This window comes from Diprion similis, chromosome 10 (assembly GCF_021155765.1).
Source record: "Diprion similis isolate iyDipSimi1 chromosome 10, iyDipSimi1.1, whole genome shotgun sequence".
NCBI classification, from domain to species: domain Eukaryota; kingdom Metazoa; phylum Arthropoda; class Insecta; order Hymenoptera; family Diprionidae; genus Diprion; species Diprion similis.
Genome location: NC_060114.1, coordinates 21,605,611 through 21,673,267, shown reverse-complemented (window position 1 = coordinate 21,673,267; position 67,657 = coordinate 21,605,611). Strand labels below are relative to the sequence as shown.

General features: G+C 42.2%; 2 protein-coding genes across 2 annotated transcripts; both read left to right on the top strand.

The window, feature by feature from the left end:
- The first annotated feature begins 3,731 nt into the window (after positions 1-3,731).
- Positions 3,732-5,546, top strand: LOC124411065 (cytochrome P450 9e2-like). Its single transcript, XM_046889924.1, has one exon. The coding sequence runs from the start codon at positions 3,814-3,816 to the stop codon at positions 5,335-5,337; it is 1,524 nt and encodes a 507-aa protein (XP_046745880.1). The 5' UTR covers positions 3,732-3,813; the 3' UTR covers positions 5,338-5,546.
- Positions 5,547-17,399: 11,853 nt separating this feature from the next.
- LOC124411126 (Down syndrome cell adhesion molecule-like protein Dscam2) lies at positions 17,400-67,284 on the top strand. The gene is made up of 28 exons (XM_046890041.1): positions 17,400-17,613; positions 35,066-35,386; positions 36,555-36,716; positions 36,966-37,115; positions 42,109-42,226; positions 47,210-47,453; positions 48,433-48,637; positions 51,536-51,832; positions 52,059-52,169; positions 52,371-52,529; positions 56,907-57,242; positions 59,977-60,096; positions 60,660-60,839; positions 61,156-61,303; positions 61,827-62,125; positions 62,353-62,501; positions 62,590-62,744; positions 62,845-63,026; positions 63,107-63,418; positions 63,521-63,817; positions 63,918-64,059; positions 64,156-64,283; positions 64,521-64,949; positions 65,029-65,313; positions 65,380-65,669; positions 65,755-66,013; positions 66,116-66,206; positions 66,724-67,284. Exons 1-28 carry the CDS (start codon positions 17,490-17,492, stop codon positions 67,184-67,186), a joined length of 6,156 nt encoding a protein of 2,051 aa, XP_046745997.1. The 5' UTR covers positions 17,400-17,489; the 3' UTR covers positions 67,187-67,284.
- The last annotated feature ends 373 nt before the right edge of the window (positions 67,285-67,657 follow it).

Here is a 67,657-nt window from a genome sequence, read left to right as displayed (position 1 = left end):
GTGCGTCCAAACGTCCAAATCTGCCGCCATTCACCACCGCGCGCCCATTGTCTCGAGTTTCACGGTCCAAGGTACGCCAAATATTTGTGTACAGGTGTACAGGCGACCCGCATGGCAGAGAGAGTCACTTGAGAAAAGGTTTTCCTGTAAATAACAACGAGGCTGAATGGTCAACACTAACGCTGATGCGCTTAGCAGAAGACTCCAGGACGTCAAGCTGCAGGATTTATTACAGTCTTACCGTTTCTAATACAAATGTACTTTTCTAGTACGTTTCAACCGTTTTTAGTACCCTCATACACTTTATGATTTTTTAGCACATTTAGAGATATTTTAGGACGCTTTGATGATCTTTAATGCAAATTTTTAAAAGTCGTTTTTCTAGGAAATATTGACTTGTCAACTGAACCCCATCAATGCAGCATGCTGTTTATGCCAATGTAACACCCTATATTTCCTCAGAGATCATTTACCAAGGTCGTGTTTTTCCCTCCATGCGGTTCGACATCATAACCTGGGCATAGATATTGTGTAACCTAGATGGAGCATGAGCCTACCGAAATAGATCTTTCAATTGCCTGCCTAACTGACAAGTGCGAAAGCAACAACTTCACAATAGTCGAATTCCATTCAGTACATTCTATTACCTATCTAGTGAATTTTTTTCCATAGAATTTGTACACTCTCAATTACCAGAGTGGCAACGCTGTGCAAGAACATCTGATGTATAATTCTTGTCTTATTCTTAGATCGTGGAGAGAACGGTTGCACACCTTCACGCCCTTCATCCACGACTCCAGTTATTTGACGGAAGATAAGGTTCGCATGGTTCTTCATCAAGCCAGACTAGAGTTGAGTGGACTAAAAGAAACATCTGGCACTCTAACGGAGTAAAGTAACCTCGAGATATCACATCACAAAGTGTGATGCAGCATTCTTCTTTGAGTTAACTTCTGATTACTCTGTACGCGACAGTGAGGACGGAGTTCTGGAAGAACCCAAAATTTTCCTATTCAAAGGTTTGGTTTGGTTTGTCAGGGCCTTCTTCACTGGATTGAATATAGACTTTTTTCGTACGCCAGCGCTGGTGAGCGTCGCGCTGAGTGTCTCGAATATTCGAATACCAAGGGCCGCCGTCCTTTAAAACTATATCGGCATTCTGCCAGGTCGTCTCGGTTCAAGTGGAACCCTTAGCAATCTTTATTCTGGAATAAAAATTCCAGAGTGTAGTTCTGTCCACGCTTCGCTTTGATAACAAGCGGAGCCGGAGCCAATAGAAATGTAAACGGATATCGTCTGTAAGTTTAAAACTTTTTCCCTGACGCTGTATCAGACTCACTATTCAAATCAGTACATCACACAGGATCTTTGGCATGCGGCCCGATTGATACGCGAAGTTTCTTACTCCGGCTAGTAATGAACCAACTACGTGAGCGGAATCTTGTTGTCAGCCAGTAGTCCTGGGCGCTTTGTCACATGAAAACTTCAGACTCACGCTCAGATGAGTATGCACCGAAGGATCTTATGGTGCGAAGCGTATAGTACACAGAACGGATAAAACTTCATTCAAATTTTACGGCTAGCTATACGCCGTAACTTGGTCATAAATATGGTGCAGACACTACGAACAGTATTATTCATACGCATGTGATAGAAACTCGAGTCCTGAGAAACCAATCGTGAACCAAGGCCTCCTTTTCGAGGAGAGAATGAAACGAGGAGCGTACAAAACTTTCATAAAGAGAATAAAGTTGGAAATCTTTCATTTCAAGTAGTCCCTTTGTAACGTTGAGAGAATCACTCAAGGAGCAAATTACTTATCTCAAAGAAATATATAGATATACATATATACATACATACACATCGCCGGGTGTAACGGAAAGCCCAGTCACTGTGCCATCAAATAAGATGAACCGCTAGACAAGCGACTAGCCTGCCAACCGCTTTCAATCGGATAGAGTATGGATCCAGTTGTCCCAAGAGTTTACTCTGGTGTGCCATTCCTATCGACATACATCCACCGGCTCCCTTGCCTCGGCCAACAAACTTCTCCTGACTGAATTAAAGATACGATCTCACCCTTCGCACTCTCACCATCCCTCCTTTGACCTCTCGTTTCACCCTCCAACCACCAACCATCTCTTCTCGGCTACTCGAACCTTCTTTTAGACTTTCCCAACCTTCCTTACCGTCGCTTCGCTGTTCCCTTATACTTGCTGACGATGCTCACTTGCGGTTATGAAAGGCAGCGAGCAGTCTGCTATCTCTGATACACCGTCCACCGCATGATCATAAAGTCATGTGCCTTTTTGTCAAGGCCTGTAGTCGGTTTTAACACTGGTTCAAATACGCTCATTGTATTTTTCAACGGGCAATAGTTTCGTCAACATTTTCATAAGAGGTTAACTTTCAGCTTTTAATCATATCCTGAACTATACATTTTCACACAAGACATAAACGGGATCAAGCGTGGCGATGATGAACCTAGGGCAAGGTTTACGGGTAGAATGTAAAGTTCGGTATAATTATCGATATATTCACAGACAAGGACGTGATGAGAGAAGAGAGGTTAGCAGAGGCGGGAGGTAAACTGACTATATTCCGGGGTTCGTGGTTGCCTCTGGTAACCTGGCATCAAGGCCTGAGCAAACACAGCACGGTTTGCGTACCCGTCCACCGTCTACTTAGTAACGTTGCGTTACACGTCAAGTATCTGAGAGAACACTGTCCTACCTAATCTAACTAGGAACTTCATCCACGGGTCCTCGTGAAATAAATTATGCGCCGGGTGAAACGGCCCGAGCTGCGTACACAACGAACTTGGCTTTTGTACTAAATAACTGGATAAGAGTTTCTTTGAGGTGGATACATCGTCAACAAAATAGAGTGGAGAAAGAGGGGTGTAAAAAGGAGAATAATGACGCCATTGCGAAGCAGCCAACTATTTCCGAGCAACACTTGCATTCTTCAAGCTGATTGTGTAACAAGTGGATGATGCGGAAATGGTATATTACACTGCTTATTCCAACCATTTGTCTCCGTGCTCTGCCAGGCCATTTTTCTTTTACCTGATAAGTGGTGCGTAATATTTCCATGAAAGATTTTTCATTTTATTCCAAAAACGAGTGCCCTCTCATCCACCCGGTGAAAAATTGGTTTAAAAAACATCCGGTATCTTCACAAACAAAACAAAAACAAGCTTAGGCGAACTACGTAAACAACGTGTTTTCACAAGGTAGGTGTGCCCATCAGATCAAGAGTTTAGAATATACGTATATATCTATACAAGTTGTTTATGTTCTGACAAGCGTTGGCGAGGATAGTGATAATATTAGTTACGCTAACCGCAGAGGTTCTCAAAATAGTTTGGAATTTGTGTAATGCTACCGCAGTGGCTCTGAATGGTTGATTACAACTAGAATTTTCAATAACTGTTTTGAAGCCCTGGATAATTAGGTATACGTACGTAGGGTTATGGCTAGTGAACAACTTGGGCCGAGACTTGGGCTCTTATACAGTAAAGTAGCGATTTATTCATCTGAGTATCGCAGGCCTGAGAATCAGGGGACACCTATCTTCGAGATAGTAAGCGTGAGAGTGTGAGTGCGATTTAAGTACGAATAATTGACTCCATTGAGTTCGAACACGTGACGTCATCGGGGGGTCAAGTGGCTGTGCGCAGTCTTTACGAGAGTTTCATCTGATACTTGACGCGACTGGCTCAGTTGCTTTGTAGTATTGCTGGAGTGTTAATCAAGAAAAAATTCGTGCCCACATCTGGAATAGTGATTGAACGGACTTCGACAGAAGAACATGGATTTGTGGACAGTAATATTGACAGTAGTGGTGGGTGCATTTTGCGCGTATTTATTCTTCACTCGTAATCACAATTACTTCAAGAAACACGGTATCCCGTACGTGAAACCAAACCCGATTTTCGGTACGTTTACTGCAGCATTTTTTCAAACTAAAACGTTGTCCGAAGTGATTGAAGAATCGTATCAATCTCACCCGGAGGCCAAATATGTTGGCTGTTTTGACTTTAGAGATCCGGTAATTCTGCTGAAGGACCCAGAGCTGGTAAAATCCATCACGATTAAGAACTTCGACAGTTTTCCTAACCACCAGATGTTCGCAGACTCACCGACAGAACCGCTCTTCCAGAAAAACTTGTTTGCACTAACAGGCGAAGCGTGGCGAGACATGCGAACGCTTTTGAGCCCCGCGTTCACCTCCAGCAAGATGAAAATGATGTTCAAAACGATGTCGGAATGCGCGATAAACTTATCCGATTACTTAGTCAATTCTTACTCCCACCACGAGGCTTTGGATATGAAGGACGCGTTCGGGAGATACACCCTCGACGTTATAGCGTCAACGGCGTTCGGACTGAGCGTGAACTCACTGAAGGATCGTGAAAATGAATTTTACCGAGCGGGCAAGTCGGTGTCAGACTTCTCTGGTGTGAAAATGTTCAAATTCTTTTTCATGAAAAACTTTCCATGGCTTGCGAAGCTGTTCAATATCAAAATACTGGACCGTGCGGCAGAGGATTTTTTCACAAACGCTATAAAAACGACCATTGCAACAAGACAGGCGGAAGGAATCGTGAGGCCCGACATGATACAACTTATGATGCAATCAAAAGACAGGAATGAAAAATCCTCCCTGTCTATCGAGGATATGACTGCACAGGCTTTCGTTTTTTTCCTTGGAGGTTTCGACTCTCCCGCGACCACAATGAGTTTCGCAGCCCGACTTCTCGCTTCGAATCCGGAAGTTCAGAAGAAATTGCAGGCAGAGATTGACAGGGAACTCGAAAGAGGCGCGGGGGAAATTTCTTACGAAAATCTTCACGGGATGAAATATCTCGACGCTGTCGTCAGCGAAACGTTAAGGATGTTTCCGCCCTCTGTGATCATGGACAGGGTTGGAGAACAGAGCTTCACCCTTCCACCATCGTTGCCTGGACTCGAGCCATTGGAGATACAACCGGGTCGAAACGTCTGGATACCGTGTTACAGTTTTCATCACGACCCGAAGTATTTCCCGGACCCAGAGAAATTCGACCCAGAAAGGTTCAACGAGGAGAACAAGTCGAAAATATCTCCGTTCGTGTATTTCCCCTTTGGATTGGGACCCAGAATCTGTATAGCCACGCGTTTTGCTCTGATGGAAGTAAAGTTGGCTCTATTTCATCTTCTTGCTACATGCAACGTATCGCCATCGTCAAAAACTCAGCCGCGGATAGAATTGAGCACGAAAACGTTTGTGGTGGAACCCAAGGATGGCTTCTGGCTAAGAGTTGAACCGCGAATGAAGGAAGACCCTCTGTGATTGAGTAACAATTGGTTCAACAATTATGACGCGTACATGTATATAACGTAATTTTCTTTGAAAAGTAATTGTAGTTCAATAGCGTTGAAACCCAATTCAGCACGTATTGGAATTCCATGACGTTAGGCAGATCCATTGGCTCCTGTTCAATTCTATGACGTGAGCCAATGTCATAATTTAATGTACAAATAAATGAGTGTATACAGTCATGTGTTATCCTTCACAATATAGCGTAAATATACATTCACACTTAGGCAAGTGTTGTTTCATCTGCGTCTCAGTTGCAAATACTTTTAATTCCATTAATCATGCTTAAAGTACACTTGAAACAGTCGGAAATATTCAAACACCAGCGAGGATGGAGATTTCCCAGCCAGACACGGTACAATAATATTCATTACTAATTAATACTTTGCCGAAATACTTATTTCTTAGTGTATGGGCAGGTACGCGTCGTGTGTTTCGTGTCAGGTTTGACGGCCTCGTGACTCGGATACGGATCGCTGCTTGGTCCAGAGTCTGCGAGAATGTTTTCTGAGCCAGAGATGACGGAGGCAGATGCGATATTAGATGGAAGTGGATGAGCCTGGATGCCGAGGCAAAAATTTCCAAGTACTTCGAGTGGTTCAGGCCGTCAGAGAAGTAGGATCGTACCCTCGGCTAATTATCACATCACTCTTCTTATCCACCCTTGAGGTCTTTCACCCTTCGCAGTTTCGTCGCAAGGCTTTCGGGACGCTACTCTGCTGTGTCTCCAGTCAGAGTTCCAAATGCAGCCACTGTTGAGGGCTGATCACAAGACTGATCACCAGGTCGGTTCGCTCGTACTTCAGGTTCTCTGGCTTATCGTCAAACTCGGATTCAGAACTTGTTCGAAATATTTTCAAGACACACATTGCGAAATGTCTTTTTTGTACGAATGAGATTTTACTTGGATTTCAGTTTCATCCTGTCCCGACGCTACTTGTCCATCCATCAATTTTAAGAATTAGGTGCCTAAGTGTCTAAATTTGGAGAACAACACTCTAAGCATAGTCCGCAGATATGCGCCAGATAAAATGGTTAGTCAAAATCAGGAAGATTGTGGTGCCACGTTCGAGAAATTTCTAGTGGCATATGCGGGATCGACGTTCCTGCGCTCTGCTCGACTCCGAGCTTTGCCAAAGCGTGCTCAGGGTCGGATCACGCCGTTTCCAAGCCAACTCTACTTGTTTTGATTAAATAGGTGAGTATTTGCTAGGCGTAAGCCAGTTTTGGATCAGCAATTTGTTCGGTAAGAAACGGCGATACTTACCCAAAGTCAGATTTTTGTCCTTTAAATTTATTGTTGTGTGAATGTTTACCTCAGATTTATGCTATGTTCGATAAAACACGGTCATGGTAGAAGAACCATGTGCTAAATGTTGGCAAACTTGTATAGCGATATAGATATTTCGAAGAAATGGATTTTTCGATTCCGCCAAACGGATATCACGGCCCTGATCACGAGACTTGAGGCTGCTGGCAATAGCCTCGTTGCATTTCCGTGCCCAACTCACCGTCTCGTAGCACCAGTTTCCTTATACCAGGGAAATGCGGACTTTGTGAAACGTCATCGTATTTGAATGTAAATGCAATTTGATGCAGCGTTTCGTTTTATTCTGCGCCCAGATCTCGATCTGGTTCAACCTCTTAGGCGAAACTCGTCATGTGCAGAGAGTGTCGCCGATTTTTGCAGATGAAGAAGATATGCGAAAAAGAATTGCGAGTTCTCCTACAATCGATAATCAAGGCTGAGGGCAAAACCGGGGTCAGACTGTAAGATCTTTGAAAGAATGATGAGACTGTTTCATCGTCTTCCAATCGCGTCTAACGTGACCCGGGTTAACCTGCGGGTAGACAGAAATTTTTATAATTGGACTCCCAGGGGTTCAATTCTGCCAAGTGAATTATTCTTCCCCGAAGGTTTAAGGCAAGGCAGAGGATCCTGCGGTTTCCAACTTTCGTCTCAAACATTGAGGGTGAATAATTTGAGGTTGATTAGTGAGGTTTGCCGCGAGAAACAAGACCCCCGAGTCCTGCGGACTCGAGTTGTTTGAGGTCGTAAAGAATCAACGGCCTTTTGATCGGAAAGCCCAAAATTATTCCAAGTTTCGCCTGATTTTTTCCCTCTCCTCCCATTTTTTCTTCTTCCCACCCTTATGTTGTAGAAGCATGCCTGTCTATTCATCGAATAATTGTTCAAAGTTTGCAAGACTTCGGCAAATCCTTGCATGATACTTGCGTCGAGCAAACGAACGGTGGAAAATTTATGTTAGCCATGAGAAAATTGGTAAAAGTTAAATAAAAGCGCGAGCTCAGCATGCCGCGAATCACGAGGCAGGAGATTTTGAAACTCTGACTGAAACGATCTTCATATTTACGGTTACGCCGATAGCATAATTTAGATTGCTTTTTTTTTTTTTTCTTCTTTATCGTTCACTCAGTTTTTTTCCTCTCTCTAAACTCTGCAACCGCGTAATTCGTGAGAGGAATATAATAAATCGCAGAAAGAATTTGACCCATTCCAAGGTGACGTTGGCGCAAAAACTTGGCACTCAGAGGCTTGGCTTCCTTGGATTAATTCTCCCTCACCCAGGAAGTCAATTAACGAACAATTGACATTTTTCACTGGCGGGGTTTCGTTTCTCACTCAAGGCCAAACAGGTACAAAACCACCTACGCACGGCAATTGTAGGAACGGCGAAGATGACGGCTTGGCTCGATATTGCGTCGAGCCCAGCTGCTTGCCTTTCGGATATAATCGCTGACTGCGGCTGCAGGGTCGTTGGTTGGGTCCGCGTCCCAGAGCAAGCGCCAACCCCTGCGCTTTCCGACCCCCGGTGTGCGGTTAGCTTTACGGTTCGAGGCATTAATTTGCCATCCCTGCGAAGTTGAATAAAAACACACAACCCGCGTCGTCCCACAATAACTCGCCGATATTGATATTTCATTCGCGTTCTGGCGGGTATAACCATTCCACGATTCTCTCGGCTCATACCTGATTTTTCTTCGCCAATTTCGAAGTCTGCTATTGAATTTTTCCTTATTCAAGTCAAGTACAGAAATGATCACGCGACATTGTCAAAATCAATTACAGCTTGGAGAGAATTTGCTTTGGAATTAAGAATGAACAAGAATAATCGATTATTTTTTCACCGATTAATCGAGTGTAATCGATTATCTTTCAAACTCGGTCAATCGATTGCCTCGATTACCTTTCCCTTACAATCAGTTTTTGTTTTTTACTTCCATAAACGACGCGATAGAGTATCAATTTATGTGGTTAAAGTATCAATTATCATTATCATTGTCTTACTTAATAAGTACTTATTTAATATAAAAAGTACCACGTAAATAAATATTTTCACCTGAAATTGAAAAATATTTTGAATGAAAGTATAAATTATCGAAACACTTGTCCGCTAATAAGACTACGTACGGACGAAATTTTCATATGCACTGTTTAAAAAACATACGAAATAATCGGTTAATCGATTAATTTCTACCGATTCAACCAAGTCGTATTCAATTATTGTTTTGGACTTGATAAATCGATGCATCGATTATTTTTAGCGTATTATTAGCGGCCATCGCTATTTGGAATATGGTAGCGAATTTGACTTCCGATGAAAACAAAAACTCTGAATAGTTTATAAACAGCGGTATAATATTTTAAGGTAAGGTAGAGGAAGATGTTCCTTAGAAACACGTCAAAGATCGATAAACCAGCATCAGGAGACAAGTTAAGGGTAATTAGCCGCAGTTTAAGTTAATTGAATACATTTCCCTTAATTAAATGGCCCGACGGGGTTTCATAGAAATTACGTGTTTGTGGTTGAGAGCGAGATTTACGCTCGCCCAAAAAGCCGGAGGTCTTAAAAACGTTATCACCGGATGACCTCGGAATAAATTCGTCTTCTGCGGATGAAATTTGTAGGATTAACTGCAAAGATTTCGAAAACATTCTTACATTGTATACAAGAAAAAACGCATCTCGACTATTATTGCCATAGATATTGACTTAGTTTTAAAGAATTATCATGTGTAGATCATAAATTTTGTATGAAAAACAAAAACACTCTCGCGAACTCGCTTGCCGTGTTTCACGATATTTTCGCACGAGAAATGAAAATTTGTGAGCCACCGTGTATTCTGAGATTCGACCAACGCTTTACCGAGTACGAATATTGCTTGTCAAGTGAATAACAGCTCGGAGAATTGGAGAAGACGTATTTTCCTTTGTCAACTGCAGCCCCAAGCTATTTTTACTCCTATTCGTTTTACAGACATTTTTTCCCCTCTTCTTTCCTCGTCATTTTTTCTTCCTCCGCGCGTAAATAATTTTCGCACCGGAATTAAAGAAATTGAATAAACGGGGAACATCCAATATGGCGGTTTCTTTCATTGATAAATTTTTTCACGGAAGATTATAATTCATAATTCCCCGAAAACGTTTTAGATCTTTTGCTGACTGTGCGAGAGATCGTTAAAAGGACCCCTAAATCTCATTATTACAAATGCTCAAGCTCTAATTATGCAAGTGAAATATTTTTACTACCCTTATTTTAAAAAAATTGACAATTTTGCGATTCTTGAATGGTTTAAATATGCCTTAAAAGCCTGAACCCCCCCCCCCCCCCCCCCCCCCAAATCTAGTTCGCGTTCGGCGAAAATGTCGCTGACGGGAAAATTACCGGAAATGCAAGCTTGAAGTAAACATCGAAAAGCTTCTAATTTTTTCACGAGTACCAGAATAATCCGGCTTAGCGTAAATAAGGGTCTTTGGTATCGCATAAACGTGCGAACTGCGACGATATCCTCATCTCTGTGTTCATTTTAATTCGCAAATCCTTTGCAAGCATTCTGTTGTACCTACCCGGTATGGAAAAGTAATTTCAACAAGTGTCACTGCTTCTAACAATATTATCGTACATATATGGTTGTAACAGCACCGCCGCGCCGTGTGAAAGACCATCAGTAAACGTCACACACTGTCGGGATAAATTGTTCCAGAATAACGAGGAGGCGACTTTACCACCTGAGTCAATTTGTCTTTCATTGAAGACGATTCTTTTGTTGAAATCAGGCAAATCGCAACAACGAAATTTGCTAAGGTAAGGATTGCCATTTATGTTGAAACAAATGAAGAGCGTTCCTTCGCTTTCTTATTCTATGGATAATTGTTCGGCGGAACGTAGAACAGCAACGGAAAATAAACCGGAACGCTGAATACGGAACGGAAAAAAACTTGCGGAACCCGAATGCCTGGGGCTAAATTGGATCGTAAGCTTTGACTTGACATTCATTGTTCGAATTAAAAGTTATGAGCAGTTACGTGGCTACTCCTTTTAAACAAATGAAGGGAGTTCCTTCGGTTTCTTATATTATGGATAATTGTTCGGCGGAACGTGGAACTGGAACGTACAACGAACCGGAACGCTGAAAACGGAACGGAAAAAAACTTACGCAATCCGAATTACTGGGGCTAAATTGGATCGTAAGCTTTGACTTGACATTCATTGTTCGAATTGAAAGTTATGAGCAGTTACGTGGCCGAAATACGCAAGCGGTCGAGGAGGCGACGATAACTTGCGTTTAGCCGCTGCGTGATGTGTTTCGTATTAAAACGCCGGCCTGAAAAAGCTCGAGGAAATTGAATGGAGTGATGGTAATCCTCCAAATCGCGGACGGCTGACTGAGATTTTTTCCAACGCTGATCAAGATCGTGACGCGAGCCATGCATGCATTAATAGTCCCACAAATCATTGCGGCGAAGAAGAAGACCCTCCATATTCCCCAATGGAACCGTAAGCCTTTCCTCATGTAATATTCATTCGCGGATGCAACAACTGCTGACCCTGAAATTGAATCCATTACTTTACTTTGATCTCTCCCAACGGCGGGTAGCAAAACGACTTAAACGCGTATGACGGTGCATAATTTTCATCGTCTAGTCACGGGACTGTGATTCGCATTCTATGGTGGACATTAGCTTCGTTTGTTTCACTCCTTACACCGTTCAGCCTCTCGTTTGTAAAGTCAAAGCTCTGCGATCGGGCTGATGGGCAAAGAAAAAAATCGAAAGACAGTACTTTTTAGCTACGAATCCGAAAACTTGATCCAACGGTAATTCGATGACGCTGAATCGAATGGTAATGATAATTTTGCCATCAACCCCCGAGATTATTACAATCAAAAGGGTTTAACCGTTTAATTCTTAACCTAACAACTTTATCAAAAAATATGTCAAAGAAGAGTTGTTGAGGGCAAAAAAAAAATATGATAATTTTGGTGACGTTTGTTCTTGTTTTTGTACCCAAAAATTTTTGTTTGACATATTTTTTGATAAAGTTATTACGTACCGAATTAAACGGTTTAATCCCTTCTTTATAACGTCGCATTACCATTAGATCAAGTTTCCGGTTTCATACCTAAAAAGTACCACCTTTCATGCTTATTTACTGGGCTATGAAAGCAAAGTTGAAGCAAACGTCAGGGACCAGCAGCTCGAATAAGATAAGGATCGTCGTGCAAATACACAGTTTGCGTTGAGAGGCCACTCGCAGGTCCGCTTTTAGTTGATACGCAGTCTCCAATTTGCCCAGAAATAACCATGAATAGAAATGCAAAAATACCGGTCTTAAGATTCTCGGTAAAATTACCAAAAAATGCAGTAATTTTATCGTGAATTGACGTAAATTTTTTCATCTAATCTTATGTTGTGAAATCATGGTGACAATTTTTTCCAGTCATTTTACGATAAAAATACAGTCAATTTATAGGTTATGTTTACCACTCACATCTGTATCCACCGACAACCCGCTCCTCTATCCGGCTGCTATTCGTGGTGAAAATGAATAATTGCACGCCCGAAACCTTGATGCCTCATTACCCTTGTAAAAAGTACATGCATATCGTTTGTACACCGCGTTTAGTTGGAAGGGTTGAATCGAGGATGTGATGATATTCGGTGGTTGTTACGTTTGTTGGGTACTAGATTGCCTGATTACCCCTTCATTTAATGACACGGACTAATTGAGGTTGAATTTAATAAACTAGCCGCGGAAAGTACTGAAATTCCCATACGTTAACACTCTGGTTATTTATAAAGGCTTTATAGCCACGGGAACCCGCTTTAATTTCAGGGTCTGTCTGCCAAAGACTCGGCTGCAGGTATTTTGGCGCTTTGAATAACAAGTCAAGCAGTTACATTATTATTTTACTACGCAAGTCCGAGTGGAAAAAGAACTTCGGATTGCCCTGAAAGTATATGTAAACAAGAAAAGATCGCCGTTGGAGTAAGAAAAGTATTTTCTCAACGCTCCATGGTGCCACCGTACTCGCTAATTGGAAATTATTATTAACTTTTACTCAGAAATGATGGATTGTATTTTTTCGAAAATTGGACACATTTCGCAACTTTTATTTTTAGTAAAAAAATTGACGCCTAATTGCTGGAAAAATGTTCAATTAGCGCACTGCAGCGATCCAGTTTGAAAAGCACAACGGAATTGAAACAATTTCACATATCGTGGTTCAAGCTTGTTATTCCATCATGTGTATGTTACTTTACATTAACAATGGAATATTTTCAGCGAATATAGCGCCATTACTGTTTACGAATGGAAATACATAATGAACGTATCGCTGGTCACAAATAAAGAGCTCGAATTTTGTGCTGCAAATTTCATTGGTCGTTAACTGTGATTAAAAATATTACTAATTAGCGTTGTACATGAGGAATAAATTTTAACTTGTGACGTTCCGGCTGTTACTTACTCGAGTTCGAATTTAATAACCGAGTAAACGATCTGGAATTCGAGGAAATAAAATTCACTTTACCTGCTTCTGGCAGTAGAAGAATTACTGATTTTTAATTTTTCCTTCCTGAAGGTCAGCTGTTTGGATACACATTTTATGAATACAGTACATCTTGTTAAAAATGGAAGCAAATTACCTGTACCGAATATCTGATTTACTGAAAAGTAAACAGGAGGTATCTGCAACGCGTGTTGTAATTTTTTGTGCTTCGTCATCATTTTCCGTGACCTAAGCTAGAGGCAAAACCTTCCGGGCAGCGTACGAGTCTCTCATTCTCTCGAATCCAATAAGGGAAAGATACATCGAGGCAATTACCAGTTTAGACACCGTTCGCAAAACTGGTTCGCCGCAAATCAACAAACCCCATTCTGCAGCAGGCGGACACGTAAGTAATGTATGCCCAGGCAGGCAACCTGCTAGCGGAGTTCGTGCCACAAACGGAATACGAGGTGATCAGTTCCAGTCTATCTGATAAAATATTTTACTCAGGCAGCTGCTGATGTTGACCATTGTTTCCTAGGCTATTTGGGCTCGAACATAAATTATACAAAGCCGCGATCATTTTTTTTTGTAGACAATTTCAAAACCTGTCGAATGAGTACCCACAACGCTAGTCGGATTCCAATCCATAAGCGCATAGCGATGCATTTTGAAAAACAGAAAAAAATTCACAAATATAAGTGAACTCCTATTTTAGAACCTAACCAAAATCCTGATTTTTTTCCATTTTTCAGGCAAAAATATACTTAAACTTTGGAATGATGAAGATTTTTTGCGAACCCATAATTGTTTACCATTGTTATAAATAAATATATGGAAAAAAGGTGTTTTCGTGAATGTAATTCGTTAGTGGAGAAATTTGATAATAAACGTATACTAACAACGCTTGGAATTCATTGTTTGACGAACAGAGATCTCAGATTGACGATTAGATTTACAAATTTCAATGCATAAGGGTAATTTTCACGCTCCTTAGGGGTGCATATAGATAGTATTAAGGGTGGCATATATCCTCGGCCTAAAATCGTGGTGTCTTAAAATAAATATTCACATGAATCTCATTCAAGAACACTATCTCAAACAATGTTGATAGTTCACCCCGTTTAGACTTCATTTTCGGGGTTGTTTTTAGTTTCGATAAATCTTTTACATCAGATTCGCATTCGGAGTCGAAAAATACGTAGGAAACTTATAGCTGCCGTTTCCTGCCAAAAAAGAAAACTGAATTGTGTGACTGAAAGGGTTAAGATGGCCTTGCTATAGCAAAAGTTCCACAAAGCACCAACCAGATTGAACCCGATTGAATCCTGATTGCTAAGCGCCAATCAGATTGTTTCCCTCGTTGCTTATATGAGCGCCATTCTGGTGACTTGTCGAACCACTATTTCCTGCATTCGGTGGACACTTTTTCAGTTGGAAACCCATATGAGATACTTGTCTTCACTTCCACCCTCCATGCTTTCCCTGCTTCCGGATCCCGCCTAACCTAACATATCCTAAAGACTTGGAAATTCTGGCGAATCCAGGTCGTGAATGCTGGCAGAAGAAAAGTCAATTACGCTGTTTTTTTTTGATACCTGTAGTGGCTTGTTCAGAGAATAGATTCCGGCCTGAATGAAACACCGCAGGAATTGCATGTGTCAGAAACACCCTTTGGCCATCAACCGAGCTACCGTTCTATCAAAGCATTTTGTGGTTGGAATAATACTCTGGGATTCAATAGCATTTTGCATCAACTGCAGTAATACTTTGGTATAACGTGTGATGTGGTGAATGACAAGCCAGTAACTGGAGCGAAATTAACTTTTCATGCGATTATACAGAAACAAATACGAAAAGAAAAGACAAGAAATAAAAAAGGAACATCTTCAAGTATGCTGGGAAAATTTGGAATCGATCCCTACAGAAATCAGGAGCAATTACGAAAAATTTAAGGTGTTTATTTTTCTTCATTGGTGCAGTATAAGCATTAATTTACTTTTTCTTTACCTCTAATCATTTATCCATTTGTTTTGTACGATTTTTGCTCCTAAATATTCTCATGCAGGCTGACTCAACTCTCGTTACGGCTAATTCCTGCGCCCAAAGCTGCAAATTCATCGAAACAATTTAACTATTCCTGGCAGTGTTTATTCGAGCGTGTTATTGGCTCACTAACGACGCCATTTTATTGAGCTGTGATGTGTCGTGCGGACTGAAATGCGATTTCTTGTACCTTTCGAAATGGTCATACAATATCAAGGTAACCTTTTATTGCAGCCACAGACTTTTCCACGAACCTCCGTCTTACCTTCGACAAGGAAGGACAAGAAGTGAAAAACCATCGCAGAGAAGAAGAAGAATATGTTGTGGTAGGAAAATGCAGTACATAAAAATAACTCGGATAATCATCCAAAATGGTTAATTCTTGTTGTTCGAATAATCAGGGGAACGCGTAATGAAGTAACGCCAATATTTGATTTTTCGACGAGAAAACGACGACGCTCTACTAATTGTGAGCAAATGGATATATAACGATATGCGATTTTATTAAAAATTTTCCTCAATCAAAAGTTAGATCGTAATGAATGTAATTTTCGTGTCGCTGTTGGTATGATGGAAGAGCAAAAAATTAATCGTATATCAAGTTTGCTGCAAATATTTCATTCTTGTCAATTCGAGTCATGCAGGCTGAAAAAAAATCGAGCTTCGAATATCAGGTTTCCGCGGGTTTTACGAGAACGGGGTAGACAGCGGGTGAAATTTCCTGTATAAGGGGTGGGTACGCAGGAAGATAGTCCGGAAGTAAAAAGATTTCCTGTAAATAAAGATATACGATAGCTCGGAAGATTCAGCAGCAACTTGGGTAAGGGTTTTTATTACCCTAATAAGAATATATCGGTTCAGCCAGCGTCGGAAAGTTTATCTAGACAATAACCAGGAGATTTATTGTCGTAAATGCAAAACTATCCCGGGGCGTGACACCGGGTGCAATAATACACGGTGCACTAGCTATTATAGACCTTCTTCGCAAAACTTCAACAGGTACAACCGCTTCTGATGATGAAATAAGAATCGGCTAAGGAAACCGTTATGAGAAGATACCCAGCTTGCGCTGGTCTCCCCTGCTTAAAGCTTCTCAAGATTCTTTTCCGCTCGCAGCAACGAAACTATGTACAACTTGTAAAGAAATTTTTTCAGGTGTTTGAGCACAAAGTCACGTGACCGATTTAATAGTATTTACAAGAAGGCTTTCAATTTTTCTCTGAAACATTGGTTCGTTTTGAAATTTTTTTGCGAATCGATCGTGCTGATGTCAGGAAGTATGCTCTGGTCAGTTGGCATCGATAAATTATCATGAGAATTGAGGATTGAATGATTTGCAAAACATAACCTGAAAATCGTTTGTACAGCGAAATAAATATAGAGGTAAAATCTATACGATATTTATTCAGCCTTAGCTGACTAGAGTCAAGTTTTTGACAGTTGTACGGTGATTGTACGAAAAATTGTAAATCTATTCAAAGTTGTACTAAAGCATTATTTCGGTTCTTGTGAAAACCCTCGAATCATGACACCATTCTCAAAACACCTCTATATATTTTTTATATATATATAATATATATATACTCTATAGTTAGATAAACTCTATAGTTTTCTGTAGAAATAATCAAAGATTCTTCTGCGTCAAACAAACACAGATATACTTCGTAATATCAAATATCGACGATGTAGATATACCGATCATATCCAACGCATCTGCCAATTGCAACAACTTTCAAGTAGCAGAACAACGTGAAGATCCAAAGATCGTACAGTATTCCAACAGAATATAACGATACCTCGTTTCGCAATTGAGAAAAAATAACGTTTCAAAAACTTTTATCCGCACACCAATTTCACCACTCAGATGAAAATTTTTGATGCTGCGAATCCGGCTTGTTTTCCACAGCTAAATCGTATTTTGATATTTAATTTGTTGGCGGTACAAACTTTGCCGTCGAGCTCTTTGAGGCGGCGGAGGGTGGCTTCGCGGTGGTCGAGGTTGCGTCGGGTGATGGGGGGGAGAGGGTGACGTAGGGGGGGGGAGCACCGTGCGATTGGGGGTCGGCGGCCAACAGCGTGCGACTCGCGGTCTGCGGGTAGCAACGAAGACGGCCGAAGTGAGCCGGAAACGGGCGAAAATCGCGGCGGACCGCGGCTTAAGCAGCAGTCTTCGTTTAGCGGTTATAGCGCGTACAGCCGGAAGTTGGCTGTCCGTAAGCGCGAAGGAGGTGCCTGTGTTGTTGCGGAAGTGGTGGGACCTTCCGGTTGGAAGACGGCGGCTCGCGATGTTGCGGGTTGTCCGTCCCTGCAGGCTATCCACGCGTTTCAAATCGACACGCGCCCGACGCTACGCCGACCACGTGGAGTTCACCTTGGCGCTCGTTCATCTGCTGCTGGCGCTCACTCCGGGTAAGGATTTGAATTTATGGAAAGGCTCCTGCAACGATCGTTAAGGATAAGAATTATGCGAAACTAGTCTCATGCCTAGTGATCGCTTTATTCGGCTGTCGGTGTTATTCGGGGAAATTTGGACTTCGTAGGTATAGATGTAGAACCTGCAGACCTTTTCACTGTTTCTAAAACCCAGAAATCCACACTCGGACTTCTTTGCACTGGCGGTGTTTTCCCATTTTTATGTACAAAAATATCGAATTGAAAACGAGTATTTTACTGTGATTTTCATCGATAGAAATATAGCTTAGGACGATATTATAAGAGAAACTTCAAGGTGAGACTCTTAAAGTTTTGCAATTCTTTAATCCCTTGTTCACGTATGAAAATACAACCTGGTTATAAAAATTGCAGTATGAGGGTTTAATTGGAATTCAATTTTTCTATTCTAAATGGAAAATTAGAGGAACTACTCACTCTTTGTACCTAAAGTAAGTCTAATAATCGTAAATTTACTCAAATTCCGTTGAAAGTAAATTTTCTCTCCGTTGATTTTATAGTCGGTCTTTTGCAGGAAGGTTTAAAGGAAGTTATGTTCTGTGTTCGGAATTGTTAGTGATTAGATTCGGTGTAGAAAAAAAAATGACATCGTTGTTCAGCATTATAATTGAACAATTACCGCATAACGCTGCATTGAATCAACAAATGATGACGAACTCACAACGGACAAGTGATGAAGTTCCGCTGCACCCCGAAACGTGCCTTGAATAATGATGCGAAAAAACTAGTCAGGTCGATGAAAATATATATATGTATATATATATATATGTTATAAGCAAAAATGTTTGCTCGTGTGAAATATAGGTATAAGGCAAGTATAAATCTTCCCTGGGAACTGACGTTTCACTGGCAACGAAAAGCGAGACGCAAATGAAGACGGATCAGATTCGCGATGAAAGAATATCTGCAGGCGAGAGCCTTTAGCCACAGGGCTGCAGACGAAAATTGCCAGAATTCGGTTTTTCATCCTGCAACTATCGTGAAATAATTGCGATTCATGGAATACCGACGAAATACGACGTCGATCAATATATGCAGGCAATTGGTGTTCTTGGAAACTGATATAAATAAACGTTGCTAAAAAATTCCCGGATTTGCGTCCAGAATATCGCAGCACTTAACCCAGTAATCGGCTTGTCCTGTCAGAGGATATCGAATCTCGGGTAGAAAGAGAGAGAACCGACATAAAAAGTGGTGATCCGCGATTTGGCCGATTCCCAGAAGACGGTGCAGGAGGCGGGAGGCAAATGGGGGATATTCGAGCTCGGATACTTACGAGGCATGATGCGAAATGCGCTCGCCTTATCATCCACGACGTTCGAAGCCCCGTTGTAATAAAGACCCCAAGTTTCATACACACGAGAAGACTCACTACTGCTCTCAGTCAGTCTGCCCGGAACCGTTCGCGTGAATTCCGACTTTTTCAATATCGGTGCTTTTTGTGTTCATTTATTATTTTCATTCCTTTGGTAACCTGACCTCAGGCTGCGCATCAAGGATTCAGCCTGTGAAAGGTGAACCGTGCCTGGCGAAAGTCGTAAAGAACGAAAACGTGCGAGTTGCTGTGGAAAACTGTTGCTCTGGAGCAAAGGTCTCCCGAGTTTTCCTGGACTTACCTGAGTGCTTTACACCACTAATTATGAGGAAATTCAAGAAAGCCATTTGGCAGAAAGTGGGACGAACTTTGACGGAATGAAGGTCGACCCGCTCCTTTTGACCATCCATCTGGTGTACAATCCAGTCAAAACAATGCCCAAGCGAAAGAATATTGCGAAGTTGGGAGTGAAATCAAGTGCAACTCATCCATCGAATCAATCAAGTCGCGTTAGGTCCAAACAATGTTTCCTGGGCACGAAAATACGAGGTTTTCGATCAAAATTAGCTATTATCGATTGAAATTGAACAAACTATACGAAATTGATGCTAGCAGGAGTAGCTCCGCAACAGAATCCCTCTCACAAGGAAGGTTTTCCAGGTCGATCTCTCCGTTTTGATTTCTTTTGTAACATGTTATGGTAGACTAAAAACTAAGCGACACGTATTTGGGACGTGGTGGTAGTTATTATTATTATTTTTTAATTGATAAAATTACACTTTTCATTTCTCGTTATGAGAAAACTTTTCCACTTAGATTGGTTAAAAAATATTACATTCTTGTGGGTGAAATTGGCAAACCACCGCTTGACAAGCTTTACTTTGGAGGATGGTTTCACCCCCGTAAAGTGTTTAATGGCAGATAAAAAAAATACGTATCGCTTAGTTTTCAGTCAACTACAACATATTATAAAAAAAAATTAAATCGGAAGGATCGATTCGGAATACCTTCCTTGTCAGATGTATAAATCACTAGAGACTATTCTGCCGAAAATTGATGGTTTTCAATTTTTTCTATACCAAATTTGCAGATTGCGGTTAAATCTTGACAGGATTCAATCGGCTTACTCATGCAAATGCAGCATTGCACCTCTGTTTTTTAGTTCTTCGATTTTGGGACCTTTCCAACTTAGCCACGATGCATACTTAAAGAATCCCTGACTACCTACGGCAATCCGTTACGGAACCTGGCGTTTTATCCGGGTTCTGGAACGGCGTGAGTATCTGCATCGACTCGGCCCCATGCCACCGCCATAAAAGTTCGCCATCCCCATCCCGAGGCGGATGAGAAACTGTCGGTCCAGGAACAGCGCCGTTGCCTTCGACCTTCGCCTACGCCGACCCGAAGCATCCACGTGTCCCGTCCATAAAAGCCGAGAAAATATTACGTTCGGGCGATAACCCGAATACATACACTAAGCCGGTTCTCCAGTCGGCGGGCTTCTTCGAAACCGAGAAGAAGGGGATGTTTTCACCTGGCTGCCGGGCTACCAATCGATCGATATTAATAAACTTTGAACTTGAGCACCGACGTCGAATTGCTGACTCTCATCGCTTCGAGATTGCTGTGAAAACATTTATACTACGGGAATATCGATAATTTCCACTCCAGACTATTATGCCCTTTTAATTACCTTCCGAACTCATTAACGACGATGAGTAGATTTTACCCTGCAGAATCCCCTGTCAAGTGTAGGGATATTCCAGACAGCTCTGGTTCAGAATCGAATGCTAGACGAGCGAGAAGAAAAGGAGGAAAAAATATGTATGGGGCATTCCATGACATCTCGATTAAGATTCCAAGTCGGTGTCTCAGATTGGTTTTATAATTTTTCTGTGGTAGTATGTGAGGAAAAATGCGATCGAGATTTTTTTAGAAATTTTTTAACCCAGTGTATCTGAAGTATAATTTAAAAACTTGAAAATAAATCCTATTTGTAAAATCTGAAAAATTTCGGAAAAATGTTATAAAATATAGAAAAGCTTTTTGGCATCTGTTAGAAAATGGAAATTTCATAACTTCAAAAGATAAATAACAAGAATAAAATTTTTTTTAAATTATGATCTATTACTGAATGACATTTTCGACATAAGAATGAAAATAAAAGCTAATTCTAATATGAGACGAACATGGCTATTCAGAGAGGTACTTTAGAATCTTGATCGAGATTTCATGGAATGCCCCATATGCATATATTCTTTTTAACCGTGTTTTCTCGCTGGAATTTTGAACGTTTGCGGGAAGGTTTAAGTTTCCTAATTTTCCAGCTTTCGTCTGCTAATATAATCCGCAAAACTCACCCCAAACTTCTCGCTTTAGCTGTAACCATTCTGAATTTGCAATTTAGAACACTCCAGTAAAGTCCTGCTTATCAAGGTATTCACTGGGAACAAATTTTGGCGGCACGAAAGACAAACTCTCCGAGCTTTTCCAGAGATTGTACTCATTACCTGACTGCCCTCGTCATTCAAGAGTTTCAAAATTTTCCCGGATTCAGGTTCCCCAGGAAACTCGGAAGCTCGCTTAAAACTGGATGAATATTCTCAGCTCTAACGGATTTAAAACAACTCGAGCCGTCGCGATGAGCCGGAATGTTTTAAAAGTTTGATTTAATCCACCTTACCCTTCACTAAATTCAATTACCGATACATTTTCTATCACAATATTGCCGTATATTTGGACTCGTTAAATTTGTAATTATCAACTCGCTAATTGCTAAACCACTCAAGTCTCTTCTGAATATCTAGTGATTTGACATTCGATACCTAATTTGTAATTCTCAACCGTCACGAATAATTCACCGGTGAAAAGTATCAGGAAAGCAAAAAAAATCTGCTCAAACGTTCAGAGTGACAGCGTCACGGTCTGATCTCCATAAATAACAAATAATCTGACTAAGTACGTCTGGGCAGTTAGCGAGCCTTACGGCGGGGGGGAGGGGGGAGGGAATAGCTTTTAGGGTCTAAAATGATACCTATTATTAGGAGGTTTTTTTTTTTTTAAAGAAAATCAAAACACTTCGAGTAATTTGAGTTTTGAGAGCTATATTATTTATAGTTTCAACAACGTTTTAAAATTTTTTCATGGACATTAATAACGAAATGACGGCATGGCGCATATAAGTAGCGAACGACGACGAACTCGAGAGCTTTTGCGGTGGCGCATCTCCTGACATGACTGTTCAACTTGTAGCTGATAGAAAAAATTTTTTCACTCAAAAAATGCTTCCGGGTTCGAGCTCGTAGCCCTAATATTGAAAAAAACGGTGATGTACAAAAAAAAAAAATGCATTTTTCGACCACTAAATTGGTAAAGAAAAATTTTTTGTTTTAATTGTGGGATTAAAATTCAAAAATCTAGCCCCGAGCTCGAATCGATAAACAATTCTTAAATATTGTGTCAAAATTTCAAGTCGATAAGATAAAAATTGACCGAGGAATCTGCACCGAATTGAAAACGTGGTCATTCGCAACTGATATGCACCATGTTGCCAGTTTGTTATTAATTTCGATGAACAAAAATCTGAAACGTTCTTGAAAGTATAAATAATAAATCCGTTAAACTCAAATTGCTTTGAGTGTTTTCATTTTTTTCAATGAAAAGTTATAAAAATAAGTATGATTTTAGACCGTCCAAGTCGTATTCATTTCCGTTGTACGGATATTATATTCAATCCGAATCACGTCGTCCGACGAATGAAAATGGACTGCGGAAAGTGGACGAAAAAAGGACAGAACAACCGCCCGCGGCCGCCTGTTGATTTTACCCCATATCCAGGGGCGTCCCTCAAAGCACAGCTAATCATCCTCGCCACTATCCGACCACTTCGGATCTCCCTGACCTCTGATCTAAAATCGGCCCGAATTGAGTGCCAACGGAATTATTCGAAAACATTAGCATCTGATCCATCTGATTGCCGGTGCCATTTTATCACCACATAACCTAAGTTATTAATTTTGATAGAGGTAAATCGTAATTCTTGGGCTTTCAAATCACTCACGTCACATAAATTGATTCAGGCCTGATTGCATTAGTTAGTTAGATGTTTTGATCCTAATAACGCAATAATTGAAGAGTTGATAATACTCCTCGTTGAAAAAGATGCGAGGTTGGTGAAATGTCAGCCAATTTTCACCACCCATGCATGGGTGATAATGTTCTCGAGGCAAATGGACGGGGGTCGTGACTCGATCGGATGTGCCGATATAAGATCACAAGCGATCGGTTCAACCAGTCCTTTTGATGATCCTCTTTGGGTGTTTGCGGCTATACCTATATTTGTTTCCACAGTATCAGCAGCACCGCGTTCAAAGGAGGCGGCGACCCCTCGACGGCTTCTCAAGCTGCTTCTGTTGTTCCATTAACTCTCACTTTATTTTTGTCAGCTCCCCGCGGGAATCCCTCCCAGTTATATACCGCCAAGATCAGAAGCCTTAGCCTCCGGCCAATCTGATGAGGCCATCAAGATACACCGAAGCAAAGATCTCGTCTGCTCTCTGTTTTCGCACGCGAGATGTTAAAAGTACAAAAGCTGATAAACCCGACACGAGCATCGTCTTCTATTCCTTAAAATTGCGATTTTCTCCAGTCAATTGACTAATTTGAACATCGAAAGTCTATTTTCGGACTGAGTTTTGTTTTCTCAAAAATATCTGCAAGGACGCCGGCCTTAAGGTGCTTATAAAGACCCGTTGTACACCTCGAAAACGCGGGGATGCAAAACTCCTATACAGCTAAAGCGATCAGAGTGTAACTCGGGCAGTTAATGCCTTATTTTGGCAAGAAGTGGAGCGTCTTTTTACTTGATCAAAATTTTGAAAAAAAATTTACAGATTGGTTACCACTCACAGAAATTGGCCAAATTTTCACAGTTGCACTGAATGGATCGACCTATCCGGTATGATGCCACGCGGCGGTGATGAAACACACATTTTGAGCCCAGTCCCATGAGATTTGATGGTGAAATGACGAAATGGCAGCTGATCTGGTATTCGATTATGATGAACACCGAAATCTCATTTTGGCTACATTTGTTACAGACATTACGCACATGGCGGTAATGAATGCGTGTAATGTCGGTAAAAAATTACCGGCAGGCATGAAAGGTCGGTAACAAATGTCGCCAAAATGAGATTTCGGTTACTTCGTAATCAAAAACCAGATTAGCTGCCATTTCGTCATTTCACCATCAAATCTCATGGGACTGGGCTCAAAATGTGTGTTTCATCACCGCCGAGTGGCATCATACCGGATAGGTCGATCCATTCAGTTTAACTGTGAAAATTTGACCAATTTCTGTGGGTGGTAACCAATCTGTAATTTTTTTTCCAAATTTTGAAAAAGTATAAAGACGCTCCACTTTTTGCCAAAATAAGGCATTAATTGCCCAAGTTTCACTCTGATCGCTTGAGCGGTATAGGAGTTTTGCTTCCCCGCGTTTTCGAGGTGTACGACGCTTCTTTATAAGCACCTTAATTCACTTCCAAAACAGTCAGCCGTACCTGCATATCCGGTGTATCGTGTATCTCCCGTCTTCGAGCCGGAGTAAAATTTTTGAAGAATAGCACAGGAGTGGTGTAAGGAGGGGAACAGAGTCCCTGGAGTTGTGAAAGCTCTCCAAGCAATTCCGGAAACGGTTGAGGAAATCGTAAAAACGGCGCGAGGAAGTGCGAACATTGGTGCAGGTACGGAACAGCCACGGGATTTTATTAGCGTGGTGCAGGCGTAAAAAATTTCGGAATTCCATTTTACGATCCTGCTCGTATTTATTCCTCAGCGCCGAATCCATTCTGATTATCTCCGGGCGCATCGCGCTTTAACGAGTCAAGAAAGCCGAGGAATCTTTGTCGAGTCAACTATCGTGGAAACTGAATTTCCTCGATCTTGTGTAACGCTTTTAAAATACTCCCGTCATCTTCTCGCAGCCACACAGTGAGATTTTATTATTAAAAATCCAATATCCACTAAATTACATTTAACTACTTGAGCTAAGTTATTTCTAAAGCTTTTCGCATACGATGTCGAGCTCCTTGTTCTAGAAATAAAAGTGCATACCTGAGGAATTTCGTCCACTGGAACCGTCGTTGTCTCCCGGAATGGAATTATCCAAATCTGAATTGAATTTTTTCATGCCTTGTCATCCTCTGGATAAGAAATTCTTTGGGTACCAGAACCCAAGACCATCAAAAGCGAGCCGATAAACTAATCGAACGTATGATCACGCTGTTTAGCTTTTGGAATCTAGGTCGCTGATTTCTCGCTTCACACACCTTGTCGTTGTTGCGAGCATAGACAACTTTTTTTCTAACCTCCTTCACCCGTCCGATAAAGGAAAATCGAAATTTATCAAAGTCGTCTCTAAGCCTTGCCAAAAGCTGATGATTCTATACTTCGTCTCATTTTTTTTTTTTTTTCTACCACATTTTTCACCAATTTCTAAACACTCTAGTGTAGTTTTCACACTCTTGGAATCCGGTTTTATTCCCTTGAGGTTCGAATACATAACGGTTAAATCGAATTGGTTTAAATTTGGAAACATTTTGTTTCGGAAATAAGTTTGCTATTCAGTTTATATTCGGGGATTTCGTTGCAGTCGAGTTTGTGTATTCACCCTGAAGTTTATTGTTAGTACATTCCCTGAATGGAATGTAATTATTTCAGGAATTTAAGTTGCGGTAGACTGGCTGCAGCCTCGAGTTTCGTTTCCACAATATTTTGCCAACTCGAAACTATGCCCGCATGCTGTTTTGCCGCATAAAACCGCCACAAGTAGGGAAAACAACGTAATACCTGTCACGTGAAACTAAAAATATTGATCTTACTTCTTGTTTCTTCTTCTTTACACTGCAAGAACAAGTTTAGTCCGTGAATTACATCCCATTGCATTCACGTGCATGTTCGATATGAATTTCATTATTCCCTGAAACTCAAATTTTCCTGCAAATACCTCCAAACCTGATGTCGAAAATGACTCCGTATAGCCCGATATTCATCTATAACTTACTTTCTGCAATACCTATTTGGAAAGTTTGATTTCCGAAGCCTTATAATCGTACGTAATGCACACTATTTCCGAACAATGAGGAAATAACAAGTTGACTCATGCGCACATTCCAAACGATCTACTTTCCACACTGGAGCGTTTTTTAGCTGATGCGTAGTTGCGAAAAACGAAATTTTACGCACTGCCAGTAGCAACTTCAATGCTTCTCAAGTTTAACTTTTCTGCGTGAGAATTAGAAAAAAATATCCCGTGTAACACGTGCGGATAAGCGATATTTGACTCGTATAATTTATACTTGTCGTAAATCATTCTTCACTTTCCGCACTTGTAACACATTTCATGATTCCTCGGTAGAATTGAATAAGTGTACAGGCATGTATAAGAAGGTGCGATTTCTCCGACAATGCGCAATAAATTGAGCGCGTGAAACTCAGCGGAGGTCTTCTGGGAATTTGACGTATTTCAATTCGATGATAGCACCGCAAATACGGGCAGATTCAACAGAAGTTTGAATCTGAGTGTTACCAGTTATTTACACGAAGCGGAACAGGGTTTTCCGAACAAATAGAACTAGGATCGTTGCCCGGTCGTTTACGAAAAGCAGAGAGTCAGCGAACTCCGGGCTTACCGGATAGTTTTCTCCCTTGCATGGCAGAGTTCAAGTTTTCAGAGATTATCAACCAGACTCAACAAAGAGTTACGGAACAAAATATGCCTTGAATATGCTGCGCGGACTTGGAACCGCTAATTAGAAGTCGAGTAAAGCAGCAGCGATATTCTCTAAGTGAATGAACTTCAGCCCACGGTTTGGAAAGAATCGCAGAGAGTAGTTTAAATTGGGGTCGTCGGAAGCGGAGTGGAGAGATGTTGACTTGAAAGAAAAACGGAAATTTACCATCGAAGCAACGCAAAAGTGCAGAAGAGTAGTGACACTACGAGGTTGTAGATAGAAAAGTTATCGTTACGAAACATTGGGGGAAAAAATCACTATTTTCTTAACTTTACTATGACTTTTAAGGAACTAAAATTTCGAAATATGAGTATATTTTGTTTTATAACGGTTTAGTAAATTTCATACAACTCCAAATGAGGAAATATCGGTTTTTTCTCAGCATGGGTCCTCACGATAACGTTACCAACTTCAATACGATGTGAAAATCCCTTCTCTGTGTGAAATAAAGCGGTTCTCTCCGAAACGTCGAACCCATGGGTATTCGTTTCTCCCTTCGAGCAAACCGTTGCACTTATAACGCCGAAACAATGCAGACGGTTAATGGGAATAGGAAAAGCAAAGCAGGGCGATTTTAAGTACTTGGAACCATTAAGGTCGGAACCAACGGCTTTGCCCACAATGCAAAGAGGTTCTTAGCCGGTGCTAGTCACCGGCCAGCTGTCGGTGGCAGATTCTGTTAACTCCGAGGGCGGGAAAGGGAAGGCAAGGGTGGGACGGGGTTGGCTAGCTCGGGTTAGGTTAGGTTAACTTGAGTCGAATTAGGTTATGGACCGAGAAGAGAGCCCCTGCGGTACATGCTGAGTTTGGCGAACGCTCCGCAGGTCAGCGCCATCGCCATGGCTTTACCGGAAAACACAATACAACAGTACACAGTACAACAGTACACAACCTGCCCTCGACTCGACCACCTCTCGTTCCGAGTTCAAGATGGAGTTTCATGGACCAGCCGCAATGCTTAGACTTCTACGTCTGGTTCCGCTTTCTTTTTCTTACCTCTCCACTTTGCCCGGCTGCCCAGCGTGGCGAAGAAATAAATGAGAAACGTAAGTCAAAGGAAAAAAGAAGAACAGAAAAGACTTCTCGCGTGGTTGTGTGTGTATTATTTTTTGCCTGTGTATGCGGGTATTCATAAAAAACAGGAAAGCACGCGCGCTGAAGCCACTGCCGACCGAGAGGGTGGAAGAACCGGAGCGGAAGAGGAAAAGAGAGTATAAGGGATGAAACAAGAATTCAGATAATTGCCACGCACACCACAGAGACGCTGGAAATTATTTCACCTTTGATCTTAACTGGAATGAAAATGGCAAAAGTTGTTTTCACCTTTGTATAGATTGCCAAGGCGTGGTGGCTCACAAAGACGTGGTTATAGGTATACCGTGGCGGGTGAAAACGTGAGGTGTAGTAGACACAGAACGTAACTTCACTCCGTGCTGACGCTTGCTGTTCCCAAGTTATTTCTTCGGTAAGTGAGTTTCAATTCACGAGGTTTCGCAATCCCGACACGCGATTTCTTGGAGCTTGGTGGCTGGTAATCATTTTTTTCCCCTCTGCAACGGGGAGAGGAGAAAGAACCTTCAATTTCCTGGTGCCATTTTCAACTCGAGATCTCATGAGCGTGGGTTGTACATGTGATGGACAAAAAATGCAAGGTTACAAACCATCTGGGAAAGCGAAACTTTTTCAGGGTTCTTTCGTGATGAATTCACGCCATGAACTCGATCGTCGTGGTTCTACAAAGATCGGAGTTCTGGCCACGTTCGCGAACAATAAAGATGCAAGCTTAGAAACTTTTTGCATGGAAAACGTGCCAAGAAAGAAAAACCGCCTAGGTACGCCAAGTACCTGCCTACCCCCTCCCCCCCCCCCTCCCATTCCCCCGAGTCAGCTCCTTTATCAAACTTCCCTAGATAACGTCAACGCGGCACCTATAAGCGCGACCTTCTTCATTCCTCCTTTTTTCCTGGACAGCACGGCTCGCATTCTTCGACAAAATTTCGAGTCCTCGTTTGAATAATTTGTTGATTTCGAAACGGCGCCGAGCAACGGTCGCTAATTTTTGATAGGAACGATGCAATCTTCGCGATGTTTCTTCCCCAGGGAACAAAACACGCAGATAGGAATTCTCTTCTCGGGTAGGCTCTCCCCGAAACTTCGAATATTTAGTGAAAACTATCGCGATGAAACATTTTGGAGTTATACAAACAAGTTACACCGATTGTTGAACAAGTTCAGCTTCGTTATGTGAACGTAAGACACTCTGGAGCAGGAGTGTGTGAACATGGAAAGTGGGCTGATAGCAGACGTTATGGTCTGTAACAGATGGTGGTTTTGAATATTTTCAGAAAGTCCGTTCCTTCGAGAAGAGAATTCGCTCGGTCTAACAGAGAGAAAATTTTCATGTCTGGACACGTATATCCACCGCGGTGGGTGTTTTCATCCTTGGATTGCCACTGCAGGAGTTGCTGCCGTCGATTTAAATATCGAATCGACCCCTTCGGATTCCGTAACCCTGCTCCAAGTTGAGAGTAACCTTGGGTTTTGGCCCCATCAACGGATGCTTAGAGACCTCCCGCAAGGTCCAGAGCGCCAATGAAGAACAGCCTAATCAAAACACCTATATACACTCCGATTCGGACAACACGATAATTTGCAATTAGTGAATTTACGTGCTCCTAGAAATCTCATTACAGCCAACCAATGACGCGAGAAGGGCACGTCGATGCGGGGCTGGAATACGTCAGAAGGTTGGGTGCTGGAGGCAGGAGGCTGGAGGCTGCTTCAACATCCACCCAACCCACCGTCGCAGGCCCGTACGTTTCAATTTGTCCCCGGTCTCTGATGTAACCGCGCGGTCTCATTAGTTCAGGGGTGAAGGAACGACCTCTCGGCTCTCTCTCTCTCTCTCTCTTGCACAACGTTCGTCTGCCATCCACCTCTCTTCCACTGCTCTCTCTGTCTCTCCCTCTCTCACTTTACAATCAACCTTACCGTCACACCACCACGACCCAACCCCGGATCCATCTCTGGCGCTCGGAACCCGTTGGCTCCCCATCCAGCCAAGGTATAAGCAAGACCCTAGATTGTTCCTAAAACCTGAAACAAAGACGCAACGAGACTTTTTCCCTTTTCCACATTTCCTTTTTACTTTTACACTCAACTGCAGAAAGACGCTACAGGAAGAAGGAAAAATGAGTGTATCTTCTCTTCATTGTTCCCTTTTCTTAATAACAAGACCGCACAAGGCGGAATGAAGCGGATTCATCGGTATTGAACATTCGGCTCTGTGTTTACTGTCTGCAGACACGTCGTTAACTACTGCAAGAGTCAACCGGTAACACCTAGATTTCATGTGGTGCCAGCTGTCACATATTAATCTACGGCAATGCCCCAAAGTTCGGAATCCTGGTGACGCTTTGGTGAGTAGAGTTTACGTGTCATGTGATTGACGTTATACAGTCAAATGGCGGGGATCAATCATTTCGAACATGATGCGTGTTGACTGATGGAGAAGTGATCCCAAGTGTCATAAGCTATAGAGCGAGCCGTCGGTGGTGGAAATTCTCGACGAAATTGGTCGATTTTCGAGGCCCAGTCGGATCAACCGGTGATGCAATTAAGTTAAGGATGGGCTAAGTTGTTCCGGGTTAGGTGTGGCGGAAGGTGTACCAGGATTAAGTTGGGTTAAATTGGGTTTGGCATGGGGTATATTCGTTCCCCAAGGTACTTGGCGATATTACTAGCTGTATGTACAGGCAGGTGACACTGACGTGTCTCCCACCGAGTATCTGCTCTGTAAGGCACTTTTCAGATCTCGCAGAATACCAACACGATGTTCAGTTGAGTTGGCTGGCCTGAATTTTTCAACTGAGAATGGGTCTGTGCCAAAGACCACGCCATCTTTTCTTTTTTCCCTGAACCCCACCTCTCTGATCGCAATGGAATAACAATTTGTTACGTCGAACCGTTGATGCAACGGTACTGAGCGGGACTCGGGAGTGATGATTATTATGATGACAGTAGGACGAGAGCATTGTTTACCTTTTAATAATCGATCGTCGCATCCCGGGAAGGTCGGACAAACGCTGAATTATGAAGGCAACTTGTTCGAAGCATAATATTTTCATTCCCGACTGCGGGAATTCTTTCCCTCGAGGGACTTTGAGAGTTCTATGATAATTCGAGAGGCAGTGCCGTATGCAACGTTCATGATTTCGAAGTGAGGTGGAATTTGTAATACATCTGATGGAAAATATGCATTTTTACTAGATGAAGGTAGGTTATGTCAGTTCGAAGATTGACTCTTGTAGTGCTGAAGTTGGGTAAACAGCAATTTTTGCAACAACCAACTTATTGTTTTGCGTAACGTAAAGCTATAATGGCTCGAGAAAACGAAAATAAGACCTGCTGAGTTAGCTCGGACTTTTCAGTCAGCAGAATTCGAGACTGAAGTAAACGAAACCGATTGTCAGAATTTACGGCTCTTCGATAAAACTTTACGCGGAACCTGTTTTCTCTCGATAAGACCAATCGAGAGCTCTTTGACACGAGAAAAACACTCGTGTTGAGAGGATTAGCATCGGCTTGTGACGATTAGGTATTGCCTTGTCTTTGGTCGCCTGAGAAAGATGTAGAGAAGGAAACGGTGAAGGTTCTTTAAGACTCATATTTTTTTTGAAATCAGAGATGTCGTTGTCATGCCAGGCAAGGCGTCATCATTCGTGACGCAGCATCTCCGACGTCTTTTCTTTTTTTCATTTGCATGAACTGAATAAACGCGGCCTGTATCCAGCGGCGAAATGATATCTGGGTGAACAAAAACGTTGGTTGCAGACTTTTAAAATTCTTTATTCAACTTTTATTCAACTTTTATTCAAATATAAATTTTCATTCTAGCCCAGATTGTTTATCTTATTTTACGTCGTTAAACTTACCGCCATGCCAGCCCGGGTTATGGCACAGTAAGAAAACATTTCAGCGCTGAAAGCGTAGAATTGAAATTCTCAGTTTTTGTATGTTTTTAATATACTCAATTATGAATAGTCAATTCAATAACGGAACCAATTGTGTTGGCAATGAAATTCCATGGAACAAAATTTGTGCTGCTTCTTCGGCTTGTTCATTTTCCACTTTAAAGCCAACTTTCCGTGCAAGCATCCTCCAAATTGCATGAAAGCATTTTTAAACAACTCTCAACCATGGTGAGTTTGCTGGAAGTACCAAGACTGGATGAGAGTAGTTAATGAGAGTTACTATTGTTACTGCTCTTGCAGTAAAAAGTGTATGGATAGCTTCCCTCGCTAAATGGGGTAGGTAGGTGGGTAGGTCGGTAAATAGTCATGCAGATAGATATACATTCCTGTGTGATCATTGTATCGCAAACCGGCACCGCGAGAACTTTTACTTGGTGTAATGCTGACCTTTTGTTGAAACATAAAATCATATACACTCCTTAGTCAAAACAAATTGCGAGTAAATACAATTTACACGGTTCGAAAATTTCAGCAGATTTTTGGCGTTCCCGGGCGGTAGATTAATCACAAAACCAACGAATACCCCAAGTACAACCTTAATCAGGAAGAAAAGAGCTCGACGCGATGATTGTTCCTCGTTGAATAAAAATTTTCACCACGTCACCGCTAATCAGTTACTCGACAATAAGCCTCGTGTACCGTGGATTAAAAGAAGTCTTATAATTTACCAAATACTGTGCAAAGCGAGGAGAATGGGGTGAGGCAGATTAAGGGAGAGACATGGACCAGCAGCTCCACGCTCCGCGATGTGGATGCTGGAAACGTCCGAGAGATGGGGAAGGCAGAGTCTGGAGGGGTGGTGGCGTGGCGCAGGGGGCCGGACCTACAACACACAATCTCTATGTATGAGGTTCTCGACTCTCCCAGCTTCCTAAGTACACAGTATATTTGCATTTCGGTCTTTGTGTGCCAACGTGTGCTCGGAAGCTGCAGCAAACCCTCCACCGCAAAATTGAACTGGCATTACCGTTCACTGTTTACAAAAGTCAAATCAAAGCATTATGGGGCTTTGCCCTTCTCGTGGACAGCTAACAGACTTTTTCCCGATGCTTATCAAGAATTACTCTACTCCCACCCGCGTTTCTTTTTCTAATTGCCAGCTTTCAACTGCCTGCATGAAAAATCCTCCCATTCCCCGCGAAAGATTAGTTGTATGCAAACATGTACTAGACCAGTTTTCAAATAGGATTATCTTCTCTTTGAACCAAGGAGACAATGCCAGCTAACTCCAGAGACGTTCTAATCGGGACAATGGAAACATGATCAATTCGCTTCGGTATGATCGGAGTACCTTATACCACTAGAGGCAAAGGCGTAGGAGATCGTAATTGGTGGTATTGCTTGCTGAGCACAGATGAAAGGCGTATTGACACGACAACAAGGCGTTTCAGAATCGGTATCCATTGATCGTCCCCTTGTATTGATCCTGAAATCGTTTAGCATTGAATGGAAAATTATTTTGCAGCGTGAATTCGCAGAGTGGCTTGAAATTTATATCATATTGTTGAGAAGTTGGCACAGTCCTTAGAAACTGCCACTTCCACTGCAATGCGTAACAACCTTGTGCAAGTGGTTTGGGTATAATTAAAAATGGTTACCGAAGCTGCCAGGGGGCCGTGCTATGGGGGTTTTAATTATTGATGAAACACTCCCCTCGCGTTAGTTTTGAAACGGCGACGAGCCAGCCAAGGATAGCGGTGGAACGAGACGACAGGAGGATGATCGGAATGAGCTGAAGGAACAATGGAAACAATACATTGAAATGGGAAAGTTGGTTTGCATTGTTGGACCAACAACGGCGAGCCCCGTGTCTGTGAGACACAACTGCACAGACGCGTCTGCCCACTGCAGACTAAAAAAAGTATTTTAAGCCTCGAGGAGAGATGAGCCGTGATAGCGGAAGAACGCGGTTTTTCCATACAGCGAGATGCACTCGACGGAGCTTAATTGAAGAATACTCTCCCCGGTGCATTGCGCATTGCTGCACGTTCAATCTCCGCGAATTGGCTTCGCTTAGGGTGATCCTAAGACGTAGAAAATCGCTTATTCTTCAGGCTACAAAACGCTTCAACGAAATGATTACTTCTGAGCAAAAACTGTTTAACAAAAAAACCATAGAAAAAAAGCAGCTGCGCATCAATTAAGTACGAGAGGGAAGAAATGCTTGTAATTGCTTGTTAAAAAGTATTTGAAAAGGTACTACCTCATCAGAATATCCACACAATAGCCAGGCTATCGCTTGAGGATTCCCTCTTTGAGACCCTCGAGTGCACCGAAGGGTGGAGCTAGAGTACCCCGGAGACTAGCGTACAGCCGGCCACGTGTGGAATCCACTCGAATACACCCTAGCTCCACATCCCAATCTTCACGTCATCTCAACTATGATGAAGATGTGTTTCATCAACTGCTGAGGAACTCTCTTCATGCTGCATAAGCATAAAAACCAACGTGTACCCGTTCAACAATTTCTGAAAACCTTTGTGATTGATAATTTTAATAACTTGACCACACTTGTGCTCACAGATACATGTTTTTCTGAATACATCGATTGATATTTAGGTTTCACCTTGTCTCTGGAATTCCTCATTCCAGACTAAATCTCCTCGGTGGCCTCTAGCGTTCAAAGATTTGGAGAATAGTTTAGACAGTTCAGAATTATTATGACTGTAGTCATCGTTAAAGCTCTTAAGATTCTGTGCACCTGACATGCATGAAATACCGAATGCAAAACTCATAAGGAAGGTGTCCCAGGTCGATCTCTCCGATTTGATTTCTCTTGACATATGTTATAGTAGACGAAAAACTAAGCAGCACGTATCTAGTTTTATCTGCCATTGAACACTTTAAGGGGGTGAAATCATCCTCAAAAGTGAGGCATTTCGAGGGAGGATTTGGTACTTTTTTTTAAATTTGAATTGAAAAAATTATATTTTTCACTTCTCGGTGATGAGAAAACCTTTCCAGTTAGATTGGTTGAAAAATGTTATGTTCTTGTAGGTGAAACTGCCAAATTGCTCATTGACATGCTTTACTTTGGAAGGTGGTTTCACCCCGTCAAAGTGGTTAATGGCAGATAAAAAAAAATACGTGTCACTTAGTTTTTAGTCTACCATAACATATTACAAAAGAAATTCAAATCGGAGAGATCGGTCTCAGATACCTTCCTTGTGTGAGAAATGTCGATAAAAAAAATCATGATGGGGACGGAAATAATCCTCCACCACTGTTTGATCGAATTAACTCGTAGATGTTTTTGTGGCTTGTTTCAGGGAGTAGAGCTTCCTACGAAACTCAGGGTCCCAGTTTCACAACAGAGCCATTATCGAGGGTGGAATTTACGAACGTCAGCGGAGGCAAGGTCGAATGCACCGCGAGGGGCAATCCTGCACCGACGGTAGACTGGCTGGCAGCAGACAGCGGGAGAGTAGTCAGCATTCCCGGGATCAGGCACGTGCTTGAGAATGGCACCATTCATTTTCCACCCTTCGAGGCAGAAGCTTTCAGACAGGACGTTCACTGGGCTATTTACAAGTGCACAGCGGTCAACAGTGTCGGTGCGGTCGTCAGTCGAGATGTCACCATCAGAGCGGGTGAGTGTTACCCTAACAATAAAACCGATTCGGAGTCTCGACCGAATGCCATGACAGAATCTTTAATTCAAGTATACCTAATTCTTGTCCTCCTTCACGAAATTATCGTTTGCGGATGGAATAGTGCGAGAAGCAAATTTCTTCTGGAAAATGGCGAAAGAGGTCAGACTTTGGGGGAGAAGATAAAATTCAAGAAAAATGGTTTAGCTTGAAGTAAGAGAGGGTGTGTGTTGGGTGATTAATTCACTAGCCTCAGAGCACGTCAGAAGCGCATTCAGACTTCCGTGGTCATAATTATGCTCCATCCATCAATCATGCTATATCTTCTCCTGACTCTAACCGTTCACCGAGAAACAAACGTCACCGCGCTTCTATATCTTACGGTTAAAACATTAAATGAAGACTGTTGATCATGATCCATTCAGCTCTAATCCGTCATTCACCCGGTCTTTCATTTCCTATTTTGCCCCGATTTATGAGTGGGATCTGTATTCGCTTGTGGAAATGTAAACGTGTACCATCTGTGATAGGAATCGGACAAAACGAAAATGACAATGTAGGAAGTGTGTGGTCCAATACTCATTTTCTCTTGGTACTCTCAATGTCTGATATTTCCGATAGCCGGAACTGATATTACATCACATCGACTAACAGTTATGTTTTTACAGTGTATGTCGAATGGCTCGGGCCTACGTCTTTTTTTTTTTTGACCGAGCAGATTGTGAGATTCTTTAAATCAGTCATGTTCAACGTCGGCACGTGACTATTTCGCAATATTCATGGCTTATAAGCTCGACGTAACGTGAAAGGCGAAGCTTAGAGCGCAGAAAGTAAAATGCCGGTTGGCTTTGTGCTTGGCTGGGTTTTCTAGTAACGGACGTTTCGCATGCTTCCGAGTAGGGAGGCAGGTTTAGAGGGTTGATGAGTGGTTGGTGAGTCTGCTTCTGCCTCCACACCTACCTCGTTTCCTGAGTACGATTCGAAGGCAGAAAACTCAGCGCGTTTTTACGCCGCGCTAAGGTCTAGTGGTTTTTAGAACGGCACCGGTGGGGTCCCTTCTTGGCCCCGTTCAAGAGGCCAGATATTTCTTTTTCATCTTTCTCTCTTTCTCTCTTTCTCTCTCTCGGTCTTTCAAGCCTGTACCGTTTTTTCTTGGTGTTTGTTGTAGTGGTTAATCAACGCTATGACGCTGAGGTTCAAAGTCCTGGCGGTTTTTTGGGCAACAACGTCCTCATGCGATGCAGCGTTCCGAGTTTCGTACGCGAGCACGTCACCGTTACTTCCTGGCTACAGGAGCCGTCTTTCAACATTTATCCGTCAACGATAAGCGGTAAGTTGATGAATCCCATTTTTTACTATCAACTATCAGAAAAAAGGACCACATTGTTGAATCATTTGTACTGAAAATGATAGGTAGACAACAGTGAATAGAGTTTGATGTGTAACATTTGCGTAAAATGCGAATGTAAAAGTTGAACTCAATTCGAGCAAAATCCCCCACAATGAAATTGTTTAATTTGAATAGACACGTCAAACACGGCATCAAACCATTATCGAGTTCCCGTTGTTTGTTTTGCAGATGGTAAATACCATATGCTGCCCACTGGTGAATTGATGATAATTAATGTATCGAGAAGTGACGCTCAGATGACCTACAGATGCAGAACTCACCATCGACTAACCCAGGAGCCAGTTGTCAGTAGCAACGTCGGTCGGGTTCAGCTAACAGGCGAGTACCTATAATTCAAAGCTCAAATTCCACCGAATAATCATACTGTTCACCAAATAATATGCCTCGCAGTAGTTAAAAATTATACATTCATTAATGTGATCACAGAGTTTAACAACATCGCGGACAGAGTCGGTGTATTATGCAGTCCATGAAATGAATTATAATACTTAACTAAATGAGCATACCCTGAGAACGGAATAATCCTGTTACATGTTACCACGCATGACGAAAAGTTCTCTCGAGGCTGTTAATTAAATAAAAAATTCCGCTCTTCTTCACGGAATTATATAACTGGTATACGAAACGGAAAACGAGGATGGCAGCTCGATAGGGCTGCGTTGGTCTTCTGCAAAATTACTTCACGATTGAAAATACCGTGAAATCATTCGCGATATCTCCATGTTTTATTCCCCGCTCAGTTATTCATCTCAACCATTTAATAAGACGTACGTATCTACGGAAATTTGTGCACCTGGGTTCCCTTTGGCCTCAGCTAATTATAGGTTTCCTCGTCGATAGTTATCTGGCTCGACAGTCTTGATATAGGTAACCTAACCCCATCGGGTGACCTGAATCCGACTGATCGTTCATTTCTGAACATTGCGCGTCGATCAAACCGTTGAATAAACGCTTCAGCACTAATCGTGAAAGCTGCAGTTTTGCTCATCGAAATAGTGTAAGTGGAGGAAAAATTCTTTGGGTTCTCGTCTCCGCTGTTGACAATCAGTGTTGAGTCGAATGGCCCGCTGCTGGATCCGCGGAAATGTACTTTATTTGATTTCTATCTATTTGGTGAAAGCTTGGAGCCACCGGGCTTTAGCTAGGCGGACAGAAGGACTATCGGAGGCGGGTCTTTCATAACTCAAAGTACAAGCTGCCGTTGCAGGTGGCATCCTTGTGAAACCAATATATCCCTCGCAACCACAGACGCAAGTACACAAACTGCGGCCCATTCCTTCGCCCTGGAGCAGTATAGAGCTCCTTGTATTGTTAGATCAAGTTCAGTGCCTCGTCTCGCTTCCTCAGCCAACCATCGGCGTGAGATCTAACCTAAAAGTCGTGCGAAACACATGCGGAGATTCCTTCGAGTGAGAGTTGTTTCGACCGCTGCACGTGGCATATCAGAAATCAAATTTTGCTGTAACTCACTTCCGTTCTCACTCCACAAACTCCGATTAAAAGTTCCTTGGAAGTCGTTGTTCCCGAGACATGATACGTTGTGTGAACTTCGATCGACATTCTTAACTCCACCACACAAAAGTCATTCTGAACTTGATCTTTCGTTTCAATCTTTCAAGGATAGAACCAGATTTGACGGTTCTACTGCTAACGTCTACGCCATGTTTGAAAGTTTCCAATCTTGCTAAAGCGGATCGTATTTTTTTTGCATTCAAGTTCATGATTCTTTTAAAAAATTTATGTGATATAACTGCGCTTTGTGTGCTATTTTTTATTTCATTTTTTTTTCGCTACTCCCAACAGCGTTGTCCCATGAGTTAGCCGATCAGTAAAATTAATCTTCACTAAAACCTGGATCGTGATATATCCGCAGTAACAGACTGTGACACAATAATTAAAAATTCCAAATGAATACTGTAGGTACGCACAATCGCAAGATTAGGATGAACCACTTTGAACAGGGATACCAAATCTAAATCCTAATTACGCCCATCGAAAAATCCATTCGAATTTCAAGTAGGGTCCCACAGACATTTTGAAACACCATGTCAGATTCTCACCCGCCACGTACAAACCCATATCACATTTATATTTCAGCTGCTGTGTGGATCTATTCGGATGGAATACATTTTGCCGAATCATAATACAAGCACTGGTATGAACCGTATTGTTCGCGATGTATCGGAAAGTTTTTTTTACCAATATTCCAGTGCGTTTCGGACCATGATTCCAATTACCCGTCGGCGGGTAATTATAAACACTGAAAGCCTCTCGTGTTCAGGTCCACCGCGGCTTTCCGTACACTTGTTCACGGGTCAGCGGTGTTGTGTGTTGTTTTAATCAAAGATATCGCTGCGAACAAGCGTCCCGGCTTAGGAATCAATTATTATCAACCCTTCCAAGTGCATGAAATGTCGCTTGGCTTTTGCCTGTGGATCTCAAGGCTACAGCTTCACCATAAAGCGTGTTTGAAAACACGAATTTACGCGTATTTTGAAACGAGCAAAAATGCGCCACAAATCAAAATAATCGATAAAACGAACAACAATCCTAAAAAGGGATTTAGTTACGTCCGTGTTGAGAGATATAGGCAACTGTAGAGATTCGAAATGATCCTATGCCACGGACCTTACATAATGGGGGAAAAACAGTGATCAATGATCGAATTTTTTTCCTCCAGGTTTCTCACATATAAATCAAGTCCACTAAGAATCGAGACAGACATTAGACGGATGTTTTATCGAAGAATAACAGCAGTTGATTTCAACCCAGCTTATGCAAAAAAGTAAAATGTGGTGAAAAGCAGAGACAATCTTGGAGCCGGAATCTGCCTTTTAAATTCCTCATAGATATCGTTCGAAAGCGTCTAGCACCAGCTTATACGGCAATTGGATAGGGACGATAAAAGGACGAGGCCTTTCAAAGTACGTTGTGAGCTCCTCTTCTTTCTCTGCAACGTCTGAAACCTTTCCGGAAATAACGATGACGCTAATAATATGAGAAAGGACGGTATAGCAGTCTGGGACTGAGAATTTCACGGCACACAACGACGGGGCTGCAGTGCGTGGTGGTTGGAGGAATGTCCCTGAGTTGCCTGAACACACCCGAGCCCGTACTACTGGAATGCAGGGAAGGATAATTAGCCGGGTGACTGAAGTGCCGGCATCTCGAGAGCTCTCTTTCAAGTTCTTCTCAAAATCGGAGAAGAGTAACGCCGCCGTGAGGGAATCTTATTATTCCGGCACCGATCGCCTCCGCTTGTTCATTCCTTACACTTTTTATTTAGTCTCGTGAGTTTGAGGTTAACGATGTCACTTTAACGATGCGTGTTTAGAAAAATAGTTAGTTCGCACCCTTAGAATTAGGATGGTTTGAAATCCGGCAAGTAAATCGTAACGCAAAAGACATGTTAATATTTCGAATAGCCAACTCCTTGAAAGACCTATAAAATTGTACAACGACTTATTCCATCCTGTTTCGTTACGTTAACGTGACTAACTTCAGTCATGTCGTGATTCAGGATTACCGTTACAGTCAGCGAGAGAAAAGGATTCTGTTTACCCAATGTTCGGCGGTTCATTATTGCGGCATCCCTTTTCTTTCCTTCGACCCTTCGTGCAAGCACGGCAATCTCGACGATGGTTGGTATTCGTGATGAAAGAACATATCGGATCAGACAACGGGCGTAAGAGTTACGGATGATTATTAACGCCTGTGGATATCGCGGCCTCGCGTGTTCCGTTGTACTTGTGTTTTACGAGGGTGAAAAATCGCTCGGTATTCATTCCGATGCTCGCCCTTCGGTAGGAAAAATATTCTTGCAATACTCCGTAACTATACCTACGTGTATAGCCGGTACCCATTATCCACCGCCATAACTTTCCATTAGAACCGAAGCTTTCGCGGAGACCTGTACACATGCTTTCGCTACTTAATAACTCGCCAGAATATCTTTTCACAATGTCATGAGAAATCCTGATACGATCCATCCGCAATAAACATTCGTTATGAAACAAGATGAAAAGACAAACTACATGGCAGATGATGATATGTAAATATGTCAAGTACGAAACTGATTTGAAAGAATTAAAAAAAGAATGACAATTTTTTACGAATCTAATTATGACGGACCCTCGAACAAATATTATTATTATTGTTGTTGTTGTTGTTGTTGTTATTCTATACCGATATGACTGCTCGATGTGCAATTTGAACGGCGAAAGAAAAATTTGGCGTGTATTGAAGAAGTTGACGAAGAAGCTCGCGACAGAGATACTCTTAGAGTTTCTTACTGCGGGTCGGGTAACGTCAAGGTGCTGGGTCAGCTAACTTCTTCTCCAAGAACTCGGAATGCTTAACGGCTCTCTCACAGACTCGTATATCTCGGTTTATTTGCTGCTCCACTCTCCAGCCTCGGCAGTAGAGTTTAGACTCTGGACGAGTCCGGGGATTACGAGCGAAGCAGAAATTACCGATAACTAGTCCGGCTCCTTTTCACTCCCATTCGGGACGTCGGTGCACTAGACGGGTAAGGATGAAAGATTGCCCTTCTGTCGTAGTGCAAATTAAACCTCAGCGAAGAAGCATCGAGAGAGAAAAATTATACGGACGGTATTGTACTAATATGCACTTTAGAAATTACACTTGTGTACAAGCCAGCGCAAATAGCTGTAATCATTATCGCGGAATCACTCGATAACGCCTCGTTCGGTAATAACCTATCAATATTCATTTCAGTTAGGTAATCGAACTTCCAGCGTGTGGGAAGCCCTGGTACGTCCATACATTCTGGAACTCCATCATCTGCAGTATCAGCCCTCCATCCCGATTCTTCGGTCATTAATTACACTTGTCAATTTCAGGAATGTTCTCTCAAAATGCTTCGTTTAACCCTTTCATGCATACACTTTTCTTACATGCGAGTCGCTTGAAATTTTGCATCATGGACTTTTCGGCATGCTGATTCTGAATTTGAACTTGAAATTCGAAAATTCAAAATGGCCGATTCAACATGGTGGCCAAACAAAAGCAACTATTTGAAGCAACTAACTATAAAATATTTTGGTGTGCATCAAGTTTGTGTAAAAATGCTTTTTTTCGTGGAGAAAAATTCGACTTTTGACCATTTGTTTACATGTGATATTTTTGCAATAAATAAATAATTAAATTTTATATCTTTTTTTTCTTTTATTCTTGGAAATATTTCAGGGACGATGTGGAACGACAAAACTCGGTAGTTGTTACCAAAAATGTAGTTTAATAAATAAAAAGCACGAATTAAAGGGTTAATGAGCTGTTTTTACGCCGACAGAAATCCGAGGATCGATGCCACCGATACTCAACGAAAAGCTCCTCTACTTTTCCGCCCGCCTCGAAGATACCGTCGTCATTCCCTGCGTGGCCTACGCAAATCCACGTCCGGAAAACAGGTAACGATGATAAAAAATTGTAAACAATACCTGCGGCTATACGAGTTTTTCATCTCGTCGCTGGAGGCTGCGTGATTTGTATGTATACGCTGTACGCCTACGGTGGTTGCATTATAGAAATTGGCTATGCGCAAAGCTTGACGGAGCTCGAGAGCCGGAAGCCGCCTTGTAATTGTGAAATTGGCTAGTGTACGTTGTTAACGTGACGAAGCTGATCCCGGCTGTGCTGACCGCAAAACGCGAAATTCCCCTGGACGCTTCAATTATCGCAATCAATTAAACGCATTCAGTCGCCTTTGCTGCGCTTGGCCGTTGGCCAGTCTGCTACCCGGCATCTAGATGCATTCCACCATTCTGCCAGCTCCGGCATCTGGAACCATAATTTGGTTTGCCTGGTTCGACTTCACCTACCGCGTATACGCCTGCAGTCGATATGCGCCATTCTCCGTTACCACACTGTGACAATGAATCGTTGGAATGTTTCCTTGACACAATGATATGCTATACTTTCTTGGATTCGTTTTTTGTTGAAAACTACAGCGGTAGATTTTTTTTCACTACTTGTTAACCGGTTGATTGGTAATGAATTGTACATGTACATTTTTGAATAAGTCTGATATTTCTCTGATATGGATTTGGACGGAAATTTTTACACTACCGTTCGGGGGTTGCTGCATCCGAATTTGAAAGCGGATTTGAAAAATTCAATATCAGGGATTCAAAATGGCGGCTACAAATATCGGTAATCAAGACTAGGCCTCGGCACGCTTGTACCAAAACGTCAAGAAGTCGAATAAGTCTTTTGAAACTTGTTACTCGGGGGTTTTTGGGGTCGCTGATGATGAATTCATCATCAGAATTGAGGAATTGGAAAATGTAGGATCCAAAATGGCGACGAGTATACGTGTGATTTTTTCCAAACTAGGCTGTTAATCTGAAGTTCATCACTCGGTGATTTTTTAGGTCGCTAACTACGAATCCAAAATTGGAGAATAGAAGAAAAAAATCATGAGCATAATAAATAGTAAGAACTTAGCTATAGTCTAAATAAAACTACAGGATAGCTAAATCTATAAATAAAACTAAAACTAGCCAACTAACCAGCCTTCTCACTAATACCAGCCGGATGCCAATATAAAATAAGAAATAAAGTCAATTTACGGCTAGTCTCTGGATTTGCTAGGGATCACTTTTCACGCTCAGGAAATGGCAGATTTGAAAAATAACTTTTGCAACGGAATCGGAGACCCCCGAAAATCCCTACAGGCGCACCAAATTTCGAATTGGTATAACAGCAAAATTCATAACGAAACTGGAAATTTACCCCGACTCACCCCTATTTCCACCCTCAGGGAATGGCAAATTCAAAAAATAAGTTCTGAAATAAAACCAGGGACCAAAACAAAACCCCGAGTATGAATTTTTGGCAGGAAAATTGGCAAACTCGTACCAGTCAACCGGTTAATACATTTTTTTTCTTGAACAATCAACGTTTTTTGTGTGGTAGTATTTTTTCATCTTTATTTAATGCACGTTTTTACAGGCAAACGAATATTTCTTATTTCTTCTGCTGGCTCGTGAAGATAGAGAAATTCTCTAACAGTATGGATATTATGCGAATAACTTAAATCGTCTGAATCTATCGAAGTTTGCCTGGTGAATTATTGTAATGTAAAAATTTCTATTCGTTTGTCGATGCAAGTGGCGCTATATTTTATCCAGAATACCGAAGCAAGGTTGGGTCATTTCCTACTCTCAATACGCGTTCGGTTTTGATTAAGCAATTGTAGAATAAAACCTGACATCGGAAGACGTAAAGACGACAATTCAATACTAGCACAAAGAGGTGTTTACTTTTGTTTTCAGCAACTAAAATCAGTCGTGATTCTGTTATTTTCTCACTCGAAGACACAGCATCCAAGTTCGGGTAGAACTCCGTCATTTAATCACGGCTTCTTCTCGTGTATGAGCTTAATTCGAAATCAGCTAACTAGTACGGAAAAGTAAAAAATTCGTAGCGTGTTTCGTATGCTCGTTAGGTTGAGGGTGAAGCGGGTCGCTCAGAGTCGTTAACGAGCGTTGTTAGAGAGAATTAACTCAAATATTGTTTCTTGCAAAGGTACAGCTTATTGTTAGCTCTCTTTGCTTTTCAGCAGTATACCGAGATTATTATTACATTCCCTTTTACCTCCGCCATCTTTTCGTTTACTTCTAAGAAATACTAATCAGGCATATATACATGTTGAATATCTCGCTAAATTTCCGATCCCTGGAGTAAAAAAGATCAGATCGCTTCAAACGTCAATTCGGACGTTGAATACCGTGTAGCATCTGCCATGGCTGGTGGAAATCGATAAACTAATTTGATATCCTTGTTACGTGAATTACCTTGAATTGGTAACGTTTTTACTTCCTACGATACCAAGTAACTCGATATCGTAATCAAAACGAGGCCTACTCGGAGCCCACTAACGTAGCATTCAAGTTCTTAAGCAATTAGTGTTAATTGCGACTTCCCCATTCTCGGATGTACATACAAATACTTTCGCACTAGCCTGGTAGCCTGAAACATGAAAACATAATAGCATGGCTCATTAAAATTCCGAGTTTCTACCTTCTACACAGTTCAAGATGAAATTTCTAAATTCTAGCTCAAGAATAATAAGCCCACTCGCCAAAAATTTATTTTTCCTTCTAGTGTTACGAGTCGGTTAACTTTCAGGCAAAATCACCTGAATCGAAAACCCTGTTCCACGTTTTTCTTGGGAAAAGAAAAACTCGTTGAGGAGAAAGCACGCAAGACGTTCAGTCATCTCATTATGGAAACGCGATACCTTTTAAACACAAAATGCTGCTCGGTGGGTTTTATCATCTGTGCCTTGAGCAGCTCTCACCTTCTGTGATCGTCGTTACCCTAGCGAATGTCGATATTCTCCCTCGAGAGAAGGAAAAAAACGCAACGAGAGAGGAGAAAAGAAGGAACTATATTTTCAGGTGGCTGAAGCAGCTCGGGATAGCTGCCAACAATATCACTGTATATAACCCGACCGGGAATGCGCACTCTTGTATTTTCCATATTAATGCTAATTTTAAACATTGAACCTCCCTCTAAGACCTTCGAGGGTCCATGAGGAAGGGCCAGACCTCCTCTTCGTACGTGATGTCGGATCTCGACTATCGCCACTTCGCCACCGCGGAGGCTTAAAACACTAATCGATTAAATCCAACGGCTGCAGCTGATGTAGATTCCTCGTGAAGTTATCAATTTAACAGGGATCAGAGGTGGATGGAATTTCAATGCAAACGATTTTTTCTTTTTCTTTCTCCTTCTTCTTCGCCTTCTTTTCGAGTATCCGACACCCCGCTCGCAGCAACGACTGGTAACGACATTACCGCTAATCTATTGCTTCCCGCGATAACGGGTCGCCTCGTTTTAACTGGAAAATAAACAACCAGATCTCCAAATTAAACGATCTGGAGTTGACAGGATTATAACGCGGTTGGGACGTCGGTTTGCAGCTCGATTACGCGAACGAGAAAAATTATATGCATAAGAATTGGAGGGAATCATTCGGTAGGTTAAGCCGCGGTCGTTAAGTAACGTAAGCCGTTTTCTGGGTCCAAAAGGCTGACGTGGGTAACTTTTTTTGACGCACGGTCTTATTTCACCGATTTTATATTATCATGTTGCAAGGACTCGCTGCGAAATTCCTCAATGGCGAAATGATGGCTTCTTTCCCCCGAAAATCCACTCGCCAGATCCGAAACAACTCACCGATGAACTATGTCGGTAAAACAGTTTCTTTTGTATCGACAAATAAGCTTGTCCAGAGAAGGTAGACGCATCTGTCCTTCTTGTTAGTTTTTAGTTTATGACAGGTCTAACTAATGCTGTATTTTATAATTTTTAATACATATTCATCGGGTCCCTAGTAATAACAATAGATTGCAACAATACAATAAAATGTCGAATTATCGCTCTTCGGATCCGGTCAGGCGCGGGATCAGCCAAGCCTGGCGAGTGTTGCGAACTGGCAGATTTCCGCGGATGTGCTCGAAGTGATGTGGCCCACCGCGCCTCCCTGAGAGCGTGGGCTTGACTCGACGGAGACAGATTGGCACAGAAGCAAATCACGCTGATTACGAATTCTGCTAGTGACAGGGCATCAAATATTTCACTTCTGTGGGTAAGCCACGTGGCTGAACATCCGCGCTCACGGATTCCGTCTACCAACATCTCTTTGTCATGTCCGTTAATAATGGTACGGAAGTTTACCAGACATGGGTCGACTGTCTAAAACCACGGCGCTGTTTCTCCATTCAGTTATCCTCATTTTTAGCGACTTGTCATAATCCAGTATCTAATCATTTACGTGTTCAGTCAATTTATTTTCAAAGAATCATCGACAGGCTCAAATCTTTGGTGCTTAGCTCTTGCTGGAGAGTCAAAAAGTTAGAATTACTTATCTGCTCCTGCTCCTCGCCCAGAGGAATTTTTTTTTAAAACTTTTTCCGCAAAACCCCTCAATCCCGTCAACCAAGCGTTAAATTATTTTTCAATTTCGTTTCACTGTTTCAAAGCGGTTTTATAACCGATCATATATCAGTGAGAATATTTGATATTTTCAGTAAAGCCTCACTGACTGTCTCGTTCAGGGAATTTTCTATCGAAGTAAAGAATCAGTGATGTGAGTAATTGGCGAGTAACACAGCTTGGAAGTTTGCATAACCGTTTTGTTTGACTTTCAAAAGAAATAAACGCCGAAACATTCTTGCGTGCGGTAACAGACATAGCTGGGGGTGTAGTGAACAGGATGGGCCGAATAAATCGTCAAATTTTCCACACTCATATACCACGGTTCGAAAATTTCAAGATTAATGGTTTATTTCATCCGACTGCCACGGTGGGCGTCCATCTCTATTGCCACTCCAACGACCAACCAATTTCCCGGTGATCGATCTTGACGGTGGATTTACTCTTAGGTGGTACTACAGACGAAATCAAAGAGAAGAGCCTGTGGAGGATTCCTCGGGTCGGTTAACAGTGCGCGATGGTTCGTTGGTCATCCAGGCCGTCCAAGAAGCCGATGCTGGTTCCTATCTTTGCATTGCGAGCAACAATCAAGGGAGTGAAACCCTTGAGGTTCGACTGACCGTCTCGGCGCCTCTGGGAGTCCACGTTCAACCGGCAATCCAAATCGTTGACTTAGGAAAACCGGCCTATTTGGTAAGTGAATTTGGAACGAGTCAGAATTGTCTTCTCTCAGAATTTTCTGTGGTAGAATATCCTCAATTATAGACCAGAACCATGCCCGGTACAGGAGAGCAGAAAAAAACGAAATGGTTGTCAATGGCAGTCGAAAAAGTAAAATTATGACTGCGATAGAGACGAGTAAAAAGAGGGGTAGAAGAGAAGGTAAGTTGATCGCGAGAGTTGGAGATAATTAGCCGGAGTAATTAAAAGTTGTCCCGCCGAGTTCACCGAACTACGCGTTTGAGGGTCGACTAAATACGCGGAGCCACGAGGCTACGAAGTGGCTCGCAAATAGTAGATTAACTCGCTGATGTCTGCGATACGACAATTGGGGCTGACTGAGTACCTACGGTAGGAATTTTTCACGCTACTGTAACTCAGGCTGCAGTCACGGGTCGCAGAGTCGTTTTCAATTATGGGGATGCAAAAGTTGGCCGACTAGAAATTCAGATCAGTTCGATCCCGCCGTGTACCATGCAACATCCAACGCGATGCACGAGATCGCATAATACCTTGGTGCCAAAGGTGAAACAACTTAAAAATTGGCGTATATCAGTTAATGCTACGTTTCGGTTGCCGAGATTCGAATCTATAACCATACGAATTAGCGACACTTGTATAGTTGTGAAACTCTCCACCAGAGAGCAGAAGTGTCGCTATTACAACGCACCGATTTTGATGTGAATGAACTTATTGATATGAATAGTTTCCTTCAAAGATCAATGAATTACCCCCTTTTAAACTTTTGAAGGTTTGATTTTCCTTCCCTTGCTCGTACTGAAAATAACTGTTCTTTTAGTTGTGTCACCTTTGTAGCCAAGGTGCGAGATTAATCCAGAATCCGCGGACGCTGAGAGGCGAAATTATGGAAGATCGCCCAGCGGTTAACAAATTAAGACCAAGCTCCGCGATGGCAAAAAAACTGTCTTTGACACGTAACCACCTGTTCCAGACGTGTAGCGCCAACGGTTTTCCCCAAACGGCTCTCTACTGGCTGAAGGATGGTCAGCCTCTACGCACCGGCACCAGGGTAAAGGCCCTCTCCAGGGAAAGGATATCGGTTACATCTGTGGCGAGGGAAGACCGCGGAATGTATCAATGCTTTGTTCGCAATGAACACGAAATGGCGCAGGGAATAGCTGAGCTACGACTTGGAGGTGAGTGCAGTGCGAGTTGTCTTGTTGGGTGATTGCGCGTGTTTTTCTTGTTTTTCATGACAGATTTTGGATTCCTTATTCCTTATCCAAGAGACATTGAGTGGCGGAGAATTATATGAAAATTTAATTTGACGTGATCCCACGACGTTTGTGCAGGCCTCAAACAGGCATTTCTAACGAGGCAATAACACGGCAGTATTGTTTTATGGTCGGGTGGGAAGGACACCCTTCTATTTGCTCGGTGACAGAGGATCGACCCTCCTTTATTCAGCCACTGTCACGTTTCACGGACAGACTCCCCTCTGCTTGTTTTTGTTCGACAAGGGCCAATTGTCTTGGTACGTTAATCAAAACCCTTCGGCTTCGGCACATGATTCTCGGGTAGGCTGTTGTTTATGAGACGAACCTCACAGAAGGTTTTCCAGAATTATATTATTTTAGGCCAGATCGTTAACGATACCTTAGACTTCGAAGGCACTCGCTTTTACCTACGTTCCGACAACCCCGCAATTTATAGAGGGTAGAACCTCGCCTGTTCTCATTGGCGTGTGAAGTTTCTCGAAATTTCTTGAACCTCAAGACATTCATAGCCATTTTCCAATATGTAGTTCAATTTGTGCCCCAAAAATAGTATATTGTGGAACCAAGAGGCCAAATCGATCTTTTCGGTCCGAGCGAAAGTTTGCAACACAAGTCATATTAGTAAATAATTTCGCGAGGCGAAAAGATCGTTGCCTCCTTGTTGCACACGATTCTTTGTATAACAAGGTTATGCGTTTTTCTCACGAAGCACGAAATTGAGGTCAGGGTCGCGTAATATCATATTTGAAACTGAAGATTTGTACAATGAAAATATTTTATAATTTTTCTTCGCCTAATCTTAAATGTTTTTATCGGCCTGTCAACTGATTTATCGTTTTTACCTTGGAACACTAGACAACGTGAGACAATTATGAATTCTCAAAACCGTCCCTAGCTTCCCAAACATTTTTCAGATATTGGAATAAATATACATCATATCCTCTGATATTTCTCATCTTTCATTGATTTTCGGAGTTTGAACTTTGCTTCGGGAAGACAAGGTATCCAAGGTTAGTCTACCCCTCAATCGATTACGTCGTCTGACAGATTCTAACCTCTTTGCCTGCTGATGGTAGCGTTTTGAAGACAGCTTAGGCTCCGTCAATTTTGCTTTGCCGTGAGAACCCTGACAGTTTAGGCTCACGCTCAGACGCAGGACAGCTCCCTTGAATCGAGATTTTCAATACTCCGCAATAGATATTGAAGCATAATGAGTAAAACATGTAAGATGAGGCGAAATATTCCGGTATAAAATGTAGTATTCCGTTAATAGCTTTACTTCCGCGACCCTAATTTCTGCTTACTCCTTTTAATATCACTAATCATCATCCAGTCCGAACAAAATCCCTTACGAGCATCAGAGCATCATTCATCACTCGCCCCAAGTGCCCAACTCATTATACTGCAAGATTAAGCGAACAATAAAACTGGCGAGGTATTAACGTCAATGACCACGTACTTCTCGCTCCACAAAACACTGGGTGAAATAAACAATTGTTCTTCGTTATGCGCGTGCTTTTACGTCTTCAGTAAGTAATGTGGGCCACGAGTTGCAGCAGTTGTGCTGCGAACCTAGAATTATTTCGTCTCGGCCACCAATATTCTCACGGCTTTATTATTCTCTCGAAATTCATTGAACAGCACAACAATTGCATTAACCAGCACCCATGCCCATCTCACCAATTTCGCAAGTTTGATTACTCAATATTCTGCAGAATTGCAATCTCATTTACTTTCCACATCGTTAAACAATTTGTAGCACGTCTCAAGCTCTCCCGATTTTGATAGAAAAAAAGTACAAAACACAGGAGATTATAGCTTTCGACTATCTTCTCCCTGCGCTCCGAACAATGGAAGACCTTCCGATTAAAGCCTGACTGGTCAAGCCCGTCTTAGAATTTCAAAACTTTCCCAATTCTGCCGGCTTTCTCAGCTGTAAGGGATTTCATGGTTCAATAGCTCACCGGTAGCATTACTTCACTCTGAAGATTTTGTGTACGAATATGTGCGTACATTCTCCACTCCAATCATGGCCAATGATTCCAATCACGACCGAAATTGTTACGGTACGCGAGACTTCTACGACCGTTCCGTAAAGCCATGCTGATTAGCCACTTCTCACTGCGGAATAAGCCCTCCCATCAACATTCGCTAAGGCTACGCGATCTCTGAGCTGATAGCTGCACCTCGTACAACCCACTAGATGAAGCAGTCAGCAAAGCGATACGATAGTTGAGTCCCTAAATTTGCATAGGTTAACTAGGCGGTGGGCTTATTGATGCCCGCGACTTTCGCATCCGAGGTAAAGCCCATTCTAACCCTGCGGCAACTCCACCGCCGATTACCGAGAAAATGATCCCAAGTCGAGGTTATTCTAGTCCATTAGAGGGAGCAGAATTTTTCCATCGTTCGAGGTCGTTGAAAGAGACTACTTTTCTCCCGTTTCGTTCTCTGCTCCTGAACATCACTCTGCAGTTTGGATGTTTGAATTTATGCCTGTACATTGATTTCTCAATTCGTCGTTTTATTCAAGCATTGATCTGATAATTGCCAATAGTGATATAAGGGGGATTCAGCGTACAGATCCCGATACCGACATTTTACCGACATTTTTAGCTGCCTCACAGCTGAGACACAAACCCTTTTTTCGGGTGAGGATGACCCCCGTGTGATTGGGATAACCCCAACCCAAAGAAGGGTTTGTGTATCAGCTGTAAGACGGTTGAAATTGTCGGTTTCGGGATCTGTAAGCACAACCCCGTTTTGCATCACTACTATTGCCACACGACAAAACTGAGCCGGTCTAACTGTTGGCAGAAATTTCGCCGCAGCTGGTCAACAGCTTTATCGAGCAGACGATGCAGCCTGGCCCATCGGTGTCGTTGAAGTGCAGCGCAGCTGGAAACCCAACGCCGCAGATATCATGGCGTCTCGACGGTTTTCCCTTGCCGCAAAACGACCGGCTTCTGATCGGGCAATATGTCACTGTGTACGGTGACGTAATCTCCCACGTAAACATTTCATCGGTGAAATCGGAAGACGGGGGTGAATACGAATGCACGGCAAGCAGCCGCGCAGGAGAAGCCAGCAACGCGGCGAGACTCAACATTTACGGTGAAAACTTAACCCGATTCCAAACCGAAATACGGAATGGCACTTCGAGTGATCATTGATTTAGAGTTCTCGTTTTGGACAAAACTTTTCACGCGATAAATGCATGCCTGCCCGAGTCTCGTTATCTGCTCGGTGCAGCTGCATTCTCACGCTGTTGGAAAAACTACCCTGGAAAATAGATAATAGAGAGGGAATAATACAGGACTCCGCTTTTTCAATTCCGTAGGTTTACCGTACGTCCGACCGATGCCCGCTGTTTCAGCAGTCGCTGGAAAACAACTGCATATCAAATGCCCCGTGGCGGGTTATCCGATTGATTCGATTGTCTGGGAGAAAGGTAAGAGAGCATACGCTAAACACACGTCATGCATTACTTCTTTTCTTTCTGCTGATGCGTGAAAAGCTGAGAGTATTATTGTTTGAGAGTATTTTTATTTGCATACTTTTTCGCATTTTTTCTCCACCGATTATGATTATTCGTGATTCTAATATCTTGATAAATACTTCACAATTCACATGATTTGCTCATTTCTCACAGACGGAGTCAGGTTGCCAACAAATATGCGGCAACGAATTGGTAACGGATCTTTATTGATTGAAACTGTGCAAAAAAATGCTGATCAAGGCACCTACACTTGCACAGCAAAAAACAAGCACAACTTTACATCGCAGAGAGCGGTGGATGTTCGTGTTCTTGGTGAGTCTTTCCAAAACACAACTCTGTTGAATAACAATAATTATCAAATAGGAGAGGAAATTTTAGTCCAGCCAATATCTATCTTACACGATCGCTGACCCAGTACCGCGCGATAAAATTTTTCAATATTCAATCTGCGCTTCATAACTCAAGTCCCTTCAATTTCATACCTCGAATGAGAATTCTTTGAATATCGCAGAATTATTGGAATGGCTACAAAAATTTTAATGGGAAATAAATTATGAACGACTTCAATTTATACAAACGTAAAGTTAATGTTCATAGTAGCCTGAATTTATACTGGGACCCAACTGAGTAATACTCACGTTTGTCAATTTTAATCAACGTAAAGAAACATCGATTCGATCATCTTCAAGATTTCCAATAACTCAGAGGGCATTCGGAATGTTTGAAGCTAAATTATAAAAATTTTTGACATTTCAAACGCGAAATTCTTTCCACTTAATGAGCTTCGATTATCAGAAATGGTGCATCTCACCAACGAATTCTTGACACCCCTGATAACAAAGTTTACCTTAATTATCGACGTGCCTGGAAATACCTTTCAACTTGGCTCGGAAAAATATTCGAGCTATGGATCGTCTAATTACAAATTCAGCTAACAGATCACCATCGACGTAATCCTGGGCATTGAAACTTCAGGTCTGTTAAAGGGACAGCATCCGATAGAACTGAATCAGCAGGAACCGTCCCTTTGCTACGATTCATAACGCGGCATTGTCGCCCTACACGCTTAGGGACAACCGGAATATTTGTAGGATTCGCGAAGGGTTCAGACCGACGAAAGCTGGGTTGAAACCTCTCGCCAGAATGGAAATATGATGTATACATTTTATCGCCCCTAGACATTATTTTCAAACTCAAATTGTCGGTCCTTCGATAATCATTTGTTCGTTATAACGTTTTCATTTCCGAAATGAACGGTCCAAGCGCAGTGAAATTCATGTGCATATACGTACACAATATGGCGCTTCACCTATCGTTGGATGTGGCAACTACCAGACGAATGCTATTCGCAAGATAAAAAAGGAGAAAGGAAAGAAAGGAAACACTGATCGAAAAAAATGTCCAAGCACAGAGCACAGCGATTCACTGCACCGCTCAAGCACTGCCCTCCTTGCACGCGTTTAAGCACCACTCTTTTCAGCTCTGCAACATCGTCAAGTTCTCTGGAATCGGGTTGCTTTCCGGTTGCACTGCAAACACACCTTTTGTTTCGTTGATGGATTTTCCGAACGTTCCAGGGAACTAGAACGATCCATATATATATATATATATATATATATATCGTATATATATATAATCACTCGAGCTGTCTATCGCAAATTATTCAGTCAAAAGTTGATTTTGTTTACACGAACCTGGAATACCCCTTCGTTAACGATTCCTGGTAGAAGCAAAGAAAAATAAAAAAGCGTTCCGCCGCCTGATGTCAACTATGCATCCACTGAACGACATTGCTGGTATCGAGCTTTCAAAACTTTGGAATAACCTGATCGACTTATAGTGTAACCCATATTGGAACGTCAGTGAATCCAAGGGCATCATAATCATACTGATGATGCATGCGATGCATATAAACTCTGATTGCTATTACCATTTTGAAAAATGTGGTGAGAATGGGGAATTCCATGTTTATGCAAACGGAAAACGAGACCGAAAATCTTCAAGCTAAAGGCTAAGGGCTGAAAATTAAAAGCTTGCAAGAAACATGCTCACTCTCATCTGACCCAATGATTAATCCAGCAACCTCTACTTCACCTGCACTTCTCACTGGTTGTTGTACGTTCCGATTAAAAAACAAGGAGAAAAGAGCCAAAGAGTGTCGAACCACGTGAACAATTTTCCTTATAACTTTTTATCTTAAATTAACGTTTGCAGCTACAATGAAATATCTCTCTCTCTCTCTCTCTCTCTCTTTTAGATATGCAACTCTTGATTGCGTCCGTGTCGGGATGTCTCGAAAAATATGCAGATTACAGGGTTACCATCCAAGTACGAATTGGAATTGAGATGTTTCTTACAAGGAACGTATCCCAGGTCGATCTATCCGATTTGATTTCTTTTGTAATATGTTACAGTAGACTATAAACTAAGCATACGTATTTGGGGCGTGTTGGCAGTTTTTTTTTTTTGTATAGAGGAACTTAGATTTTTCATTTCTCGTTATGAAAAAATTTTTGCCTTCAGATTGGTTAAAAAATATTATATTCTTGTGGGTGAAACTGGCCAATCGCCGCTTGACATGCCTTACTTTGGAGGGTGGCTTCACTCCCTTAAAGTGTTTAATGGCAGATAAAAAAATTCGCGTCGTTTAGTTTTTAGTCAACATCTTACAGAAGAAAGATCGACGCGAACAAGTTTGAAAGTATGAAATATCGTAACGTGCATCAAACAGTGATCAGCATCAATCATATAATCGTGATACCATGATTGGCCTTTTGCGACGATTCGCATATGTGTATACCTATCTCATAATACACACAACACACACACACACACACACGTGTCTTCTGTCCGTACCGCTTTGATATGGAATGCGACCTGTTTTGTATTATTCTTTCAGTGCCACCTAAAATCACACCTTTCAGTTTCGGTCGCGATTTAAACGTAGGAGACCGAACTAGCATTCAGTGCGTTGTAGCGACGGGCGACCTTCCGCTCACGTTCACGTGGCTCAAAGATAACGCATCGATTGAAGCGTCTTTGGAACTGCCATCCAAGAAAGGCGAATCCCCGGTCGAACGGACCGGCAAAACGATCACCGTACGACAATTCGACGAGTTTAACAGCGCCTTGAGCATTGGAAAGATCGCCCCCGTTCACAATGGCACCTATACCTGTCGTGTAGCAAATGACGCTGCTACAGTCGCACATTCCGCACTCCTCAACGTCAACGGTAAAAAACCGTTGGTGTTTCTCAAGCACCAACCTCATTCTTCGCATTCTTTTCTGATCTGGCCACGCGTTATAGATCGTGGAAAAACGAGTTGTGGAAGCGACAGGATTAGTTCCCAGCAATCCGATTATCCGAAGAATTCATATCCAACCACCCCGGTGATGAAATTCCTGGGTTAATTTCTTGCTGCGAACATTTCTTGGCGAACAATACACGCGGGCAGAGAAAGAATTGATGATTTGAACTTGAAAACATTGCACGCTTAAACGATGAGACGAATCGCGTCAGTTTCAAATGGATTTCGATTTCGAATTATTGATACCGACGCGATTTGTGGATCTTTTATCTTCATATAAATAACTTATGAATTTTCTTATTATCAATTACTAATTCCCCATCCTGCACGCTAATCTCTTTTGCACGCTGATTGCACGCTTATGACATTATGCTACTATATACATAAATACCTTGATACTTGCTCAAAACTTACTTACTCGAACTTGGAACTTGTTACCATTGTATTTTTTCATCCGTTGGAATATACAAACATTCTTAGCACACGTTGTGCCTGAAGTTCATCGCTCACACCTTGTATGTTGTACATTCACAAAAGAATTTCATCATACAGATTAATTAATCTCACCGTTGGTAATCGATATTACATTTATTGAGAATATGATTGAGTAATTTTCTTTCCGATATATCTTACCGTATTTTAATATACATATCATACACGTATTGTATGTACACGTCATCATATACCTGTACCCCCAAGTAGTAGGACTTTTTTGAAATTTTCTTGTCCATGAATGATCATATTTGGAAACTATAAATATATATATATATACACGTATATGTATATACATATACATATACATACTATAAATGGAATATTCTCTTTGTGTTGTGTCGTATTTTCGACCTGAACCAGTTTCTTTTTACCTTGATCCCGGTAGATGAGATTCGACCTCAGCACAGAGGTTAAAAATTAACGGATCTCTCCGTCTGACCGTATTGATCAGAGTACAAAGTGATTTAGGTACTGGTCGGTAGAGTAAATCGTTAGCTACATATAATATTTACTTCAATACTTCTTTGTTTCTTGTTATGGACTTGTACTGCGTTTGGTAACGTTGAAACATCAACAACACAATAAGTAGTATGATCGAGAAGTGAATTCCAGCGGTAAGTAGTAACACGTCTGCAACGTAAGACCGTTACGAAAATCACAGTATCACCATGTACAAGTACACGTACACGCACACCGAGACTCCAGGAGGTGATTTAGGGATCTTTCTAATTGAGATCGTGGATCGTAGGGCCGTAGAAAGAATAAGTAGGCAAATAAACCTGAGAAAGTTGCGCGGTGTATCCAACTACCAACTACCTACCTTCTTCCAACGACGCGGACGCGTCCCAGATTCATTCAATGCCATCACTGCTACCTAACCTTATAGTTCCGCCGAGGATTTCGCCGTTTTATTTCGAGGATGGGGTCACTGAAGGTATGAGGACACAGCTGATGTGCACTACTAGCCAGGGCGATCAACCGTTCAACATATCTTGGCTGATGGACAACAGGCCGATTCAGAATGGTCAAATTGGGCCGTCCGCCGAGCAGGGCTCGTCGCTTGCTTCGTCCGCATCTAGCAGCATTCAGATAAGCGACTATCCACCATTTTCAAGCATACTGACGATTAATAGCGTCACTGCGAGTCACAGCGGAAACTACACCTGTCAAATCAGAAACGCCGCGGGTATTGCTGAACATTTTGCAAGCCTCTTCGTCACCGGTGGGTCACCAAACCCGTCCAGCATTTTGCTAGCTAGCTCTAAGAACTTAGTCTTAACCATCAGCGATCGGCCCGACCTTGTGTGGCAGGAGAACCTTGAATCAATGAAAGGACAAGAATTCTGGTACTTGAAAATATTCAATCTTTCTTCGACTTCGTTCGATAAACGACTTTTTGGCAATTTGGCTGATATTCTTTTCCTTTCTTGGCGAAACTTCGAACTCTGAGCCTTAAGCCACACTACGAATAGCACTGAACCGACTGAAGAATGTTAGGAAACTGCGTTTTCACATCCTGGCAGAGTTAAGCACCCGATCAACATGATGCACGTGGCACAATCACACGTAAAAACCAATATACACGGTACATACATAAATACTGCGGTAAATCAAATTGCAAACTAGTGTTACACAGTTTAACAAACAAACTACAATAATCGTTCATTTGGTTATTCATAATAATAGGTAGTGCATGCTAAAACACTTGGATAATAACTGTTTAATTAATGTATTGTTCGAGATTATTAATATCATTATTATATAGTCATATATAGTGACAGTTTAACATCCATTACATTTTATACTCATTCTACTTTACGTAATTAGTACATTATATTTAGATAGTTGCATAGTAAATGTACAGACAAAATGACTTACGTTAATTGTGAGTAACACTCGTAACGAAACAATCGTAATTTACAATTCAGACGATACGATACACAATATTCAGAGTTGGAAAAAATGTAAGCAATTTTGACATACTCGCCATCGCTACAAAGAATCACATTCCGATGGTTCTGCCCGATGTCTAAAACCTTTTACGCGTGAAAAGTCACATTCGCAGAAGCGTTTCAAGTGAAAACGGAATACATTTTTTCCGATAACCTGCCATCAACTGATTTCAGACTGTCCAGCATGGAATTTGATAAAACCCATCAAACAAATACACACTAGCCTAGGATGACGATGAATACGATATTATGTTTTCTTAGCACAGTTTTCAAACCAAATTTTCTAAATTAAAATCAGAAATTGCACCGTTTTTTCGATACCAATCGATGTTGCAGTTGAAAAGAATCGCAACGCGACCAATATTGAGAATCAACAACGAACTGTGATATACGAATCACGAACGGCGAATTCCATTTCAAGTTGCTTTGATCTCTGACAACAACGGTGTCCAATAAATATTAATGTCCGGGTCGTCGTGTATAATGTTCGATATTCGTCTGACACGATGCGTCAATTAACGTAGTGGAAATGATGATCTTGGTACGAAGGCAGGGCCCGTCGGTAGCAGGACTTGCATGACGATAGGGTAATACGAGATTGTCCAGGTGATTCTGTATAAATATAAATTGAAAATTGATTAATTTCACCTGCCTATGCGGAATATGAACGTGCACGGATATTCGCAATCTGTGTACATCGATTGTACTTTCACGTTCAGCAAATAATGGAACACCTGTTGACCTCCTTCTAATGTTTTACTGACAACCGAGCGATCAGAATAACATACCGAATTGTGTCCCATTTTTTTCACACTGGAAATAATGTAATTACAAATGTGGCTATTCTTTTGATTTACAGAGACGCGTCCGCGGATCTTCTCGGTTCTCTGCATTCCGCGCGTGAAATGACCTGAATATAAACGATAATGAAAATTCATCGTCAATCCCGACACTGTCTACATTATACCTATACATGACACACGCATACAGTCCAATATACGATAATGCATGTAATTCTCGGTACGATATCACGTTACGTTTAGCTACCGTAGAATGAGTAATGAGCAAGTTTAAATACGTTGACGAAGCTCTAGCGTAGTGTGCCGCAGGTAGGCGGCAAGTTATTCAGAATCAGATACACACGAACAGAGGTTCAGACACAGGCACAGTGAAATATTCTGAGGCTGTGTGTCTGTGCGTCTGTGATCACGAGGTGTTCCAATTCCGCGTGTAATTTTCGCGCAACGCTGATGTTTACCCGGGCTAAAACGAAAGGCCCGAGGGCATGCCTCTATAGATTCACACGAGAGCACGATAGCTACGGATAAATCACTGTACGCGGGGAAAATTAGTGTATAATTTGAAATTGTTATTACCGGTTTATAATTAACGAACATCCTGCAGAAATTGCCTTGTTTCACTTGAGGATGTTAAACCAAGCCACGGCCAACATCGATCTTTTATTCATTTCGACAACATGGCTCTCTCTGCTTTTCATTTCGTTCCCGCTTTTTCGCCGTTCATTTTTCAATTTTGAATTATTTGCCAGTGTGACGTCACTGAAAATAAACGCAACGCTGATTGACGTCGTTGTAGTTACCACTCAACAACCTCAATCCGACTCAAATATCCAATAATGATACGGTCGACCTTATATTCGGGAACATTTTATAGTACATAGTAGTCTGGCACGGAATTTGGAACACCCGTTTTTGTTTCGTTGCAATATATAAGAAATTCAATCATACAACCGAATGGCAATCATACTTCTGAGTGAAATCCCGGAAGTGCAATTGGCATTTATTGTCGCCAACAATCGCGACATTTCATGGTGAAACCGTCGTTTAGTTGATTCATATGATCGGGCTTGAGATCAGGTCGTTCTCTCCGTGCGAGAATATTCACGTGAAAAGGTTTCAGCATGAATTTCCGGTGAGGCAGACTGGTGAATCGAGTGGCCGGAGGGCGGAAATAGATTTTGGATAAACGGAACCATATTTCTAGTTCCTCCAAGATGGACCGTGGAGCCTATCGATCAGACCGCCATAGTCGGTCATGGTGTCTCGGTGGCTTGTCAAGCGGAAGGGTTTCCGATTCCTTCAGTCGCTTGGAAACAATCTGTAGGTAAGTTTGTTGGTAATATCTCAAGAGATAGGATCTGTTCGATCAATGTCTATCTGAACTGATAGCAATTAGTTAAGTTCCAAGTCAGACATCCCGAAGACAATTTCTATGTAGGGTGTACTGATAGAATCTTATGTCCAAAAACAAGAAGCAGTGCGCTTCCAGAAATCTTGATGATGTTTTTCTGCTCTTGAGGAAATTATAAGGGTCCCGTAAGTGAGCTAAGCGACAGTTTCGCGAAGAAAAGTTAGGTCGAAAAACTTAGCCTCAGCACTTGGAAAACATTGAAAAATATTTGGTCAAAGTATTTGACTTTCAAATAGTTTACAACAATCTGATACCATTCATCTGCATCGCGGAAGTTCGAGTTGAGGGTTAACTTCGAGTCCAGGTTTTATGAAAGCCGTTAAGAGAACTATGAGCCCCTTATTTTCATAGTTATTCGAATTGTAATTTACCGGAAGTGAATAAAAAATTCAATTCACTTTATAGCAAAAAAAGAATTTTCATTTTTCGTGTGCAGTTTTATTTCGGTGTCAAGCATTTTGTGCCCTATGTTGCAGGCGAAACACCTGGTGACTATCGAGAGCTGGGTTATGGCGGTACGGAAGGCGCAGGAGTTGCTGGGAATGGTTCTTTGGTTATTCCTCGCGTAGCGAAAGAGCATAGTGGCTTCTATCTCTGTCAAGCAAGCAACGGGATAGGTCCAGGACTCAGCAAACTCATTCGTCTGACCGTTCATGGTAAAATATTCAAATCCCATCTAGGATATCGTACATTCAGTGTCTGACGTGGGTCAGGGTTCTCCCTCGATATCGAACAATATTTATGGAAGACATTTGTAGGGTACCGAATACTTCATTGGTAGTCGTAACTTACACGATTAACCTACAGACGGAACATTTCTCATTACACCAACCTGAACCACACGAACAGATCATGACGCTGTTTATTACCCGTCACGTCTACTGACCGCTGTGAATCAAATACCTTATCTGACAACAGCGAGCGTAAAACGTTGCTAATTGTATGACATGAGAATCGTGACCGTTGCCACAGCGGGACCCACTGTGACGGTGAGGACGAGGCAGGAGTCGGTGCGCCGGGGCGAGGCGGTCACCCTGCACTGTGAAACTGAGGGCGACTCACCCCTCGAGCTCAGCTGGCGTGCTCGTGGCAGTCGGGTCGACCCTAACTACGACATTAGGTTGGTATCCAATCCACTCACGTAGGTCTCCCCAGACTACCTCGCGCCACTCGCCGGTGGAGCTAATAGTTGATGTAGGCAGCCCGGACCACACCGCGAACCCTAAATACGAAGGGCTCACGAGCCCAACGCAAAGCCACAAATCCGAGTACGTGACTATTTCATCGCGATTTTCGCGGATCGTAATTAATTTATGCAGAGAGTGTGATGATTTGGATTTTGTGTGATATCAAAACTTTAGGTGATACGAAAGATGATTGTACTTCTATGGTAACTTCAAAGTCGGCTAGCCAAATTTTTGTCTGATTGGTAATCAGGGGTTTTCAACTTCTGATTTGAAAACTTTTATAAATTTAACATTTTTCCGTGAACCCGTGAAACAATATAAAGTTTGTCATCGCGAGTATGGCTGGCTTAGAGGTATCTCAAAGTGAGTCCCAATGTATAAACTATTACACAAATATTAGTGATTTTCACGACGAGTTGATGGTTGAATGACGTAGCCGTTGTTCTTGAAATTCAGATACACTTTACACAACTCACCAGTTCCGCGAGGCATGATATCGGAATTGCGAATATCGGAGGCTGGTCACGCTGACCGCGGCGAATACACGTGTGTAGCCAGCAACGCCTACGGTCACGACCGCGCAAACGTTCATCTCCTTGTACAAGAACCACCGAACTTTCCACGAAACTTACGCGTGGTCGAGCAAGGAAGTCGCTCGATACTCTTGGCCTGGTCACCGCCCTCCGGCGATTCGGACCCTGTTCACCCCGACTCTCCGATCATCAGCTATGTCGTTCAATACAAAGAAGCACAAGGTGGGTAAAAGCATCTAGTTCGACACCCGCAAATCACATCTACATCTCCTCCTTCTTTTCACTTCCACCTTAGTTCCCACTTCTATCGAGAGTCTTCTTTGTAACCCGATAAACTATTCTTGTACCATTAATCCTGCTTGGGTAAACGCTCGTGAGAAATTGTTTAATTTTTTTCAACACCCTGTTGCAATGGATTAATAATCCTTACATATTCAATTCTTCAACAGACGTTTGGCACGCCCACAACTCTCAAAAATTGGTCACTGGTAACAAGACAGTTGCTCTTGTGACACCGTTGAAGCCGGCAACCACGTATCACTTTCGCGTCTACGCTGAAAATCATCTGGGAACGTCGGCTCCCAGCGACATACTCCACGTTAGTAACATCGATCAATATTATCTTCAGACAATTACTCAGCTTAATCTTTCACTCATCCAATGGAGTCCCTTACTCTTTATTTCAGGTACAAACTGACGTTGAAATTCCTAGTGGACCGCCGAGACAGGTGTCTGTCGAACCCTTGGGACCCCAGCAGCTCAGGATCTCCTGGCAACCACCAGACAGATCATTGTGGAATGGAGAACTTCTTGGATACAATATAGCATACAGAAATTTAGGGTACTGGTACTACAAATTATTATGGTCTTCTTTAGTGTCCAGATCAATTGGCGGATAAAGGCTTTTTGCTCAAGGATTAAAAACATCTTAATTTTTTTAGTCATGACGAAAAATCAGTCAACACAACACCGGTTGGCATAATGGGAAATGGCGATGGTTCCTACAACTACAGGCTAACAGGATTAGAAAAATACACTCAGTACAGTGTGGTCGTCATGGCTTTCAATAGCAAAGGGGATGGACCTGGGTCAGATCCGATAATAGCACAAACTTTAGAAGACGGTAAGATCATAAGTCTCGTTCTTTTTCTTAGCAATCCCTTACGGGACAAAAATGTGGCTAATCCTTACTTTATGACACAGTACCTAGCGCTCCACCTCAGAACGTGGCCTGCGTTGCTCTGACCGCCCAAAACGTCCAGGTCACATGGAAACCGCCACCGTCCGACAAAGTACACGGTGTCGTACAAGGGTATAAGCTTCTGTACGAAGCAGCAAATGACGCCACATCGTCTGAAATTCAAGGCTCTCGTGAGACAAAAATTACTCATGCTCTGAGCACAGTTCTGCATGGGCTAAATCCTTACACAAACTACACTGTCCAAGCGTTGGCTTACACTCGTGCCGGCGAAGGTGTCAGCAGTAGTCCGGTATCCTGCACCACGGAGGAAACTGGTAAACCAATATTTCAGAGTTCTTGATAAAAATGAACCGTTTCATCTCACAATCAGCTTCTGTACAATATTGACCTGATTTTCAATACTTTCACCTGCGCAGTTCCTGAAGCACCAGAGAAAATAAAGGCTGTAACCAGTGGGGAGGACTCAGTTGTGATCTCTTGGCTGCCGCCACGCAGACCGAATGGCGTACTGACGAGATACATTGTCTACATCAGAACGTATGATCAGGGTCACGAAAAAAAGGTTACACCAAATTCTGTCCCAGCTCAAAATTTGCACTACGATGCTATGGGCTTGAAGGTTCGAGACGTATATGAAGCTTGGGTTACGGCATGGACGAAAGTGGGCGAAGGTTCGAAATCTGCTGTCATCAAACTGCAGCCAAGTTCAACAGGTGAATCAATGAAATTTTTGTAATCAAATTTGCAATCGTAGATCTGACGTAACTAAAGCTCCGATTTCCGAACAGAAAATCAACAATGTTTGAAAATTAGTTCCAGCTGCAATCATCTCGTTCGGTGGTATGGTTTCGGTTCCGTGGAGAGTGGACGTTACGCTTGCATGTCTATTTGTTGGCGATCCACGACCATCAGCTGAGTGGAGGCTCGGTGATGTGAAATTGCAAAAACAACAAAGGTAAGCCACATCACATATTACTAGCTCCGGATGGTGTGTCGCATTTGATGAGCGGTGCTGTTCGAAGTTTTCTCACTCGGTTTTGAATCATTCCAGATTGGAGATTGGTCTGGACAACACTCTTCTTCTGAGGACTGTGCAGCGTGGTCACCAAGGCAATTACTCATGTCACGTCAGGAATTCTCTGGGATTGGACCAAATTGTTTACAGTTTACAAGTCCAAGGTAAAATCCTTAATAATTGGCAAACCATCACGCAGAAGTTTCATTTGAGTCACAAATTTGATCATCCCCGACGCCTTGCTGAACTATACTATCTAATTACCTTAACTGGTATTCATAGTTTGGCGGCAGATTGAATATTGTCGGGCCGTGGCCCTGCGCGTATGTGAAACAATATATCAACCCCGCTTTGCTATCCAACTTTTCAGCTAATTGGTAAACTTCCCACTTTGTGTCTAGTTCCACCAACTCCACCAACGCTTCTAGCTACTGGAACGACAACCGATGCAATTAAACTGCAGTGGAAGCAAGGGGACAACGGCGGTTCACCAATAAAAGGATTCTTGCTGGCTTATCGAAAAGAATCAGCTGAATGGGAGGAAGTTATAATAGACCGAAGAGCTAATACCTATTTGCTTGAAGGACTTCAATGTGGGACCATGTATCAATTCAATTTAGCAGCCTTTAATCGCATTGGAAGTGGAAGTGCTAGCAAAACCGAGAGTGCAAGAACTAAGGGGTCAAAGCCTATTGCTCCAGCCAAGCAGCATCTCATCAGGTCCAATCTAACTTCAGTACTATTAGAATTAGCCTCCTGGCAGGATGGTGGATGCCCACTTCTTTACTTTGCTGTTGAATATAGAAAGCTTTCTGACAAGTGGCATTTGGGTAAGCATTCATTGTACTTCTTTGTTATCATCATTAACCACTCTACGTCAAACGTAAAAACTATTATACTCTTCTTTAGCATCGAATGACATTCGACCGCACTCGCGGTATACGATAGTTGGCCTGACAAGTAGTACCAGTTACGAATTAAGACTGACGGCGTATAACAATGCTGGTTCTACACAAGCAGAGTATACGTTCGTCACCTCAAGTTACAACAGTGGAAAACGAGCCTTCGATGATTCCATGATAGACGTCGAGGAAACTCCGTTGTACTTGGACGCACAGGTCCTCGCTCCTAGTGTTGTATCAGTACTGGCAGTGATATTGGCTGTTGGTGGCGTTTGCTTTTGTTTGAAGACGCGTAAGTATCTATTTTTCAACGTTTTAAACAGATGCATTCTGAATTCATTGCAACAACGCATTTCAGACCCCAGAAGAGCCGGAGCAGCAAATGATCCGCCTTCTCAAACCCAAGCGGCTTTGGACAACAAACATAATATGGAGCAGAGAGAACAATACTACGCAACTGCCAGAAAACCAGGGCATCAGTCACCCTGCCGAGAAGTTAATCATGGTCTTGAACGAATCCCCGAGTATTCTGAGGATATATACCCGTACGCTACTTTTCACCTTCCTGAGCAAGAAAATCTATCTGCTAATCCTATGCGGCAGGCCTACTTCTACGAGCGCGGAGAGACGATGCTTCAAGGAGCTCAGGTATGCCGGCAATGATGAAACTTAAGTCATCAGCCTCATTTTGCGACAGCGCAAATCCAAAGATGATTTGCTAAACCTCTTTTAGCGTGACATGGATCAGTACGCCAAGGTTCGAGGACGTTCCCCTCGCAAATCCAAGTCTTTCAAGTCGGAATCAGAGGAATACGATACTCTAGGATCTGATAGCGATACGGAAGTTGGTACCAGCAGTCGAACAGAGTCTTCAAATCATCTGGACGACTCGGGACCAACGTCGATGATAGCAAGATCGCCGGGGCCAAACTCCGGGGTCCATCGAAGTCGTGAACAACGATTGGCTCGGGTCCCGAGGGCGGTTCATCATAGTAAGTTAGTATTCGGACTTCTGTGTCAATTTTGGAGCAGCTAATACTGTGCTAATCTCACTCGTTACTTCTTGTCTACTTTTTCCATCAAATGCACATCAGACGTGATGTACCACACGCAAGAATCGAGCACATCAACAGAAGCGTCACCAATTTCTGAACGAAAGACTTTTCCTAGACTGGAAAAGCAGAGGTATGGAGTCTCTGTACGTTCTTTACTCAGCTACACTTTGTTGTAAAATAATTTTCGATTGCATGGCATGTGGAAAAAAGTGAACTGATCTAACCACTGGGGAATGTATGTAAAATTTGCTCCGATGAAAGTGCATTGCGTATTTTTACATTGGGTATTATAGAATGAATAATACTATGTAAGATTTACAATTTACTACAAATATACAATGTATATTGTACAAAATGCAGCGTTTGTCGTAAAATGCGGTACACTTTCCTATACTTCTGAATCATCAAGTTTACAGAATGCAACCACATTCGATTTGTGCATTCTTATACTAGTGTAGAAAGTAGAGAAAAGTGTGCAACATTGACTGAAGACCTTGTGTTAATGCGTGCAAATGTTTGCGACATTTTTTAGAGATTGGAGCAACTTACTTTTGCCCATGCAGTAACGCTGGCTCGGGCAGATGTGAAATGGACCACATAATCCAGCTTGATAAGGTATTTTCACTTTGCTACACTGATTTTTTTAGGAGTCGTGGAGCAACGCCAGATATTTCAGTTGATCCAGGCCGTGATCCAAATGGGATTCGGACAATATTAAAATTATCAGAGGCCGGAATGCGTCCGTATTCGGCGAACGTATCATCGAGTCATTCTGCAAACACGGTCTGTAATCGGCTGTTGCAAGCTCCAAGTGTCTGCGGCAATCGAGCAAAAGAGCTTAACGAGAGAAAATCTGTCGAGTCATTTTGTCTGCTGGATGAACCCCGCGACTTTTGGCGGACCGTTAAAACTATAAACCGCGAGAGAAACGAAGACTGGGGTAACGAGATGTCAACCTTGGAGCTGAAACCACCCTCCGGCTTTATGGATGCCCACGAGACAAGCGAAGCTGAGTGCGACATGGACATGAAGCTCAAACTCCATCACAAAAAGGGGATCACGCTCAACGCCCTCTCCAAGTCACCAAAAGACTTTACCATCACAGTTTAAGTCTAACGAATATCAAAATAAATGTATCTTATTGATTATTAAGGTTAAGATAATAAATATGAATTATATAAAATGACTGTTTCAACCATTGCTGATGATGCTCTATGTACAATAAATACATATTTTTGTATGCCTGCATTATTATATATTGAAGACATTCCATTTCATTCCAACTACACGGTTTTCTTTCTGATCCCATACCTTGAAAACTAATTCAAATCATGACGTAATTTTAACCATTATATTCTCATTCTCGTACCAGAAAGTGGCGTCACCTCAATTGAACACCGCTTACCACTTCATCCTTGACTGGGTGACCTGGTATTGATAATGATGCATACTAAGGTGAGTATCGGGGGTACGACAGTCCAAGACTCTGGTTTAGCTTCGGTCGACGTTGCCTTACCACCAAAACTGGCCGTCGATAAAGAAAACGAAGAAACAACTGTACAAAATGCGGAATAAAATGAT

Excerpts from the sequence above, each read along its gene's own strand:
- LOC124411065 (XM_046889924.1), top strand. The coding sequence starts at position 3,814 with ATGGATTTGTGGACAGTAATATTGACAGTAGTGGTGGGTGCATTTTGC.
- LOC124411126 (XM_046890041.1), top strand. The coding sequence starts at position 17,490 with ATGTTGCGGGTTGTCCGTCCCTGCAGGCTATCCACGCGTTTCAAATCG. Across the intron at positions 47,454-48,432 it reads TAGGAAAACCGGCCTATTTG|ACGTGTAGCGCCAACGGTTT; the intron begins GTAAGTGAATTT and ends CACCTGTTCCAG. Across the intron at positions 66,207-66,723 it reads CCTAGACTGGAAAAGCAGAG|GAGTCGTGGAGCAACGCCAG; the intron begins GTATGGAGTCTC and ends TGATTTTTTTAG.